At 44.4% G+C, this 67,113-nt stretch overlaps 2 protein-coding genes and 2 long non-coding RNA genes across 7 annotated transcripts; 1 reads left to right on the top strand and 3 right to left on the bottom strand.

The window, feature by feature from the left end:
- Nucleotides 1-12,786: 12,786 nt before the first annotated feature.
- On the bottom strand, nucleotides 12,787-43,427 carry LOC311122494 (cerebral cavernous malformations protein 2 homolog). The gene is made up of 10 exons (XM_084196838.1): nucleotides 43,060-43,427; nucleotides 25,435-25,605; nucleotides 25,242-25,325; nucleotides 24,775-24,958; nucleotides 22,936-23,045; nucleotides 18,321-18,456; nucleotides 17,641-17,698; nucleotides 16,727-16,865; nucleotides 16,131-16,269; nucleotides 12,787-15,606 (listed from the first exon to the last, which is right to left on the bottom strand). Exons 1-10 carry the CDS (start codon nucleotides 43,087-43,089, stop codon nucleotides 15,308-15,310), a joined length of 1,350 nt encoding a protein of 449 aa, XP_084052964.1. The 5' UTR covers nucleotides 43,090-43,427; the 3' UTR covers nucleotides 12,787-15,307.
- On the bottom strand, nucleotides 20,252-20,919 carry LOC311122497. Of its 3 annotated transcripts, none has more exons than XR_014612458.1 (4): nucleotides 20,843-20,919; nucleotides 20,602-20,740; nucleotides 20,498-20,567; nucleotides 20,252-20,295 (listed from the first exon to the last, which is right to left on the bottom strand). It is a non-coding gene; the product is annotated as an uncharacterized lncRNA (long non-coding RNA). The 3 variants fall into 3 exon arrangements; XR_014612459.1 differs by having other exon boundaries at nucleotides 20,637-20,740; XR_014612457.1 differs by having other exon boundaries at nucleotides 20,498-20,740.
- Nucleotides 20,956-21,944, bottom strand: LOC311122496. Of its 2 annotated transcripts, none has more exons than XR_014612455.1 (3): nucleotides 21,839-21,944; nucleotides 21,425-21,598; nucleotides 20,956-21,016 (listed from the first exon to the last, which is right to left on the bottom strand). It is a non-coding gene; the product is annotated as an uncharacterized lncRNA (long non-coding RNA). The 2 variants fall into 2 exon arrangements; XR_014612456.1 differs by lacking the exon at nucleotides 20,956-21,016 and having other exon boundaries at nucleotides 21,338-21,459; nucleotides 21,494-21,598.
- Nucleotides 43,428-55,284: 11,857 nt separating the features above from the next.
- Nucleotides 55,285-55,878, top strand: LOC311122498 (XK-related protein 6-like; the record flags this gene model as incomplete). The annotated part of the gene is made up of 1 exon (XM_084196839.1): nucleotides 55,285-55,878. The coding sequence occupies one exon, from the start codon at nucleotides 55,285-55,287 to the stop codon at nucleotides 55,876-55,878; it is 594 nt and encodes a 197-aa protein (XP_084052965.1).
- Nucleotides 55,879-67,113: the final 11,235 nt, after the last annotated feature.

Genomic DNA, 67,113 nt, shown 5'->3' with positions numbered 1-67,113 from the left:
CTTAGACCACTGCGCCACTCGGGAGGCTACCAGGTTAAGGGGCTCAACCCCCCCGGAAGGAGAGTAACAAACATGACAACATACAATAGTTTTATTCTGTTTTCCTTAGGAGACATTTGAATATTAAAACCATAGATTCCAACATTGAGATACATAAACTGAGTGTACAAAACATTAAGAACACCTTTTGCCATCAGAACAGCCTCAATTGGTCGGGGCATGGACTCTACAAGGTGTCGAAAGCGTTCCACAGGGATGCTGGCCCATGTCGACTCCAGTGCTTCCCACAGTTTTGTTAAGTTGGCTGGATGTCCTTTGGGTGGTGTACTGTTCTTGATACACACAGGAAACTGTTCAGCGTCAAAAATCCAGCAGCGTTGCAGTTCTTGACACACTCAAACCGGTGTGCCTGGCACCTACTACCATACCCCGTTCAAAGGCACTTCAATATTTTGTCTTGCCCATTCACCCTCTGAATGGCACACATACATAATCCTTCTTTAACCTGTCTCCTCCCCTTCATCTACACTGATTGAAGTGGATTTAACAAGTGACATCAATAAGGGGTCATAGCTTTCACCTGGTCATTTTGAAGGAAACAAGTTCAATTCTGAGGAGCCATGTCGGCTTGTTACTAACTTACTGAATCAATTCCAATTTCACATTTTTACCTTAACGAGTACCAAACAACTATTTCTAGCTATCTATGCACTGTGGTAGAGTACCCAGTTACCATTTTGTAGGCAATTACTTTTAATTGGTCTGACCTTTTACATTAAGAATTGGAGTAGTGCCAATTGGAGCAGAGCCAAAGTTTTCCTGGAAGAGTCCCAAATGGCACCCTATTCCTTACATAGTGCACTACTTCAGACCTAATAAATATATAAATATAAGGGAGCTTAGTGGGTAAGAGCGTTGTGCCAGTAACCGAAAGGTCGCTGGTTCTAATCCCCGAGCTGACTAGGGGAAAAATCTGTCGATGTGCCCTTAAAGCAAGGCACTTAACCCTAATTGTTCCTGTAAGTCACTCTGGATAAGAGCGTCTGCTAAATGACTCAAATGTATATAGGGAATAGGATGCAGTTTCCCAGCATTTTTTAAAATGGTAGTCAACCAGATATGGTTAAAATTATGTGCACTCACACACAAACATGTGTACTGTATATCCATCACACATGCATCACAACAACATTCAACATGAGGTCTTTTTAAGAAAGTACAGTATATCATGACCAAGCCCTGGAGCCCTGGAGAAAATGGAGCCTTGGAGCCTATTTAAACAGGCCTATTTACATAATGAATATGAATTTGGAGGGCAGAATTAAATTTTAAAGCCTTAGATCTATCACTAAAGGCTTCAGTGAAACAAAAACTACTATATTTAAATTCAAACTGGTTCTCTAGCAGATTATTAAGAATGTCTCACCCCATGTTCAAGAATGGCCTTTTTCCCTTTATTCAGATTACAACCTCTCAAAAATAAATCTACAAAATATCACTATTTTTTCAAAACAAGACATAGAAAGCTTGTTGCAATTTCAGTTTAATCCACCAGAAAAGACAGAACAAATATTACAACAAATATTATGGTTAAACTCAAATATATATATTTTAGAGTAAAAAACAAAAACGGTATAATCTTTGTAAATTACATCATAAATAGGACTGGTGGGGTTGTCACACAGAAATACACTACTGCCAAGGCACACCTGCATTCCAGGTGATTACCTCATAAAGCTGGTTGAGAGAATGCCAAGAGTGTGCAAAGCTGTCATCAAGGCAAAGGGTGGCTACTTTGAAGAATCTCAAATATAAAATATATTTTGATTTGATTAACACGTTTTTGGTTACTACATGATTCCATGTGTCATTTCATAGTTTATGAACTGATAAAATAGTTGGGAAGAGACCTTCGATGTGTTGATTCCATGGCACATGGTTTATGAACTGATACACAAAACAACATTATTGCAACCAATTGAATAATTGTATATATATACATACAGTGAGGGAAAAAAGTATTTGAGCCCCTGCTGATTTTGTACGTTTGCCCACTGACAAAGACATGATCAGTCTATAATTTTAATGGTAGGTTTATTTGAACAGTGAGAGACAGAATAACAACAAAACAATCCAGAAAAACGCATGTAATTTGGGGTCATAGGCAGCATTCCTCCTCCTCCAAACACGGCGAGTTGAGTTGATGCCAAAGAGCTCGATTTTGGTCTCATCTGACCACAACACTTTCACCCAGTTCTCCTCTGAATCATTCAGATGTTCATTGGCAAACTTCAGACGGGCCTGTATATGTGCTTTCTTGAGCAGGGGGACCTTGCGTGCGCTGCAGGATTTCAGTCCTTCACGGCGTAGTGTGTTACCAATTGTTGTCTTGGTGACTATGGTCCCAGCTGCCTTGAGATCATTGACAAGATCCTCCCGTGTAGTTCTGGGCTGATTCCTCACCGTTCTCATGATCATTGCAACTCCACGAGGTGAGATCTTGCATGGAGCCCCAGGCAGAGGGAGATTGACAGTTATTTTGTGTTTCTTCCATTTGCGAATAATCGCACCAACTGTTGTCACCTTCTCACCAAGCTGCTTGGCGATGGTCTTGTAGCACATTCCAGCCTTGTGTAGGTCTACAATCTTGTCCCTGACATCCTTGGAGAGCTCTTTGGTCTTGGCCATGGTGGAGAGTTTGGAATCTGATTGATTGATTGCTTCTGTGGACAGGTGTCTTTTATACAGGTAACAAACTGAGATTAGGAGCACTCCCTTTAAGAGTGTGCTCCTAATCTCAGCTCGTTACCTGTATAAAAGACACCTGGGAGCCAGAAATCTTTCTGATTGAGAGGGGGTCAAATACTTATTTCCCTCATTAAAATGCAAATCAATTTATAACATTTTTGACATGTGTTTTTCTGGATTTTTGTTGTTGTTATTCTGTCTCTCACTGTTCAAATAAACCTACCATTAAAATTATAGACTGATCATGTCTGTCAGTGGGCAAACGGACAAAATCAGCAGGGGATCAAATACTTTTCTCCCCTCACTGTATGTATGTGTATATGGATACAACCATCCCAGCTCTGAAGATTTTGCTATGAAGAGACCGAATAATTTAAATCACTTGTTTTGGTACTGCCCATATGTATACTGAACAAAAATATACTGAACTAAAATAAAACGCAACATGCAACAATTTCATTGATTTTACTGAGTTAGAGTTCATATGAGGAAATCAGTCAAGTGAAATACATTCATTCGGCCCTAATCTATGGATTTCATGACTGGGAATACAGATATGCATCTGTTGGTCACAGATACCGAAAAAAAAAAAAAAATGGGCCTCAGGATCTCGTCACTGTATTTTTGTGCAATCAAATTGCCATAGATAAAATGCAATTGTGTTCGTTATCCGTAGCTTATGCCTGCCCATACCATAACCCCACCGCCACCACAGGGCACTTTGTTCACAACATTGACATCAGCAAACCGCTCTCCCACACAACGCCATACACGTGGGTCTGCGGTTGTGAGGCCGGTTGGACGTAAGACAAATTATGGTCGAGAAATGAACATTCAATTCTCTGGCAACAGCTCTGGTGGACATTCCTGCAGTCAGCATGCCAATTGCACGCTCCCTCAAAACTTGAGACATCTGTGGCATTGTGTTGTGTGACAAAACTGCACATTTTAGTGTGGCCTTTTATTGTCCCCAGCACAAGGTGCACCTGTGTAATGATGATGTTTAATAAGCTTCTTGATATGCCAAACCTGTCAGGTGGATGGAATATCTTGGCGAAGGAGAAATGCTCACTAACAGTGATGGAAACAAATTTGTGCACAAAATTTGATAGAAATAAGCTTTTTGTGTGTATGGAACATTTCAGCTCATAAAACATGGGACCAACACTTTACATGTGTTTATATTTTTGTTCAGTGTACAAAAAAATATATGGGGGATTGGAAATGATGCAGATAATCAATGGCATTGATAGAAGCCACAATATATCTGCAATATTAAAGCTGATCTACTCCCAAATTTAAAAAAAACAAAAAAAACATTGTCTGAATGTCCTTTGGGTGGTGGACCATTCTTGATACACACGGGAAACTGTTGAGTGTGAAAAACCCAGCAGCGTTGCAGTATTTGACACAGACTGGTGCGCCTGGCACCTACTACCATACCCCATTCAAACGCACTTATATATTTTGTCTTGCCCATTCACCCTCTGAATGGCACACATACATAATCCTTCTTTAACCTGTCTCCTCCCCTTCACCTACACTGATTGAAGTGGATTTAACAAGTGACATCAATAAGGGATCAGAAAGAGCTCTGTGTTCTTACTGTTTTGTATAGTTCTTTTTTGGAAAGGGGGGGTGTGGTAAAATTTTTTTATATACTCTTGGGTTTCCAAATGTTTTTTTTAACTGCACTGTTTTGTCTTTCACTTGTCTTGTTTATGTTAATAAATACTCCAAACTAGTCCAAGATCTTCATGGTGTCACCATCCCAGTCTCCTGTGCTTCTAATCCTACATATTCTGAAATCAGTCAGCTAAACACTACTGGCACTACGGGTCGGTAGTCATTTAGGCAGGTTATCTTAGAGTTCTTAGGCACGGGGACTATGGTGGTCTGCTTGAAACATGTTGGTATTACAGACTCAGTCAGGGACATGTTGAAAATGTCAGTGAAGACACTTGCCAGTTGGTCAGGACATGCTCGGAGTACACGTCCTGGTAATCCGTCTGGCCCTGCGGCCTTGTGAATGTTGACCTGCTTAGAAGTCTTACTCACATCGGCTACGGAGAGCGTGATCACATAGTCGTCCGGAACAGCTGGTGCTCTCATGCATAAATAATTAACAGAGTAGCAGCAGCGTAAAAAGATGGGGTGGGGGGGGGGGGCAGTGCAAATAGTCCGGGTAGCCATGATTAGCTGTTTAGGAGTCTTATGGCTTGGGGGTAGAAGCTGTTGAGAAGTCTTTTGGACCTAGACTTGGCACTCCGGTACCGCTTGCCGTGCGGTAGCAGAGAGAACAGTCTATGACTAGGGTGGCTGGAGTCTTTGACAATTTTGAGGGCCTTCCTCTGACACCGCCTGGTATAGAGGTCCTGGATGGCAGGAAGCTTGGCCCCAGTGATGTACTGGGCCGTACGCACTACCCTCTGTAGTGCCTTACGGTCGGAGGCCAAGCAGTTACCATACCAGGCGGTGATGCAACCGGTCAGGATGCTCTCGATGGTGCAGCTGTAGAGACCAGACTACACCCTCTGTTAAGACCAGACTACACCCTCTGTTAAGACCAGACTTCACCCTCTGTTAAGACCAGACTACACCCTCTGTTATTAAGACCAGACTTCACCCTCTGTTAAGACCAGACTTCACCCTCTGTTATTAAGACCAGACTACACCCTCTGTTAAGACCAGACTACACCCTCTGTTAAGACCAGACTACACCCTCTGTTATTAAGACCAGACTACACCCTCTGTTAAGACCATACTTCACCTAGGGCTGTTGCGTATTACAGTCACACTGGCATTACCATCTACTTGTCAACAGTAAAAACGATCTCTGTAGTCTAAGGACTTGATTCAATCCGACCGCTCCTTTTAAAGGCAGTTTTTCTGCGTTCACAGAGACCACATTCACAGTTAACTCTGCATCTGTCGGCTCAATCGGAAATTACCGTTAAATGTCAATAGATCTTCCGCGGTCCGGATTGAATCTAGGGCTAAATCTCTTTATCTCCCCCCAGAAGGAAATGCCTCTCCAGGACCAGCAGTTGGCCCGTCAGCTGATGCGTCTCCATAGCGACATCAACAAACTGAAGATCGAGCAGACGTGTCACCAGCACCGCCGCATGCTCAACGACGCCACCTACGGGCTGGAGGAGAGAGACGAGTTGAGCAACCTGCTCTTTGACTCCCCCGTCACCCCCGGGTTCGGACTCTCCACCCCACTGAGACTCATAGGGGTCACAAAGATGAACATCAACACTCGACGCTTCTCCCTTTGCTAGCATTAGAGAGAGAGAGATAGAAAGAGAGAGAGAGAGAGAGAGAGAGAGAGAGAGAGAGAGAGAGAGAGAGAGAGAGAGAGAGAGAGAGAGAGAGAGCGAGGAGATAGGAGAGAGGAGAGAGAAAGAAAGAGAGAGAGGAGAGAGAAAGAGAGAGCGAGAGAGAGAGAAAGAGAGAGAGAAAGAGAGCGAGAGAGAGAAAGAGAGAGAGAGTGAGAGAGAGAGCGAGAGAGGAGAGAGCGAGAGAGATAGGAGAGAGGAGAGAGAAAGAAAGAGAGAGAGGAGAGAGAAAGAGAGAGCGAGAGAGAGAGAGAGAGAGAGAGAGAAAGAGAGCGAGAGAGAGAGAAAGAGAGGAGAGAGCGCGAGAGAGAGAGAAAGACAGAGAGAGAGAAAGAGAGAGAGCGCGAGAGAGAGAAAGCTCTGCTAGCCACATCTCTGCTAGTAGTGCCAGATTAGGATTCCTGGTTGGAGGTTTCCTACTTATTTTCTTCTGATACTGGGAATGTACAAACCAGGATGTCAGTGTGATGAACATATATATTGTTTTCTATGTCAGTGTGATGAACATATATATTGTTTTCTATGTCAGTGTGATGAACATATATATTGTTTTCTATGTCAGTGTGATGAACATATATATTGTTTTCTATGTCAGTGTGATGAACATATATATTGTTTTCTATGTCAGTGTGATGAACATATAGATTGTTTTCTATGTCAGTGTGATATATAATAATAAGCCATTTAGAAGACGCTTTTATCCAAAGTGACTTACAGTCATGCGTGCATACATTTTTTTATTTGTATGTATGGGTGGTCCCGGGGATCGAACCCACTACCCTGGCGTTACAAGCGCTGTGCTCTACCAGCTGAGCTACAGAGGACCACATGAACATATAGATTGTTTTCTATGTCAGTGTGATGAGCATATAGGGGTTCAACATTCTCATCCAGTCCTTGGCTGGGGTTCAATCAAATGCGCACTGCACTTGACTTTAAAAGGTAATTAATGCATGAGCCGACACCCACAGCGTTGATCATGAATGCACTCTGCACACTTTGGGGAAAATTGACTTTAGAAGGGTACATTGTCGACAGTGCAGTGCGTTTAGCGACAACACGCCTTTGATTTAATCCCGGCCCTAGCCTTGTAACAACCTCCTCTGCCTGCTTTCAGCTCAATGACTGTATTCTGTTTTTCTCCTGAAGGTAAATCTACGTGTCTGTGTTGTACATGTACGATAATGCCTTAATATTGTTTCATACAGAAAGTGATTCAGTCTATTTGACATGGATAGTAACTAAATAATGAATTAAAGTAGTGATGCCTTCTGTTATATTTCCATGGTACTGTTATATATAGACCAGGGGTGTCACACGGCCCGCGATACACTTTAAAATGACTAAAAACACATCGAAACTGTGTAGAAAATGATCACGGACGTTAATAGTCACCTAAATGAAAGCTAGACAGTCAGGGAGCGTTGAAAATTCAAAAAAACGATGGATAAGGGAAATGTTTTTGCAAATTTTTGACAGCGAGAACGTATAACCAATTTTCAGAGTGGCCCTTCAGACCTCGTTGAAGATCGAATGCAGCCCCCCGGGGCAAAGTGAGTTTGACAGCCCTTATATAGACCATACATAAAAGAGGTTAAGGCACTGCATCGCAGTGCTAACTGTGCCACTAGAGATCCTGGTTCAAATCCAGGCTCTGTCGCAGCCGGCCGCGACCGGGAGACCAATGGGGCGGCGCACAATTGGCCCTGCGTCGTCCAGGGTAGGGGAGGGAATGGCCGGCAGCTTTCACCTGGTCAGTCTTTCATGGAAAGAGCAGGTGTCCTTAATATTTTGTACACTCAGTGTAGACTATGCTTAAAATATATACTTTTATCTAGACAGAAATCATTGAAATAATGTTGCCTGTCATTTTGAAGGAAACAAGTTCGATTCGGCTTGTTACTAACTTACTGAATCAATTCCAATTTCACATTTTTACCTTAATGAGTACCAAACAACTATATCTAGCTATCTATGCACTGTGGTAGAGTACATTTACATTACATTTACGTCATTTAGCAGACGCTCTTATCCAGAGCGACTTACAAATTGGTGCATTCACCTTATAATCTTATAACCACTTTACAATTTATTTTCCTTTTTTTGGGGGGGGTGGGTTGGGGTACGGGGGGGGGGTAGAAGGATTACTTTATCCTATCCCAGGTATTCCTTAAAGAGGTGGGGTTTCAAATGTCTCCGGAAGGTGGTGAGTGACTCCGCTGTCCTGGCGTCGTGAGGGAGCTTGTTCCACCATTGGGGTGCCAGAGCAGCGAACAGTTTTGACTGGGCTGAGCGGGAACTGTGCTTCCGCAGAGGAAGGGGAGCCAGCAGGCCAGAGGTGGATGAACGCAATGCCCTCGTTTGGGTGTAGGGACTGATCAGAGCCTGAAGGTACGGAGGTGCCGTTCCCCTCACAGCTCCGTACCCAGTTACCATTTTGTAGGCAATTACTTTTAATTGGTCTGACCTTTTACATTAAGAATTGGAGTAGTGCCAATTGGAGCAGAGCCAAAGTTTTCCTGGATGAGTCCCAAATGGCACCCTATTCCTTACATAGTGCACTACTTCAGACCTAATAAACATATAAATATAAGGTAGCTTAGTGGTTAAGAGCGTTGTGCCAGTAACCGAAAGGTTGCTGGTTCTAATCCCCGAGCCGACTAGGTGAAAAATCTGTCGATGTGCCCTTGAGCAAGGCACTTAACCCTAATTGCTCCTGTAAGTCGCTCTGGATAAGAGCGTCTGCTAAATGACTCAAATGTAAATGTATATAGGGAATAGGATGCAGTTTCCCAGCATTGTTCTAAATGGTAGTCAACCAGATATGGTTAAAATTATGTGCAATCGCCGTGCACTCACACACAAACATGTGTACTGTATATCCATCACAACAACATTCAACATGAGGTCTTTTTAAGAAAGTACAGTATATCATGACCAAGCCCTGGAGCCCTGGAGAAAATGGAGCCTTGGAGCCTATTTAAACAGGCCTATTTACATAATGAATATGAATTTGGAGGGCAGAAATGATTAAATATTAAAGCCTTAGATCTATCACTAAAGGCTTCAGTGAAACAAAAACTACTATATTTAAATTCAAACTGGTTCTCTAGCAGATTATTAAGAATGTCTCACCCCATGTTCAATGGCCTTTTTCCCTTTATTCAGATTACAACCTCTCAAAAATAAATCTCAAAAATATCACTATTTTTCAAAACAAGACATAGAAAGCTGGTTGCAATTTCAGTTTAATCCACCAGAAAAGACAGAACAAATATTACAACAAATATTATGGTTAAACTCAAATATATATTTTTAGAGTAAAAAAACAAAAACCGTATAATCTTTGTAAATTACATCATAAATAGGACTGGTGGGGTTGTCACACAGAAATACACTACTGCCAAGGCACACCTGCATTCCAGGTGATTACCTCATAAAGCTGGTTGAGAGAATGCCAAGAGTGTGCAAAGCTGTCATCAAGGCAAAGGGTGGCTACTTTGAAGAATCTCAAATATAAAATATATTTTGATTTGATTAACACGTTTTTGGTTACTACATGATTCCATGTGTCATTTCATAGTTTATGAACTGATAAAATAGTTGGGAAGAGACCTTCGATGTGTTGATTCCATGGCACATGGTTTATGAACTGATACACAAAACAACATTATTGCAACCAATTGAATAATTGTATATATATACATACAGTGAGGGAAAAAAGTATTTGAGCCCCTGCTGATTTTGTACGTTTGCCCACTGACAAAGACATGATCAGTCTATAATTTTAATGGTAGGTTTATTTGAACAGTGAGAGACAGAATAACAACAAAACAATCCAGAAAAACGCATGTAACTTGGGGTCATAGGCAGCATTCCTCCTCGTCCAAACACGGCGAGTTGAGTTGATGCCAAAGAGCTCGATTTTGGTCTCATCTGACCACAACACTTTCACCCAGTTCTCCTCTGAATCATTCAGATGTTCATTGGCAAACTTCAGACGGGCCTGTATATGTGCTTTCTTGAGCAGGGGGACCTTGCGTGCGCTGCAGGATTTCAGTCCTTCACGGCGTAGTGTGTTACCAATTGTTTTCTTGGTGACTATGGTCCCAGCTGCCTTGAGATCATTGACAAGATCCTCCCGTGTAGTTCTGGGCTGATTCCTCACCGTTCTCATGATCATTGCAACTCCACGAGGTGAGATCTTGCATGGAGCCCCAGGCCGAGGGAGATTGACAGTTATTTTGTGTTTCTTCCATTTGCGAATAATCGCACCAACTGTTGTCACCTTCTCACCAAGCTGCTTGGCGATGGTCTTGTAGCCCATTCCAGCCTTGTGTAGGTCTACAATCTTGTCCCTGACATCCTTGGAGAGCTCTTTGGTCTTGGCCATGGTGGAGAGTTTGGAATCTGATTGATTGATTGCTTCTGTGGACAGGTGTCTTTTATACAGGTAACAAACTGAGATTAGGAGCACTCCCTCAGCTCGTTACCTGTATAAAAGACACCTGGGAGCCAGAAATCTTTCTGATTGAGAGGGGGTCAAATACTTATTTCCCTCATTAAAATGCAAATCAATGTATAACATTTTTGACATGTGTTTTTCTGGATTTTTGTTGTTGTTATTCTGTCTCTCACTGTTCAAATAAACCTACCATTAAAATTATAGACTGATCATGTCTGTCAGTGGGCAAACGGACAAAATCAGCAGGGGATCAAATACTTTTCTCCCCTCACTGTATATATGTATATATGGATACAACCATCCCAGCTCTGAAGATTTTGCTATGAAGAGACCGAATAATTTAAATCACTTGTTTTGGTACTGCCCATATGTATACTGAACTAAAATATACTGAACAAAAATATACTGAACTAAAATATACTGAACAAAAATAAAACGCAACATGCAACAATTTCATTGATTTTACTGAGTTAGAGTTCATATGAGGAAATCAGTCAAGTGAAATACATTCATTCGGCCCTAATCTATGGATTTCATGACTGGGAATACAGATATGCATCTGTTGGTCACAGATACCTAAATAAATAAAAAAATGGGCCTCAGGATCTCGTCACTGTATTTTTGTGCATTCAAATTGCCATAGATAAAATGCAATTGTGTTCGTTATCCGTAGCTTATGCCTGCCCATACCATAACCCCACCGCCACCATGGGGCACTTTGTTCACAACATTGACATCAGCAAACCGCTCTCCCACACAACACCATACACGTGGGTCTGCGGTTGTGAGGCCGGTTGGACGTATGACAAATTATGGTAGAGAAATGAACATTCAATTCTCTGGCAACAGCTCTGGTGGACATTCCTGCAGTCAGCATGTCAATTGCACGCTCCCTCAAAACTTGAGACATCTGTGGCATTGTGTTGTGTGACAAAACTGCACATTTTAGTGTGGCCTTTTATTGTCCCCAGCACAAGGTGCACCTGTGTTATGATGTTGTTTAATCAGCTTCTTGATATGCCACACCTGTCAGGTGGATGGATTATCTTGGCGAAGGAGAAATGCTCACTAACAGGGATGTAAACAAATTTGTGCACAAAATTTGATAGAAATAAGCTTTTTGTGTGTATGGAACATTTCAGCTCATAAAACATGGGACCAACACTTTACATGTGTTTATATTTTTGTTCAGTGTACAAAAAAATATATGGGGGATTGGAAATGATGCAGATAATCAATGGCATTGATAGAAGCCACAATCTATCTGCAATATTAAAGCTGATCTACCCCCAAATAAAAAAAAAACTAAAAAAACATTGTCTGAATGTCCTTTGGGTGGTGGACCATTCTTGATACACACGGGAAACTGTTGAGTGTGAAAAACCCAGCAGCGTTGCAGTATTTGACACAGACTGGTGCGCCTGGCACCTACTACCATACCCCATTCAAACGCACTTATATATTTTGTCTTGCCCATTCACCCTCTGAATGGCACACATACATAATCCTTCTTTAACCTGTCTCCTCCCCTTCATCTACACTGAATGAAGTGGATTTAACAGGTGACATCAATAAGGGATCATAGCTTTCACCTGGATTCACCTGGTCAGTCTGTCATGGAAAGAGCAGGTGTTCTTAATGTTTTGTATCGTTCTTTTTTGTAAAGGGGGGGTGGTAATTTTTTTTTATATACTCTTCGGTTTCCAAATGTTTTTTTAACTGCACTGTTTTGTCTTTCACTTGTCTTGTTTATGTTAATAAATACTCCAAACTAGTCCAAGATCTTCATGGTGTCACCATCCCAGTCTCCTGTGCTTCTAATCCTACATATTCTGAAATCAGTCAGCTAAACACTACTGGCATAAAATTATAATCTGGACCCCCCCCCCCCCCCCCCAAGCCAGGTCAATAGCTTTTTATTTGATTTGATTCCTTCCCTTTAAAAATCAGGGACTGACTTAAGACCTGGGAAACCAGGTGGGTACAATTATTTCTCATCAGGTGGAACAGGAAAAACATCAGTAGTCCGGATCTCGTAGGCGTAGGGTAAAGATTTAAATACCCCTGTACTACACTGTATCACGCTGCCTTCACTGTGAACGATACCGCCATCAGGGAGCTAGTGGACAGGCCACTCAATGCCAGTGTTGGTTAGAACCTCAATATTGCCAAAGTGTAGAGGAGAAAGAATCACATTAGTAATAGCCAAATAGAAAAGCCAACTCCTGTATGTTAAAAGTATATGTTGTTATTTAATAACGCAAGAGCTGTACAGTACAAGTCAGAATGACATCATCACAAGGGGACAGAGACTGGGCAGCAGTAGCTACTTTATGGCTGTGTCCAAAAAATTACACCTTATTCTGTATTTAGTGCACTATTTTTTGACCAGGGCCCATAGGGTGCCATTTGGGAGGCAGAATGTATCTGAAGACACCAATGACTGGTGAAAGGGGAAGGTCAGAGAGGAAACGCATCTCAATGATCGACGGCCGCCATTTAATTTTCCAGACGATTATACATGATTGACAGTTCTTTCTCCGGACGATTCTACATGTTGAATCGTCACCTTTGTCAACGCCCAGCAGGTGATCTAGTATGCATGGCTGAAGGTACGGTTGGTTTGGTCTGTCTGCGCTATGAGAAGAGATTGTAAGTCGCTCTGGATAAGAGCGTCTGCTAAATGACTAAAAAATGTTTAAAAAAAAAAATTGGGCATGGAATTGTTAAATCAGCCAGAAACTGGATTTGTCAGATATGTTCTCCATCCAGATATTCTGAATGGGAGTGTTCAGTTTTACAATACGAAGTCACATTTTATCAACAGCTCTCGTTGATTGAGATAAGACAAAGGTAAACGTTAATAGAATGTTAGGCTAAGGCTAAATGCTAGGCTAAATGCTAGGCTAAGGCTAAAGCCACATGCTAGGCAAAATGCTAAGGCTAAATGCTAAGGCTAAGGCTAAGTGTAAAACATAAAACCACAACAAAATAATAAGTATACAAAACACAAATTCCGAACCCCAAAGAGCACTCTATTCCCTATTTAGTGCACTACTTTTGACGAGGGGCCCATAGGGCTCTGGTAAAAAGTAGTGCACTATATAAGGAATAGGGTGCATTTGGAACGCACACAAACGAAAGCAGTAAATATGCAGAGGAGAAAATACTTGGTGGATTAAGTTACCCCCCCCCTCCCCATCAAAATCCATCAGTTTAAACTAGAGATATCCGTTTTCTTCCATTGAACCACAATCCACCACATCTGCCGATGTTGCACTTCCACATCTGCGGTGAAAGGTGATAGCTGGAGCGGTGTTTGTCAGACCATGAGACATCCTGAAAATCAAGTCTTCTCGCGAAAAACGTCTGTAGCGTCCGAACGGTTTGGCCTGCAAACTATTATGATAAAAGATGACTCTCACGATGGTGTTCTCGGTTTTGCTCTACGACCCCCACAAGCATCGAACCCGGTACCAGTTGCGAAAAATGCATGGAAGTATATATGGAGATAGTTTAGTGCCGAAAATAAGGGGTCAAATACATAAACAAATAATACAAAAACAAAAAAATCTTTCTTATATCTCTCAGATATAGAACAGACACTTCAGAACAAACTTCCTTTAGATCGTTTTATTACTATCTGTTATTCAATGCTTTTGTATGGGGCTAATGGAAGTAAGGCCAAATTCACCGTTTCATCAAATCATTTAAAATATATATTTTTTTATACTTCAAGGGGTCTTAAAATTCAAAATCAAATAGCTAAAATGTCCTTGGTATGACCTTCTGAAAACAATTTCATATGTCAGCTTAGTAGAACCCCACATCGCCCCCCCGTCTTAGACAGGGGCTGAGGCTGTAGAAGGTTAAATTACCTTAAAGAATAAATATTAGTTAGAAATACAGGCTAACTACATACGTTAACCTAAGTCATTATATAATATTCAATATTCCATGTCCAGGCACATCTTTTGGTGATTCTGTCTGCGTCTCAAATGGCACCCTATTTCCTAGATAGTGCACATGTGACTGACTGACCTACACAATAATATTGAGTCGTTAATTATTAATGATCCAAGGTGATTTGTAGATCAGTCAGTCTCGACTCGCCTTTAAAGGTCGGCTGCAATGTGGAACGCACCCATTGCGAAACGAGACACCAGACAGAGCATTTTGGGTATTCATGACGGCTGCCCTCAGGAGGGTGACTCAGCTTCATCCTGGTCACTGATGGCAGATACTGCCAATAACGATACAAACCCCAGAGACTGAAAAGGCTGCCATTCAGTCAGTTCCTAAAAACCACTATGAACGGATCAATAAAGTTATTTGAATGGACGAGGAAAACAACAAATGGCTCACAGAGAGCGAATCGGTCCACTGGCTCATACTGAGAGTTGATTGGCCCGCTGGCTCACACTGAAAGCTGATTGGCCATGATGCACAGCATGTCATCATCAGGGGGTTGGATCTGGGCTGGATGGATCGTCCTCTATGTAGGTTCAGGACGAGTTAGGGACAAGGGGGGACGAGTTAGGGACTAGGGGGGACGAGTTAGGGACTAGGGGGGACGAGTTAGGGACTAGGGGGGACGAGTTAGGGACTAGGGGGGACGAGTTAGGGACTAGGGGGGACGAGTTAGGGACTAGGGGGGACGAGTTAGGGACTAGGGGGGACGAGTTAGGGACTAGGGGGGACGAGTTAGGGACTAGGGGGGACGAGTTAGGGACTAGGGGGGACGAGTTAGGGACTAGGGTGTGACCCCCTCTTGGTCCATACTAACGCCCAGAGCCTCTATATCATTACTGATATCAGAGATCATGCGGTCCCACTCGTCTCCTTCGGAGGGCGCCAACCCTTCGTCAGACCCGCCTCCGTCCCCTCCCGCCGCCCCGTTCCCATTGGTGGTTGAGTCGGAGGCGGAGCTGGCGGTGCGGCGGTAGCGTCCGAAGCTGTCGGTGATGATGCCACGGCCGTCCTTAACGCCGATGGTCTCCAGGAAGTTCTCAAAGTGTTGGCTGTCCTTCTCTGGGATGAACGGCCTCAGACCTGGATGGACATGGGATCGGACGGGGAAAAAGGACAATGCACAGACAGTCTGAATCACAGAGCCAGGGCTCTACGCTGACCTATTTTTAAAGTTGAAAAATGTAGGCGCACACAACGAAATTTAGGAGCACAATGAAAAATATGAAGTTATAAAGCTAGAATCCTTAATTTTTCTAGGCTCACTGGTGCGCCCAAATAAATATTCCAAGTCACACACCAAATATTTAGGCGCATGTGCGAGTAAAATGGTCGCCCTGTAGAACCCTGACAGCATATGCTTGTGTGAACTGAAATAGCGGAGACTCATTTCACAGTCAAGCTGAAACAGCAGGGTCCTGATCAATAAGGCACAACAAAGCAAAAATAGGGATTGGGAAACACAAAATAAGCATTCTCATTGGTCAAGCTCAGGTAAAAACCTCCCGTTCGTTTTCACTCCATTTCCTGCTGCTCGGCTTGACCTCTAAACACAGCCCCATGTTTGACCTTTCACCCTGTGACCCCAGACAGGAAGTAGTTCTCACCCAGTAGGAGGAACTTCCTGCTGTCCCCGTAGAGCTGACGGAGGTTGATACAGAACTCATGGACGGACGCTCCGTTACGGTATTCGTGAAGAAGAGTAGCAAACTGCTGGATCTCCTGAGACGACAACTTGGTACGCAGCTAATAGAGGAGGAGAGAGAGACAGAGCGAGAGACACAGAGACACAGAGAGAGACACAGAGAGAGACACAGAGAGAGAGAGAGAGAGAGAGAGAGAGAGAGAGAGAGAGAGAGAGAGAGAGAGAGAGAGAGAGAGAGAGAGACACAGAGAGAAATGAGTGAAAACATGGAGGTGAAATGTCACAACCTGTAGGATATAGCAGTAAAGCTCTGATAGAAGAGAATGTAGTTGAGCATTGTGATTGTAAATGTTTTTAATGCATCGTGTTCTTGCGTAATGTGTACACACTGGCTACTTCCTGCTGACCTCTTTGACAGGTCCCCCTCCAAAAAGAGGTTTCTAACCTCAAGGGTCTTCTCCTGGTTAAATAAAATGAGACGGTGCTCTATAAAATATGTTGCATGCTCTTTTAAGCCAAAGCCCCAACCTCATAGTTACATGCATGCACCCACCCTACCGTGGTCATGTAGTCTTGTAGCAGCTCTGTGGCGGTGGTGCTCAGCTCTCCTTCGCTGGCCGTCTTGGTCTGAGGGGAGGCTGGGGTGGAGGAAGGGGACGGAGAGTCACCCCCTGCCTCCAGCGAACCCTGGAAAGAACTATAGGACAAACAGAACCACATCAATAGAACCCTACAGAACCTCAGAAAGCTGTCATGGTCAAAACATATGGATGCTAAAATGGGAAGAGGTCTGTCCATGATGGGGCATTGCTCTGCCTTCTTGTTGTCCCAGTCGACCAGACAGGTCCTACAGGCCCTAGTTTTGTCCCACCTGGACAACTGCCCAGATGTGTGGTCATGTGCAGCAAAGAGGAACATAGGTAAATAGCAGTTGGTCCTGAACAAAGCAGCACGTATCGCACCTACAGTGCATTCGGTAAGTATTCAGACCCCTTGACTTTTCCCACATTTTGTTACGTTACAGCCTTATTCTAAAATTGATTAAATAGTTTTTTCCCCCCATCATCAATCTACACACAATAACCCATAATGACAAAGCAAAACAAGGTTTTTAGAAATGTTTGCAAATGTATTAAAAATAAAAAACAGGTGTGCCAAGCTTGCAGCGTCATACCCAAGAAGACTCGAGGCTGTAATCGCTGCCAAAGGTGCTTCAACAAAGTACTGAGTAAAGGGTCTGAATACTTATGTAAAATGTGATGTTATTTTTTTTGTGAGAAACAATTCTGAAAACATGTTTCTGTTTTGTCATTATGGGGTATTGTGTGTAGATTGATGATGGGGGGAAAAAACAATTGAATCAAGTTTAGAATAAGGCTGTAACGTAACAAAATGTGGAAAAAGTAAAGGGGTCTGAATACTTTCCGAATGCACTGTAAATGCATAACACAGACATAATTCCAGCTACTTACAAGGTGCTGGCCTCTGCTTCGAAGGCTTCCTTAAGGTCCACCTTACTTGAAGAGTCGTCTTCACAATTAGAAAACATAAATGGATTCATATTAATAATAAATAAATTAACATTTTTTGTTCAACATATTCAACTGCTTTTATTTCTTGTATTTATTGCTGCTCTTAGTATGAAAAAGTGAAAACATTTTGAGCTGGGCAGAGCCTCATCACTGTAGAGAGCACAGGAGGCTGGTGCCACCTTAATTGGGGAGGACGGGCTCGTGGTAACGACTGGAGCGGAATCAGTGGAATGGTATCAAATACATCAAACACATGGTTTCCAGGTCTTTGATGCCATTCCATTTGCTCCGTTCCAGCCATTATTATGAGCCGTTCCCCACTCAGCAGCCTCCACTGGCAGAGAGAGGTGTCAGTGTCTGTGTGGGATTGATAATTGATTGATTGGTTAACTGATTGATTATTGATTGATTGGTTAACTGATTGATTGATAATTGATTGATTGGTTAACTGATTGATTGATAATTGATTGATTGGTTAACTGATTGATTGATAATTGATTGATTGGTTAACTGATTGATTGATAATTGATTGATTGGTTAACTGATTGATTGATAATTGATTGATTGGTTAACTGATTGATTGATAATTGATTGATTGGTTAACTGATTGACGTCCTCACCACTGTAGAGAGAGAGGTGCCTGGTGGGGGTGGTGGCTCCGTCAAAGATGGCCCTGTCCAGGAAGTCTATAGTGGACTCAGTGTAAACGATCTGGAACACCTGGGAGAGCAGGAGACACAACTCCTCTGCTGCCGCCTGCAGACCACAGGAAACAGAGGAAGAAGTTCAAATAACATATTCCATTTGTTTTGCGTTAGTCATGAACATTCGCTGATGTTAGCTAACAGTCTGACAAGGTAGTGAGTGTTGTCTACAGTCAGTAAGTGTTAGTTACCTTGTTGTCTACAGCCAGTAGGGAGTGTTAGTTACCTTGTTGTCTACAGCCAGTAGGAGTGTTAGTTACCTTGTTGTCTACAGTCAGTAGGGAGTGTTAGTTACCTTGTTGTCTACAGCCAGTAGGAGTGTTAGTTACCTTGTTGTCTACAGCCAGTAGGAGTGTTAGTTACCTTGTTGTCTACAGCCAGTAGGGAGTGTTAGTTACCTTGTTGTCTACAGCCAGTAGGGAGTGTTAGTTACCTTGTTGTCTACAGCCAGTAGGAGTGTTAGTTACCTTGTTGTCTACAGCCAGTAGGGAGTGTTAGTTACCTTGTTGTCTACAGCCAGTAGGAGTGTTAGTTACCTTGTTGTCTACAGCCAGTAGGAGTGTTAGTTACCTTGTTGTCTACAGCCAGTAGGGAGTGTTAGTTACCTTGTTGTCTACAGTCAGTAGGGAGTGTTAGTTACCTTGTTGTCTACAGTCAGTAGGGAGTGTTAGTTACCTTGTTGTCTACAGTCAGTAGGGAGTGTTAGTTACCTTGTTGTCTACAGTCAGTAGGGAGTGTTAGTTACCTTGTTGTCTACAGTCAGTAGGGAGTGTTAGTTACCTTGTTGTCTACAGCCAGTAAGTGTTAGTTACCTTGTTGTCTACAGCCAGTAGGAGTGTTAGTTACCTTGTTGTCTACAGCCAGTAAGTGTTAGTTACCTTGTTGTCTACAGCCAGTAGGAGTTTTAGTTACCTTGTTGTCTACAGCCAGTAGGAGTGTTAGTTACCTTGTTGTCTACAGTCAGTAGGGAGTGTTAGTTACCTTGTTGTCTACAGTTAGTAGGGAGTGTTAGTTACCTTGTTGTCTACAGCCAGTAGGAGTGTTAGTTACCTTGTTGTCTACAGTCAGTAGGAGTGTTAGTTACCTTGTTGTCTACAGTCAGTAGGAGTGTTAGTTACCTTGTTGTCTACAGCCAGTAGGGAGTGTTAGTTACCTTGTTGTCTACAGTCAGTAGGAGTGTTAGTTACCTTGTTGTCTACAGTCAGTAGGAGTGTTAGTTACCTTGTTGTCTACAGCCAGTAGGGAGTGTTAGTTACCTTGTTGTCTACAGCCAGTAGGAGTGTTAGTTACCTTGTTGTCTACAGCCAGTAGGAGTGTTAGTTACCTTGTTGTCTACAGCCAGTAGGGAGTGTTAGTTACCTTGTTGTCTACAGCCAGTAGGGAGTGTTAGTTACCTTGTTGTCTACAGTCAGTAGGAGTGTTAGTTACCTTGTTGTCTACAGCCAGTAGGGAGTCTTAGTTACCTTGTTGTCTACAGTCAGTAGGAGTGTTAGTTACCTTGTTGTCTACAGCCAGTAGGGAGTGTTAGTTACCTTGTTGTCTACAGTCAGTAGGGAGTGTTAGTTACCTTGTTGTCTACAGCCAGTAAGTGTTAGTTACCTTGTTGTCTACAGCCAGTAGGAGTGTTAGTTACCTTGTTGTCCACAGCCAGTAGGGAGTGTTGTCTACAGCCAGTAGGAGTGTTAGTTACCTTGTTGTCTACAGCCAGTAAGTGTTAGTTACCTTGTTATCCACAGCCAGTAGGAGTGTTAGTTACCTTGTTGTCTACAGCCAGTAAGTGTTAGTTACCTTGTTATCCACAGCCAGTAGGAGTGTTAGTTACCTTGTTGTCCACAGCCAGTAGGAGTGTTAGTTACCTTGTTGTCTACAGTCAGTAGGGAGTGTTAGTTACCTTGTTGTCCACAGCCAGTAGGAGTGTTAGTTACCTTGTTATCCACAGCCAGTAGGAGTGTTAGTTACCTTGTTGTCCACAGCCAGTAGGAGTGTTAGTTACCTTGTTATCCACAGCCAGTAGGAGTGTTAGTTACCTTGTTGTCTACAGCCAGTAAGTGTTAGTTACCTTGTTGTCTACAGCCAGTAGGAGTGTTAGTTACCTTGTTGTCTACAGCCAGTAGGGAGTGTTAGTTACCTTGTTGTCTACAGCCAGTAGGGAGTGTTAGTTACCTTGTTGTCTACAGCCAGTAGGAGTGTTAGTTACCTTGTTGTCTACAGTCAGTAGGGAGTGTTAGTTACCTTGTTGTCTACAGCCAGTAGGGAGTGTTAGTTACCTTGTTGTCTACAGCCAGTAGGAGTGTTAGTTACCTTGTTGTCTACAGCCAGTAGGGAGTGTTAGTTACCTTGTTGTCTACAGCCAGTAGGAGTGTTAGTTACCTTGTTGTCTACAGTCAGTAGGAGTGTTAGTTACCTTGTTGTCTACAGTCAGTAGGAGTGTTAGTTACCTTGTTGTCTACAGCCAGTAGGGAGTGTTAGTTACCTTGTTGTCTACAGCCAGTAGGGAGTGTTAGTTACCTTGTTGTCTACAGTCAGTAGGAGTGTTAGTTACCTTGTTGTCTACAGCCAGTAGGGAGTGTTAGTTACCTTGTTGTCTACAGCCAGTAGGGAGTGTTAGTTACCTTGTTGTCTACAGCCAGTAGGAGTGTTAGTTACCTTGTTGTCTACAGCCAGTAAGTGTTAGTTACCTTGTTGTCTACAGTCAGTAGGGAGTGTTAGTTACCTTGTTGTCTACAGCCAGTAGGAGTGTTAGTTACCTTGTTGTCTACAGCCAGTAAGTGTTAGTTACCTTGTTGTCTACAGTCAGTAGGGAGTGTTAGTTACCTTGTTGTCTACAGCCAGTAGGAGTGTTAGTTACCTTGTTGTCTACAGCCAGTAGGAGTGTTAGTTACCTTGTTGTCTACAGCCAGTAGGAGTGTTAGTTACCTTGTTGTCTACAGCCAGTAGGGAGTGTTAGTTACCTTGTTGTCTACAGCCAGTAGGAGTGTTAGTTACCTTGTTGTCTACAGTCAGTAGGGAGTGTTAGTTACCTTGTTGTCTACAGCCAGTAGGGAGTGTTAGTTACCTTGTTGTCTACAGCCAGTAGGAGTGTTAGTTACCTTGTTGTCTACAGCCAGTAGGGAGTGTTAGTTACCTTGTTGTCTACAGTCAGTAGGGAGTGTTAGTTACCTTGTTGTCTACAGCCAGTAGGGAGTGTTAGTTACCTTGTTGTCTACAGCCAGTAGGAGTGTTAGTTACCTTGTTGTCTACAGTCAGTAGGGAGTGTTAGTTACCTTGTTGTCTACAGCCAGTAGGGAGTGTTAGTTACCTTGTTGTCTACAGTCAGTAGGAGTGTTAGTTACCTTGTTGTCTACAGTCAGTAGGAGTGTTAGTTACCTTGTTGTCTACAGCCAGTAGGAGTGTTAGTTACCTTGTTGTCTACAGCCAGTAGGAGTGTTAGTTACCTTGTTGTCTACAGCCAGTAGGGAGTGTTAGTTACCTTGTTGTCTACAGCCAGTAGGGAGTGTTAGTTACCTTGTTGTCTACAGTCAGTAGGGAGTGTTAGTTACCTTGTTGTCTACAGCCAGTAGGAGTGTTAGTTACCTTGTTGTCTACAGTCAGTAAGTGTTAGTTACCTTGTTGTCTACAGCCAGTAGGGAGTGTTAGTTACCTTGTTGTCTACAGCCAGTAGGAGTGTTAGTTACCTTGTTGTCTACAGCCAGTAGGAGTGTTAGTTACCTTGTTGTCTACAGCCAGTAGGGAGTGTTAGTTACCTTGTTGTCTACAGCCAGTAGGGAGTGTTAGTTACCTTGTTGTCTACAGCCAGTAGGAGTGTTAGTTACCTTGTTGTCTACAGCCAGTAAGTGTTAGTTACCTTGTTGTCTACAGCCAGTAGGGAGTGTTAGTTACCTTGTTGTCTACAGCCAGTAGGAGTGTTAGTTACCTTGTTGTCTACAGCCAGTAGGGAGTGTTAGTTACCTTGTTGTCTACAGCCAGTAGGGAGTGTTAGTTACCTTGTTATCCACAGTCAGTAGGGAGTGTTAGTTACCTTGTTGTCTACAGCCAGTAGGAGTGTTAGTTACCTTGTTGTCTACAGCCAGTAGGGAGTGTTAGTTACCTTGTTGTCTACAGCCAGTAGGGAGTGTTAGTTACCTTGTTGTCTACAGCCAGTAGGAGTGTTAGTTACCTTGTTGTCTACAGTCAGTAGGAGTGTTAGTTACCTTGTTGTCTACAGCCAGTAGGAGTGTTAGTTACCTTGTTGTCTACAGCCAGTAGGAGTGTTAGTTACCTTGTTGTCTACAGCCAGTAGGGAGTGTTAGTTACCTTGTTGTCTACAGCCAGTAGGAGTGTTAGTTACCTTGTTGTCTACAGCCAGTAGGAGTGTTAGTTACCTTGTTATCCACAGCCAGTAAGTGTTAGTTACCTTGTTGTCTACAGTCAGTAGGAGTGTTAGTTACCTTGTTGTCTACAGCCAGTAGGAGTGTTAGTTACCTTGTTGTCTACAGCCAGTAGGGAGTGTTAGTTACCTTGTTGTCTACAGTCAGTAGGGAGTGTTAGTTACCTTGTTGTCCACAGCCAGTACTAGCAGACAGCAGACCTCTACCAGTACAGGTCCACTCTCAGACAGGTCAGGACAGGTACTGGGGCACGGGGACACACCTGCCTCCTGGGCTGGAGAACAACACAGAGAGAGAGAGAGAGAGCACACCATCAACATTACACTCATAATAATTTGGGACGTGCATATTTCCCTTTCAAGATGACTCGAATCGTATCTAGATACACGGGTTCTGATACGATACAGGAACCATTCGTTTTTAGCTTGAAACGATTCGGTTTGATTAGAGGAACGAATTGATGCGATTTGGTTCGATACGATTCGATGCACTAACATTTGTTGCATAAAAACATTACATTTTCCATTCTACATTAAAACTACTGCTGACCTGGGCCTCTCTGAGCTGGATCGGTCTGCTATATTTCCTCATGTATGTTTTCATGGAAAACAAGGACATTTCTAAGTGACCCCAAACTGTTGAACGGTAGTGTAGGTGGTTAGGTACCTGTCTTGAGCACCACCAGGTGTAGTGAGGTATTTACCTGTCTTGAGCACCACCAGGTGTAGTGAGGTATTTACCCGTCTTGAGCACCACCAGGTCTAGTGAGGTATTTACCCTGAGTGGCGCAGTGGTCTAAGGCACTGCATCGCAGTGCAAACTGTGCCACTAGAGATCCTGATTCGAATCCAGACTCTGTCGCAGCCGGCCGCGACCGGGAGACTCATGGGCGGCGCACAATTGGCCCAGCGTCGTCCAGGGTAGGGGAGGGAATGGCCGGCAGGGATGTAGCTCAGTTGATAGAGCATGGTGTTTGCAACGCCAGGGTTGTGGGTTTGATTCCCACGGGGGGCCAGTATAAAAAAAAAAAATGTATTCACTAACTGTAAGTCGCTCTGGATAAGAGCGTCTGCTAAATGACTAAAATGTAAATGTAAAATGTAGTGAGGTATTTACCCGCTTGAGCACCACCAGGTGTAGTGAGGTATTTACCCGTCTTGAGCACCACCAGGTGTAGTGAGGTATTTACCCGTCTTGAGCACCACCAGGTGTAGTGAGGTATTTACCCGTCTTGAGCACCACCAGGTGTAGTGAGGTATTTACCCGTCTTGAGCACCACCAGGTGTAGTGAGGTATTTACCCGTCTTGAGCACCACCAGGTGTAGTGAGGTATTTACCCGTCTTGAGCACCACCAGGTGTAGTGAGGTATTTACCCGTCTTGAGCACCACCAGGTGTAGTGAGGTATTTACCCGTCTTGAGCACCACCAGGTGTAGTGAGGTATTTACCCGTCTTGAGCACCACCAGGTGTAGTGAGGTATTTACCCGTCTTGAGCACCACCAGGTGTAGTGAGGTATTTACCCGTCTTGAGCACCACCAGGTGTAGTGAGGTATTTACCCGTCTTGAGCACCACCAGGTGCGGTGAGGTATTTACCCGTCTTGAGCACCACCAGGTGCGGTGAGGTATTTACCTGTCTTGAGCACCACCAGGTGCGGTGAGGTATTTACCCGTCTTGAGCACCACCAGGTGCAGTGAGGTATTTACCTGTCTTGAGCACCACCAGGTGTAGTGAGGTATTTACCTGTCTTGAGCACCACCAGGTGTAGTGAGGTATTTACCTGTCTTGAGCACCACCAGGTGTAGTGAGGTATTTACCTGTCTTGAGCACCACCAGGTGTAGTGAGGTATTTACCTGTCTTGAGCACCACCAGGTGTAGTGAGGTATTTACCTGTCTTGAGCACCACCAGGTGTAGTGAGGTATTTACCTGTCTTGAGCACCACCAGGTGTAGTGAGGTATTTACCCGTCTTGAGCACCACCAGGTGTAGTGAGGTATTTACCTGTCTTGAGCACCACCAGGTGTAGTGAGTCGTCTCGTATGTAAGACACGGCAGCGATATCGTGGATGGGAACACGCAGGATGATATCCTCTCCGTCCCGCCACACCAGCTTCACGTTATAGGCCGACAGACTGACCACTGCATCCTGCTCCGAAGTCAGCTGACCCGCCAACTGGTGGGACTTCTAGGTAACCAGAAAAATTACGTGACAGTTTCACCCATGTTGTTCCCATGGCAACACAATACATCCCATGACTCGTGACCATGACGTTTATAATAATTCTAAGTCTAAAATGTAGTATTTTCTTTGTAAAGTCATGGCAAAGCAAAATATCAGAGGCTTTATTAAAAATGACAAAAAATAAAAGATGACACTTTTTTATTTTACCTCTGAGTAAAATCTTGACTTTTAAAATTCTTTAGTGCACTATACAGGGAGCCATTTGAGATGCGGCGAAACAGCTTACCCTGGCATTGTCGATGAGCTGTAAGACCTCCGTTCGACTGGAGGGGTTCAGGTATCCCGGTACTGACGTCAGCTGGCCCAAGTACTACAGAACACACAGGTTACATTGGAAACAGGTTAAACAGAGACAAACCTGGGACGCGTAGCTGTCACCAACACTAGTCAGTCAAGGGCCTTGACCTCTGACCTCTCACCTTGACTTCCTTCTCTACGTAGTCATTGAGCAGGATGTCAGGGTCGATGCGGTGGTCGGGGAGGGAGAAGGTGTGGAGGGCACGGCGTTCTGTAGCCTTCTCCTGAGCCTTCTTATCCCGACCCTTCTCTCCCTTCAGAAACACACGCTTGAAGGGAGACACGATACCCGGCTGCAGGGGGGGGGAGGTATCGTATTAATTCATTCACAGCAACAAAGTATCCATTACATATTAATAACATAAAGTCGACCTATAAGCTAAACCAACAAATCCGCATAGGCTAAGCCTACAAAACCTATGTTACCCAATACAGCATGTTCCGAAAATATTAACCATTAGCATTTAACAGCTAAAAATAAACACAAATCCAAAACACGACATTAGCCATGTGGTTTTATATGACGCTGTGAACGTTACATAGATGAATAAATGATGACGTCATCAACATTTACTGTAAAAAGCTGCTGTTGTATACACACACACACACACACACACACACACAGTTGGCCAGTCCATGGTCTTAAGTAACTAACCACACAGACACTGATTCCGTCTAAGAAACAGAAACATCCACACTTTCCTTCCGTTCTCCAAAATGTAAAAAAAAAAGTTCACATTAAACTAAAGTAGAACACACGTTTACGCTCCACTTACAATGTAGACCGAGCAACGTTGTTCCTGTTCAGGCTATCTGCTGAAGAACGCTGCTACAGCACCACTAAATACAGCAGCAAGAGTAGCAGCAAAATGAAGAGCTCCATCAGCGCGTTGACCACGTCACCCATGATGACAGATCACACAACTAATAAACAAAGGAAACAAACTTGACGCAGAGCGTTACCAACACCATCTATTCCTACCTCAGTCTCCATGTAGCCTCACTGAAGGAGGACCTGTCTGTGTCTGCCTGTTGTCTGTTTGAGGCGGTCACTAGGATGGTGTGTGACGGAGATAGTCTAGTCACTGGCTGGTGTGTGACGGAGATAGTCTAGTCACTGGGTGGTGTGTGACGGAGATAGTCTAGTCACTGGCTGGTGTGTGACGGAGATAGTCTAGTCACTGGGTGGTGTGTGACGGAGATAGTCTAGTCACTGGATGGTGTGTGACGGAGATAGTCTAGTCACTGAGTGGTGTCTGACAGGTTATTTTTTTTAACCCCTGCTAAATTCCCAATCTGACCATCTTCCATCATGGCCACCTAATCATCCCCTCCTCTCCCCTGTAACTATTCCCTAGGGTCGTGGCTGTAATGAGAATGTGTTCAAGACAAATTACCTGGTAAAATAAAAAACGATACAAAAAAAAACTGGGCAGTGTCTGGCTGATAGCCTGGTCACTGGGCAGTGTCTGGCTGATAGCCTGGTCACTGGGCAGTGTCTGGCTGATAGCCTGGTCACTGGGCAGTGTCTGGCTGATAGCCTGGTCACTGGGCAGTGTCTGGCTGATAGCCTGGTCACTGGGCAGTGTCTGGCTGATAGCCTGGTCACTGGGCAGTGTCTGGCTGATAGCCTGGTCACTGGGCAGTGTCTGGCTGATAGCCTGGTCACTGGGCAGTGTCTGGCTGATAGCCTGGTCACTGGGCAGTGTCTGGCTGATAGCCTGGTCACTGGGCAGTGTCTGGCTGATAGCCTGGTCACTGGGCAGTGTCTGGCTGATAGCCTGGTCACAGGGCAGTGTCTGGCTGATAGCCTGGTCACAGGGCAGTGTCTGGCTGATAGCCTGGTCACTGGGCAGTGTCTGGCTGATAGCCTGGTCACAGGGCAGTGTCTGGCTGATAGCCTGGTCACAGGGCAGTGTCTGGCTGATAGCCTGGTCACTGGGCAGTGTCTGGCTGATAGCCTGGTCACAGGGCAGTGTCTGGCTGATAGCCTGGTCACAGGGCAGTGTCTGGCTGATAGCCTGGTCACTGGGCAGTATCTGACTGGGCAGTATCTGGCTGATAGCCTGGTCACAGGGCAGTGTCTGGCTGATAGCCTGGTCACAGGGCAGTGTCTGGCTGATAGCCTGGTCACTGGGCAGTATCTGGCTGATAGCCTGGTCACAGGGCAGTGTCTGGCTGATAGCCTGGTCACTGGGCAGTATCTGACTGATAGCCTGGTCACTGGGCAGTGTCTGGCTGATAGCCTGGTCACAGGGCAGTGTCTGGCTGATAGCCTGGTCACAGGGCAGTGTCTGGCTGATAGCCTGGTCACAGGGCAGTGTCTGGCTGATAGCCTGGTCACTGGGCAGTGTCTGGCTGATAGCCTGGTCACCGGGCAGTGTCTGGCTGATAGCCTGGTCACAGGGCAGTGTCTGGCTGATAGCCTGGTCACTGGGCAGTGTCTGACTGATAGCCTGGTCACTGGGCAGTGTCTGGCTGATAGCCTGGTCACTGGGCAGTATCTGGCTGATAGCCTGGTCACTGGGCAGTATCTGGCTGATAGCCTGGTCACTGGGCAGTATCTGGCTGATAGCCTGGTCACTGGGCAGTGTCTGGCTGATAGCCTGGTCACTGGGCAGTATCTGGCTGATAGCCTGGTCACTGGGCAGTATCTGGCTGATAGCCTGGTCACTGGGCAGTGTCTGGCTGATAGCCTGGTCACTGGGCATAATGCCTGCTTACATGTAGCAGTTGGTAGGTGAAGACTGACACACAGTGTGTGTGGCTTTCCCCAGAGGAAAGGAAGTGTGTTTCTGCTTTTCTATGCTGACACACAAGAACAGGAAGTATATCAACCGCCAACTTCCTGTGATGACACGCGCTGCACAAGCCGACTGTTACGAGTAACTTTAAAATGGCAGTGAACGTACAAGTCATGAACTCCTCCGCACAACTCGTTTTCAGTCAGCATGAACACCTTCACACAACTCGTTTTCAGTCAGCATGAACTCCTTCACACAACTCGTTTTCAGACAGCATGAACACCTTCACACAACTCGTTTTCAGACAGCATGAACTCCTCCACACAACTCGTTTTCAGTCAGCATGAACACCTTCACACAACTCGTTTTCAGTCAGCATGAACACCTTCACACAACTCGTTTTCAGTCAGCATGAACTCTTTCACACACAACTCGTTTTCAGACAGCATGAACACCTTCACACAACTCGTTTTCAGACAGCATGAACTCCTCCACACAACTCGTTTTCAGTCAGCATGAACACCTTCACACAACTCGTTTTCAGTCAGCATGAACTCCTCCGCACAACTCGTTTTCAGTCAGCATGAACACCTTCACACAACTCGTTTTCAGTCAGCATGAACTCCTTCACACAACTCGTTTTCAGTCAGCATGAACTCCTCCGCACAACTCGTTTTCAGTCAGCAACAAGACGGAGGCAATGACAATGAGCAGTCCCATCTGACACATGATCCTCCACTAACCAGACTAGATGGTAGTGCATTATTTAAAAAAGGCCTCTCATCTCACCAGTAGGCCTACCAGACTAGAGGACAGATGCATTAACACTGCATGAGACATGTGTAACGAAACACCACACTGTCAAACAGATACAGTCGTATGAAAAAGTTTGGGGGCCCCCCCTCTGAGGCTGCATAATAAATTGACTCTGTCGTGACAGAAAATGATCACAGTGGCATGACATTCATTTTCTAATAAATGCTGAGTACTGGGGTATTGTCCAGACAAAGATTTTTTAGCGTGGCAATATTAAGTTGTATGAAATTAAATCAGATGTGAATAATAGGCTATGCAAAAAATTTGGGCACCCTGGTCATTCTGTTGATTTGAATACCTGTAACTACTTAGCACTGATTAATTGGAACACACGATTGGTTTGGTGAGCTCATTAAGCTTTGAACTTCATAGACAAGTGCATCCAATCATGAGAAAAGGTACTTAAGGTGGCCAATTGCAAGTTGTTGTTCTCTTTGACTCTCCTCTGAAGAGTGGCAACATGGGGGCCTCAAAACAACTCTCAAATGACCTGAAAACAAAGATTGTTCAACATTATGGTTTAGGGGAAGGCTACAAAAAGCTATCGCAGAGATGTAAGCTGTCAGTGTCCACTGTGAGGAACATAGTGAGGAAATGGAAGACCACAGGCACAGTTCTTGTTAAGGCCAGAAGTGGCAGGCCAAGTAAAACATCGGAGAGGCAAAGGCGAAGGATGGTGAGAACGGTCAAAAACAGCCCACAGACCACCTCCAAAGACCTACAACATCATCTTGCTGCAGATGGTGTCACTGTGCATCGTTCAACAATTCAGCGCACTTTGCACAAGGAGAAGCTGTACGGGAAAGTGATGCGGAAGAAGCCTTTTCTGCTAAACACGCCACAAACAGATTCGCTTGAGGTATGCAAACGCACATTTGGACAAGCCAGCTTTATTTTGGAATAAGGTGCTGTGGACTGATGAAACAAAGATTGAGTTATTTGGTCATAACAAGGGGCATTATGCATGGCGGCAAAAGAACACAGTGTTCCAAGAAAAACACTTGCTACCCACAATAAAATTTGGTGGGGGTTCCATCATGCTGTGGGGCTGTGTGGCCAGTGCCGGTACTGGGAATCTTGTTAAAGTTGAGGGTCGCATGGATTCCACTCAATATCAGCAGATTCTTGGGAATAATGTTGAAGAATCAGTCACAAAGTTGAAGTTATGCCGGGGCTGGATATTTCAACAAGACAACGATCCAAAACACTGCTCAAAATCTACCCGGGCATTTATGCAGAGGAACAAGTACAATGTTCTGGAACGGCCATCCCAGTCCCCAGACCTGAATATCATTGAGAATCTGTGGGATGATTTGAAGCGGGCTGTCCATGCCCGGCAACCATCAAACCTAACTGAAGATGTTTTGTAAGGAGGAATGGTCCAAAATACCTTAATCCAGACACTCATCAGAGGCTACAGGAAGCGTCTAGAGGCTGTTATTTTAGCAAAAGGAGGCTCTACTAAATATTGATGTGTTTTTCTATTGGGGTGCCCAGATTTATGCACCTGTCTAATTTCGTTTTGATGCATATTGCACATTTTCTGTTAATCCAATAAACCTAATTTCACTACTGAAATATTACTGTGTCCATCAGTAATTTGATAGATCAAAATGAAATTGCTGATCCAAAACACCCAATTATTTATAAATGGAAATCATGGAGATTGTCAGGGGTGCCCAAACGTTTTCATACGACTGTACTATGGGTGACCAGGGGGCTCATTTATCAAACGGTGTGTGATCACAATAAAGACTAAACCGCTAGCCAGTATGAGTAACCTACAGTATTGCTGTTGGATAGGATTAGGAGCATGATATAACAGCCTATTTAATCTCAGAGCCAGTGGCAAGGCAGGATATAGAAACAATCGTGTTACTGAACAACAGTTTGTATTTTGCATAGAAGTGTGGGCTACAGCATTAAACTTTTAAATTGTTCGAAAGGACAATCGCTCTTGCAGAATGTGCAGCCAGTGTTCGGCCCTCGGTAGGCAGCATGTGTTTTTTTGTTTGGTCAGTGCAACATTCTGCCCACGGCTCTACAGAAATGTGATAGAATTTGCCATTGCTCTTTCTTTTAGGAACAAATCATCATCTCCAAATCAAAACAGCAAACGAGGGCGTTTTTTGTTATCATAAAAAGGTGAATGGAGGGTGTTTTCCAGGCAGGGTTGTAACGCTTGTTCATGACCGCTCAAATATTTTATTTATTTATTTGTCATTTAGCAGACGCTCTTATCCAGTGCGACTTACAGGAGCAATTAGGGTTAAGTGCCTTACTCAAGGGCACATCGACAGATTTTTCACCTAGTCGGCTCGGGGATTAGAACCAGCGACCTTTCGGTTACTGGCACAACGCTCTTAACCACTAAGCCACCCCATATCAATGAAAACGTGTATATGTTGTGTGCGACAGTTTGATAAATCCCAATCATTTGTGGAACGCGCAAATCCTAGAATCTCCACGTACACCAGAATTTGGTAAGACAGTTAAGCACAGTTGCTAAATGAGGACACACCCCGCTACTGGCCCGGCCCGTATACAGTCGTGGTCAAAAGTTTTGAGAATGACACAAATACTAATTTTCACAAAGTCTGCTGCCTCAGTTTTGATGATGGCAATTTGCATATACTCCAGAATGTCATGAAGAGTGATCAGATGAATTGAAATTAATTGCAAAGTCCCTATTTGCCATGAAAATGAACTTAATCCCAAAAAAACATTTCCACTGCATTTCAGCCCTGCCACAAAAGGACCAGCTGCCATCATGTCAGTGATTCTCTCGTTAACACAAGTGAGAGTGTTGACGAGGACAAGGCTGGTTGTGCTGATTGAGTTAGAATAACAGACTGGAAGCTTTAAAAGGAGGGGCATCCGGAAAACACCTTCTCCAGAGAAGACAAGGTGAGCGCTACCATCAGTCCTGTGTCATGCCAACAGTAAAGCATCCTGAGACCATTCATGTGTGGGGTTGCTTCTCAGCCAAGGGAGTGGGCTCACTCACAATTTTGCCTAAGAACACAGCCATGAATGAAGAATGGTACCAACACATCCTCCGAGAGCAAATTCTCCCAACCATCCAAGAACAGTTTGGTGACGTCCAATGCCTTTTCCAGCATGACGGAGCACCTTGCCATAAGGCAAAAGTGATAACTAAGTGGCTCGGGGGAACAAAACATCGACATTTTGGGTCCATGGTCAGGAAACTCCCCAGACCTTAATCCCATTGAGAACTTGTGGTCAATCCTCAAGAGGCGGGTGGACAAACAAAAACCCACAAATTCTGACAAACTCCAAGCATTGATTATGCAAGAATGGGCTGCCATCAGTCAGGATGTGGCCCAGAAGTTAATTGACCAGCAAGCCAGGGCGGATTGCAGAGGTCTTGAAAAAGAAGGGTCAACACTGCAAATATTGACTCTTTGCATAAACTTAATGTAATTATCAATAAAAGCCTTTGACACTTATGGAATGCTTGTAATTATACTTCAGTATACCATAGTAACATCTGAGAAAAATATCTAAAAACACTGAAGCAGCGAACTTTGTGAAGACCAATACTTGTGTCATTCTCAAAACTTTTGACCATGACTCTACACACCCTGCTACTGGCCTGGTCTTTATACACACCTGCTACTGGCCCGGTCTTTATACACACCCTGCTACTGGCCCGGTCTTTATACACACCCTGCTACTGGCCTGGTCTTTATACACACCCTGCTACTGGCCCGGTCTTTATACACACCCTGCTACTGGCCCGGTCTTTATACACACCCTGCTACTGGCCCGGTCTTTATACACACCCTGCTACTGGCCCGGTCTTTATACACACCCTGCTACTGGCCCGGTCTTTATACACACCCTGCTACTGGCCCGGTCTTTATACACACCCTGCTACTGGCCTGGTCTTTATACACACCCTGCTACTGGCCCGGTCTTTATACACACCCTGCTACTGGCCCGGTCTTTATACACACCCTGCTACTGGCCCGGTCTTTATACACACCCTGCTACTGGCCCGGTCTTTATACACACCCTGCTACTGGCCCGGTCTTTATACACACCCTGCTACTGGCCCGGTCTTTATACACACCCTGCTACTGGCCCGGTCTTTATACACACCCTGCTACTGGCCCGGTCTTTATACACACCCTGCTACTGGCCTGGTCTTTATACACACCCTGCTACTGGCCCGGTCTTTATACACACCCTGCTACTGGCCCGGTCTTTATACACACCCTGCTACTGGCCCGGTCTTTATACACACCCTGCTACTGGCCCGGTCTTTATACACACCCTGCTACTGGCCCGGTCTTTATACACACCCTGCTACTGGCCCGGTCTTTATACACACCCTGCTACTGGCCCGGTCTTTATACACACCCTGCTACTGGCCCGGTCTTTATACACACCCTGCTACTGGCCCGGTCTTTATACACACCCTGCTACTGGCCCGGTCTTTATACACACCCTGCTACTGGCCCGGTCTTTATACACACCCTGCTACTGGCCCGGTCTTTATACACACCCTGCTACTGGCCCGGTCTTTATACACACCCTGCTACTGGCCCGGTCTTTATACACACCCTGCTACTGGCCCGGTCTTTATACACACCCTGCTACTGGCCTGGTCTTTATACACACCCTGCTACTGGCCCGGTCTTTATAAACACCCTGCTACTGGCCAGTGAAGGCTACACTGTTTACATCCCAAATGGCACCCTATTCCCTACATAGTGCACTACTTTAGACCAGAGAATGGCACCCTATTCCCTATATAGTGCACTACTTTAGACCAGAGAATGGCACCCTATTCCCTATATAGTGCACTACTTTTGACCAGAGCCCTATTGGTCCAGGTCAAAGGTAGTGGACCTACAATGGGAATCAACACTAACTAGCATTAACATGCCGCTAACACAGTTTACCGGACCGGTAGTCTGAATCTGTACAATGCAACACCACCATCTATAGGACAGTTTCAGACAGTACTGGTTCTGTCTAGTGGATTACATAGCACGGTCTGTTTCTTCACGTCAACACTTCCCTCCCCCCAAGCACAGGGGTTTGTGACCAAGTCCTAGAGAACTACAGGGTATGCAGACCTTTGTTCCTGCTAACTAACTGCTCATAACTAGGCCTAGCCAAGATCTGCCGGCCACCTAGTCGTTCTCCAGGACCAGAGTTGGTGAGGTCTGGTGATGACTCCTGGCTTTCATGCCTGGCATAAACTAAATAAATATAGAGAATAGCATACATGAGAACGAAAGAACACTCTGTGTTCCGCAGGATCAAAAGGGCAGGACAGGAAATGCCCCTCCTGTGGACTCAGATGACCAACACCTAAATGCCTTCCTTGCCTCCAAAATGTAGGGCTTAAACCTTCCACACCCTGCTAATCTCAATGCACAAAGGAGGAGAGAGATATGGCTACAGCTAGTTTCTCCAATGAGGGAACAAGACAGGATAAAAACATGGAAGGCAAGTTCCCAGTTGGAGTTCCAGTCCCCAGTTCCCAGTTGGAGTGTAGTGTGGTCAGACTAGAGAAAGGAGTGTAGTGTGGTCAGACTAGAGAAAGGAGTGTAGTGTGGGGAGACTAGAGAAAGGAGTGTAGTGTGGGGAGACTAGAGAAAGGAGTGTAGTGTGGGGAGACTAGAGAAAGGAGTGTAGTGTGGTCAGACTAGAGAAAGGAGTGTAGTGTGGGGAGACTAGAGAAAGGAGTGTAGTGTGGGGAGACTAGAGAAAGGAGTGTAGTGTGGTCAGACTAGAGAAAGGAGTGTAGTGTGGGGAGACTAGAGAAAGGAGTGTAGTGTGGGGAGACTAGAGAAAGGAGTGTAGTGTGGGGAGACTAGAGAAAGGAGTGTAGTGTGGGGAGACTAGAGAAAGGAGTGTAGTGTGGGGAGACTAGAGAAAGGAGTGTAGTGTGGGGAGACTAGAGAAAGGAGTGTAGTGTGGGGAGACTAGAGAAAGGAGTGTAGTGTGGGGAGACTAGAGAAAGGAGTGTAGTGTGGGGAGACTAGAGAAAGGAGTGTAGTGTGGGGAGACTAGAGAAAGGAGTGTAGTGTGGTCAGACTAGAGAAAGGAGTGTAGTGTGGGGAGACTAGAGAAAGGAGTGTAGTGTGGGGAGACTAGAGAAAGGAGTGTAACTTCCTTTCTGTTTTCTGTAAGCCCTGTCCTCCTCCCTTCACCCTCCAGCAGCCTGAGCCAGAGAGGGGAAACATCGGTGTGTGTGTGTGTGTGTGTGTGTGTGTGGTGTGTGTGTGGTGTGTGTGTGTGTCTGTGTGTGTGTGTGTGTGTGTGTGTGTCTGTGTGTGTGTGTGTGTGTGTGTGTCTGTGTGTGTGTGTGTCTGTGTGTGTGTGTATACCAGAGGAAAACATGTGCCCTCCTCCTTCAAGTGAAATGAAAACACTTCCTTTTTTCTTTCTTTTTAGGGGGTAGATCAGCTTTAATATTGCAGATAGATTGTAACTTCCATCAATGTAATTGTCTGCATCACTTCCAATCCCCCATGTTTGTTTATATATATATATACAGTGGGGGAAAAAAGTATTTAGTCAGCCACCAATTGTGCATGTTCTCCCACTTAAAAAGATGAGAGAGGCCTGTAATTTTCATCATAGGTACACGTCAACTATGACAGACAAAATGAGAAAAAAGAATCCAGAAAATCACATTGTAGGATTTTTAATGAATTTATTGGCATATGATGGTGGAAAATAAGTATTTGGTCAATAACAAAAGTTTCTCAATACTTTGTTATATACCCTTTGTTGGCAATGACACAGGTCAAACGTTTTCTGTAAGTCTTCACAAGGTTTTCACACACTGTTGCTGGTATTTTGGCCCATTCCTCCATGCAGATCTCCTCTAGAGCAGTGATGTTTTGGGGCTGTCGCTGGGCAACACAGACTTTCAACTCCCTCCAAAGATTTTCTATGGGGTTGAGATCTGGAGACTGGCTAGGCCACTCCAGGACCTTGAAATGCTTCTTACGAAGCCACTCCTTCATTGCCCGGGCGGTGTGTTTGGGATCATTGTCATGCTGAAAGACCCAGCCACGTTTCATCTTCAATGCCCTTGCTGATAGAAGGAGGGTTTCACTCAAAATCTCACGATACATGGCCCCATTCATTCTTTCCTTTACACGGATCAGTCGTCCTGGTCCCTTTGCAGAAAAACAGCCCCAAAGCATGATGTTTCCAACCCCATGCTTCACAGTAGGTATGGTGTTCTTTGGATGCAACTCAGCATTCTTTGTCCTCCAAACATGACGAGTTGAGTTTTTACCAAAAAGTTATATTTTGGTTTCATCTGACCATATGACATTCTCCCAATCCTCTTCTGGATCATCCAAATGCACTTCAGACGGGCCTGGACATGTACTGGCTTAAGCAGGGGGACACGTCTCGCACTGCAGGATTTGAGTCCCTGGCGGCGTAGTGTGTTACTGATGGTTGGCTTTGTTACTTTGGTCCCAGCTCTCTGCAGGTCATTCACTAGGTCCCCCCGTGTGGTTCTGGGATTTTTGCTCACCGTTCTTGTGATCATTTTGACCCCACGGGGTGAGATCTTGCGTGGAGCCCCAGATCGAGGGAGATTATCAGTGGTCTTGTATGTCTTCCATTTCCTAATAATTGCTCCCACAGTTGATTTCTTCAAACCAAGCTGCTTACCTATTGCAGATTCAGTCTTCCCAGCCTGGTGCAGGTCTACAATTTTGTTTTTGGTGTCCTTTGACAGCTCTTTGGTCTTGGCCATTGTGAAGTTTGGAGTGTGACTGTTTGAGGTTGTGGACAGGTGTATTTTATACTGATAACAAGTTCAAACAGGTGCCATTAATACAGGTAACGAGTGGAGGACAGAGGAGCCTCTGAAAGAAGAAGTTACAGGTCTGTGAGAGCCAGAAATCTTGCTTGTTTGTAGGTGACTAAATACTTATTTTCCACCATAATTTGCAAATAAATTCATTAAAAATCCTACAATGGGATTTTCTGGATTTTTTTTCCTCAATTTGTCTGTCATAGTTGACGTGTACCTATGATGAAAATTACAGGCCTCTCTCATCTTTTTAAGTGGGAGAACTTGCACAATTGGTGGCTGACTAAATACTTTTTTTCCCCACTGTATGTATATGTATGTATATATATATATATATATATATATATATATATATATATATATATATATATACACATATACACACACACACACACACACACATACCCACATACATACATATACATATCCTTTAAAAATATATATATACTCCCCTTTATTACTTTCCAACCCTGCCACCCTTTCCCTACTTGGAGTAAACTAGTGAAAAACAATGCTTAGGCCTCTACTTCCAGCTTATACTTACTATCTACATTTTATGGACACAATAATTACATTTTGTTTGTTCTTTCTCCTGAACTTCTTCTACCCTCAACCTCTCCGATCATTTTCATGATGTCCATCCGGTTTGCTTCTATATGCCATATCTTTCTAACTGTGCTCTTTCACAAAAGCTCCCAACATACAACCCATACACTTATTATGGACACAGCGTGCCTACATTATTAGTTATCTTGTTATTGTTAGTTGCTATTAGTCCCATCCTTCAATTCCATTCAACACTTTCTTATTTCATGTGAGGATAAACCAACTGATTAAAAAATTAATAATGAAAGGACTCCTCTCCTCTCAGCTTCTTCCTTACTCCAGAGTCGTCCATTTTAACAGTTACAGTCAGTGTGTGACAGAGATAAATATTCAGAGGAAGAAACTCTGCCCCCCTATTGTGAGTGACACTGCAGACCAGGGATGGAATTATTCACTGATCCGCATCAGTCCCGATTCAAATGTTTAAGATATGAGTGCATCGGTCAGCAAAACCGATCTAAACGTAGCATGCATACGCCAGAAAATCAATTCTAAATATTAGGAATTGCCAATTCACAATTTTTTGTTGTTGTTGATCTCACTACATTATTTCTACCTTAATGAAAATACCTCATCTTTTGTGACAACTGATGCGTCCTCTCATTCAGAGTCTAACTGCATGTACCAGTGTTGATGAAAAATGTATGCACTCACTAAGTGTAAGTCGCTCTGGATAAGAGCGTCTGCTAAATGACTAAAATGTAAATGTAAAATGTTGATAGTCATTGATCTACAAGTCATTTTGCCGAACAACCCCAGAGAATATCAGTGGCCTAGTCAAACTGGGCACGTAAAAACACCATATTAGAACCATAATGGAGACTAGCCATCTACCACCCCACTATCAGATTAGAGCCACAATGGAGACTATACATCTACCACCCCACTACCACTATCAGATTAGAGCCATAATGGAGACTAGACATCTACCCCCCCACTACCACCATCAGATTAGAGCCATAAAGGAGACTAGACATCTACCACCCCACTATCAGATTAGAGCCATAAAGGAGACTAGACATCTACCACCCCACTATCCGATTAGAGCCATAAAGGAGACTAGACATCTACCACCCCACTACCACCATCAGATTAGAGCCATAAAGGAGACTAGACATCTACCACCCCACTACCACTATCAGATTAGAGCCATAATGGAGACTAGACATCTACCCCCCCACTACCACCATCAGATTAGAGCCATAAAGGAGACTAGACATCTACCACCCCACTACCACCATCAGATTAGAGCCATAATGGAGACTAGCCATCTACCACCCCACTACCAGATTAGAGCCATAAAGGAGACTAGACATCTACCACCCCACTATCAGATTAGAGCCATAAAGGAGACTAGACATCTACCACCCCACTACCACTATTAGATTAGAACCATAATGGAGACTAGACATCTACCACCCCACTACCACTATCAGATTAGAGCCATAATGGAGACTAGACATCTACCACCCCACTACCACTATTAGATTAGAACCATAATGGAGACTAGACATCTACCACCCCACTACCACTATCAGATTAGAGCCATAATGGAGACTAGACATCTACCACCCCACTACCACTATCAGATTAGAGCCATAATGGAGACTAGACATCTACCACCCCACTATCAGATTAGAACCACAATGGAGACTAGACATCTACCCCCCCACTACCACTATCAGATTAGAGCCATAATGGAGACTAGACATCTACCACCCCACTACCACTATCAGATTAGAGCCATAATGGAGACTAGACATCTACCACCCCACTATCAGATTAGAGCCATAATGGAGACTAGACATCTACCACCCCACTATCAGATTAGAGCCATAATGGAGACTAGACATCTACCCCCCCACTACCACTATCAGATTAGAGCCATAAAGGAGACTAGACATCTACCACCCCACTACCACCATCAGATTAGAGCCACAGTGGAGACTAGACATCTACCCCCCCACTACCACTATCAGATTAGAGCCATAATGGAGACTAGACATCTACCACCCCACTACCACCATCAGATTAGAGCCATAAAGGAGACTAGACATCTACCACCCCACTAACACTATCAGATTAGAGCCATAAAGGAGACTAGACATCTACCACCCCACTACCAGATTAGAGCCATAAAGGAGACTAGACATCTACCACCCCACTATCAGATTAGAGCCATAAAGGAGACTAGACATCTACCACCCCACTACCACTATCAGATTAGAGCCATAATGGAGACTATACATCTACCACCCCACTACCACTATCAGATTAGAGCCATAATGGAGACTAGACATCTACCCCCCCACTACCACTATCAGATTAGAGCCATAATGGAGACTAGACATCTACCACCCCACTACCACTATCAGATTAGAGCCATAATGGAGACTAGACATCTACCACCCCACTACCACCATCAGATTAGAGCCATAAAGGAGACTAGACATCTACCACCCCACTACCAGATTAGAGCCATAAGGGAGACTAGACATCTACCACCCCACTACCAGATTAGAGCCACAATGGAGACTAGACATCTACCACCCCACTATCAGATTAGAGCCACAATGGAGACTAGACATCTACCACCCCACTACCACTATCAGATTAGAGCCACAATGGAGACTAGACATCTACCACCCCACTATCAGATTAGAGCCATAATGGAGACTAGACATCTACCACCCCACTACCACTATCAGATTAGAGCCATAATGGAGACTAGACATCTACCACCCCACTATCAGATTAGAGCCATAAAGGAGACTAGACATCTACCACCCCACTATCAGATTAGAGCCATAATGGAGACTAGACATCTACCACCCCACTACCACTATCAGATTAGAGCCATAAGGGAGACTAGACATCTACCACCCCACTACCAGATTAGAGCCATAATGGAGACTAGACATCTACCACCCCACTACCACCATCAGATTAGAGCCATAATGGAGACTAGATATCTACCCCCCCCACTACCACTATCAGATTAGAGCCATAATGGAGACTAGACATCTACCACCCCACTACCAGATTAGAGCCATAATGGAGACTAGACATCTACCACCCCACTATCAGATTAGAGCCATAATGGAGACTAGACATCTACCACCCCACTATCAGATTAGAGCCATAATGGAGACTAGACATCTACCACCCCACTACCACTATCAGATTAGAGCCATAAGGGAGACTAGACATCTACCACCCCACTACCAGATTAGAGCCATAATGGAGACTAGACATCTACCACCCCACTACCAGATTAGAGCCATAATGGAGACTAGACATCTACCACCCCACTACCAGATTAGAGCCATAATGGAGACTAGACATCTACCACCCCACTACCACTATCAGATTAGAGCCATAATGGAGACTAGACATCTACCACTTTATGGCCCTAATCTGATAGTGGGGTGGTAGATGTCTAGTCTCCATTGTGGCTCTAATAGTGGGGTGGTAGATGTCTAGTCTCCATTATGGCTCTAATCTGATAGTGGTAGTGGGGTGGTAGATGTCTAGTCTCCATTATGGCTCTAATCTGATAGTGGGGTGGTAGATGTCTAGTCTCCATTATGGCTCTAATCTGATAGTGGTAGTGGGGTGGTAGATGTCTAGTCTCCATTATGGCTCTAATCTGATAGTGGTAGTGGGGTGGTAGATGTCTAGTCTCCATTGTGGCTCTAATCTGATAGTGGGGTGGTAGATGTCTAGTCTCCATTGTGGCTCTAATCTGATAGTGGGGTGGTAGATGTCTAGTCTCCATTATGGCTCTAATCTGATAGTGGTAGTGGGGTGGTAAATGTCTAGTCTCCATTGTGGCTCTAATCTGATAGTGGGGTGGTAGATGTCTAGTCTCCATTGTGGCTCTAATCTGATAGTGGGGTGGTAGATGTCTAGTCTCCATTATGGCTCTAATCTGATAGTGGTAGTGGGGTGGTAGATGTCTAGTCTCCATTATGGCTCTAATCTGATAGTGGTAGTGGGGTGGTAGATGTCTAGTCTCCATTATGGCTCTAATCTGATAGTGGGGTGGTAGATGTCTAGTCTCCATTATGGCTCTAATCTGATAGTGGTAGTGGGGGGGTAGATGTCTAGTCTCCATTATGGCTCTAATCTGATAGTGGTAGTGGGGTGGTAGATGTCTAGTCTCCATTGTGGCTCTAATCTGATAGTGGTATTTTAGAATGGAAAATGAATGTGTTTATGCAACAAATGTTAGTGCATGGAATCATATCGATTCGTTTTCCAATCAAACCGTATCACACCGAATCGTTTCAAACTAAAACGTATCGTTCCATTATCGTATCGGAGCACATGCAGATGCGTATCCAATTGTCTTGAAAGGGAAAGACGCACATCACTACCGCCAATCCTTCTCTACGACAGCTGACACTAAAAACACATCCCTAACTCCAATCCTTCTCTACGACAGCTGACACTAAAAACACATCCCTAACTCCAATCCTTCTCTACGACAGCTGACACTAAAAACACATCCCTACCGCCAATCCTTCTCTTCGACAGCTGACACTAAAAACACATCCCTACCGCCAATCCTTCTCTTCGACAGCTCACACCAAAAACAAATCCCTTCCTTTCAGAGAGTGAGAAAAAAAGAAAAGCCCCTCCCCACTGTGACCCTGCCCAATGACAGCTGGCAACAAGAGCCACATCTTCCCCCATAACAATAAGATGGAGATCACAGGAAACATGGACCCAGATTCACATTACAGTAGGCTTGGGCGGTATCCAGATTGTCATCCCTTCATAATGACCTTGTGCCATACTCGGTAATACCTCTGTTTTCATACCTCACTGTAGCTCTGTAATCCGATGGTTAGCAATGCTAACATGTGCATGTCAAATCCGATAGAGAATTCTAACTAAATGCTAACGAGCGCACTGCACACATTTTATAGTCTCTGCCCTAAACTATACAAGTAATTCCAAAAAATGCTACTTACAGTTTGCTGCACGCACAAAACAAATATTAAACTGCAAAGCTCTTTAGGATCCGAGGGCCAATGCCAAATCTTTCCATCCTCCTGTTGGGGGAAGAGGCGCTGTCACGACTCTGTGCTGGTGTGTGTGGACCATGTTTAGTCCTTGGTGATGTGGACGCCAAGGAACTTGAAACTTTAGACCCGCTCCACTACAGCCCTGTTGATGTGGACGGGAGCATGCTCTCCCCTCTTTATCCTGTAGTCCACGATCAGCTCTTTGGTATTACTTAAATTGAAGCCACAACCAATTGGAATTCATAACATATCATACAAACTGTCATTCGTAACATGATGAAATGGACGAGGGTCATCCACAAATTAATACATACTAAATGGAAGACGACGAATTTACGTGTACTGTGTTACGTCTACCCTCGAGTCCAGGTTGGTTGAGTATGAATATTGTTTTCAAATGTTAGTTACCAACATTCTTCAGATTTTCCTAACTTTGTGGCCACTGAGATTTTAGCTAGCTAACTAGTTAGCTGGAAGACATTAACCTTACCGCGCTGGCGGTTTATAAACTGCGCAAAAGTCGTTTATTTCGTATTTTGGAGAAATTACACAAGGCGCATGAAGAGATATGTTCGCCAGAATTGTAGCAACATATGCGCTTTGGTCAGTTCAGAAAGCATAATGAAGACAGTCACTAAAAAACGACGAACGACGCCCTGAAACCAAGATAGTTAATGTGGTAGAAACAGGCTAACTAGCTAGCTAACAAAGTTTCAAGCCACTTACCTTTTTCACTTTTTTCACATCCTCCTCCATCTCTATGTGCAGATCCTCTTCATGCTCACTTCAACAGGGGATTTCTTCAACAACTATATTAGGCATCTAGAGGCACAGCGACAATCTCTGACATTTCCACCCAAATTAAAAGCTAGTTAGTTAGCATAGTAGCTAGCCAATTCGCCAAGGTGGCCGTCAGTCCTCATAAAAGGTGTGGAATAACAACCGTTTGTAACTTCGATAACATTCAATTCTAGCGTTGTCAAAAGCACTTATGTCGGGTGGCAGTGAGTTGGTATTATTAAAACAACTACATTGAAAAGATAAGGGGCAAACAAACAGACAAAACACCATCAACTTTTCAATCGTGTCGCCATTTTGGGGTGTTCTTCTTCGGTATCATGGTGTTTGTGCATGCCGCCACCTACTGGGCGGTAGTGTGTGATCAATCACGTTACATTTTGTGATACAAAAATAAAAACCCATGGGGGGAAAATAGAAAAAGTGCACCACCAACTAACCCTACACGTATATACCACTATTTAATTAACCCTAACTGATCCTACACAAGGCCCACAGTCTGAGAGGACGGGACTCTTTCATTCAATACACCTTATAACTCATCTGCAGTAAAACCAAGTACGTCTCTGCAGCTGCCACCACGACATCTATTTTCTGTGATTTACGTTCCATTTCTGCAGTAGAGTTGATAACCATGGCAATGAAGATTAAGAATCCAACGTCACTGAAGCACAAATTCGTATCACAGACATTTAATCCTAGTAAAAAATTCCCTGTCTTAGGTCAGTTAGGATCACCACTTTATTTTAAGAATGTGACATGTCAGAATAACAGTAGAGATAATTATTTATTTCAGCTTTTATTTCTTTCATCACATTCCCAGTGGGTCAGAAGTTGACATACACTCAATTAGTATTTGGTAGCATTGCCTTTAAATTGTTTAACTTGGGTCAAACGTTTCGGGTAGCCTTCCACAAGCTTCCCACAATAAGTTGGGTGAATTTTGGCCCATTCCTCCTGACAGAGCTGGTGTAACTGAGTCAGGTTTGTAGGCCTCCTTGCTCGCACATGCTTTTTATGTTCTGCCCACAAATGTTCTATAGGATTAAGGTCAGGGCTTTGTGATGGCCACAACAATACCTTGCCTTTGTTGTCCTTAAGCCATTTTGCCAGAACTTTGGAAGTATGCTTGGGGTCATTGTTCATTTGGAAGACCCATTTGCGACCAAGCTTTAACTTCCTGACTGATGTCTTGAGATGTTGCTTCAATATATCCACATAATTTTCCTTCCTCATGATGCCATCTATTTTGTGAAGTGCACCAGTCCCTCCTGCAGCAAAGCACACCCACAGCATGATGCTGCCACCCCTGTGCTTCACGGTTGGGTTTGTGTTCCCCGGCTTGCTACCCCCCCCCCCCCCCCCCCCATTTTTCCTCCAAACATAACGATGGTCATTATTGCCAAACAGTTCTATTTTTGTTTCATCAGACCATAGGACATTTCTCCAAAAAGTACGATCTTTGTCCCCATGTGCAGTTGCAAACCGTAGTCTGGCTTTTTTATGGCGGTTTTGGAGCAGTGGCATCTTCCTTGCTGAGTGGCCTTTCAGGTTATGTCGATATAGGACTCGTTTTACTGTGGATATAGATACTTTTGTACCGGTTTCCTCCAGCATCTTCACAAGGTCCTTTACTGTTGTTCTGGGATTGATTTGCACTTTTCACACCAAAGTACGTTCATCTCTAGAAGACAGAACGCGTCTCCTTCCTTAGTGGTATGACGGCTGCGTGGTCCCATGGTGTTTATACTTGCGTACTATTGTTTGTACAGATGAATGTGGTACCTTCAGGCGTTTGGAAATTGCTCCCAAGGATGAACCAGACTTGTGGAGGTCTACCATTTTTTTTCTGAGGTCTTGGCTGATTTCTTTTGATTTTCCCATGATGTCAAGCAAAGAGGCACTGAGTTTGAAGGTAGACCTTGAAATACATCCACAGGTACACCTCCAATTGACTCAAATGATGTCAATTAGCCTATCAGAATCTTCTAAAGCCATGACATCATTTTCTGGAATTTTCCAAGCTGTTTAAAGGCACAGTCAACTTAGTGTATGTAAACTTCTGACCCTCTGGAATTGTGATACAGTGAATTATAAGTGAAATAATCTGTCTGTAAACAATTGTTGGAAAAATTACTTGTGTCATGCACAAAGTAGATGTCCTAACCGACTTGCCAAAACTCTAGTTTCTTAACAAAAAATGTGTGGAGTAGTTGAAAAACGAGTTTTAATGTATGTAAACATCAGACTTCAACTGTAGCCTTCACCTGGATTCACCTGGTCAGTCTATGTCATGGAAAGAGCAGGTGTTCATAATGTTTTGTACACTCAGTGTAGATCACTTTATATAATCGGATCCGTTTTATTTCCTTCAAAATCTTAAGCCTGTGCTTTGTGCCATTTTCTTTAATAAAAGGTAGGCCTGTGGCATACTCTCATACCCCCTCAATTTGAGTCTTGGTTTTAACTTAACAGCCCTTCACTGACACGGAGGTAGGCTATTCAAAGAGTGCATGGTGGGTGGAGGAATTGACCAACACATCTATGGATATATCAGCCAAAAGCCTAATTCCATCTGTCAAACAGGTAGGGCTACCACTTATTTCTTAAATAGAAATAAATACTTATGGTTGTCTATGACAACACAGAGGGTAGCCTATAGTAAGGCTCGATGGAGGGATAGAGAGAGAGGGAGGGAGGAAGGGAGGGATAGAGAGAGAGGGAGGGAGGGATAGAGAGAGTGGGGGGAGGGTGGGATGGAGAGAGGGAGGGAGGGAGGGATAGAGAGAGAGATGGATAGAGAGAGAGAGGGAGGGAGGGAGGGACGGAGGGAGGGAGGGTGGGATAGAGAGAGAGGGAGGGAGGGTGGGATAGAGAGAGAGGGAGGGAGGGAGGTATAGAGAGAGTGGGGGGAGGGTGGGATGGAGAGAGGGAGGGAGGGAGGGATAGAGAGAGAGATGGACAGAGAGAGAGAGGGAGGGAGGGAGGGAGGGAGAGAGAGGGAGGGAGGGAGGGAGGGATAGAGATGGATGGAGGGAGGATGGCATAGAGTGAGAGGGAGGAAGGGAGGGGTAGAGAGAGAGGGAGGGAGGGAAGGATGGAGAGAGAGGGAGGGAGGAATAGAGAGAGAGGGAGGGAGGGGAGGATGGAGAGAGAGGGAGGGAGGAATAGAGAGAGAGGGAGGGAGGGAGGGAGGATAGAGAGAGAGGGAGGGAGGGTGGGAAGGAGAGAGAGGGAGGGAGGGAGGGAGAGGGAGGGAGGGTGGGAAGGAGAGAGAGGGAGGGAGGGTGGGAAGGAGAGAGAGGGAGGTAGGGTGGGAAGGAGAGAGAGGGAGGGAGGGTGGGAAGGAGAGAGAGGGAGGGAGGGTGGGAAGGAGAGAGAGGGAGGGAGGGAGGGTGAGGGAGGGAGGGTGGGAAGGAGAGAGAGGGAGGGAGGGAGGGAGAGGGTGGGAGGGAGGTATAGAGAGAGAGGGAGGGAGGGTGGGATAGAGAGAGAGGGAGGGAGGGAGGGAGGTATAGAGAGAGAGAGGGAGGGAGGAGGAAATAAAGAAAAACAAAGCGAGGGACGGGCGGGTGTCTCCTGTGTCCGTCTCCTTTGCCATTGAGATGGCAGTGCTCAATTGAATATGAAACCCAGCACTGCTTTACAAACCAAATAACTCCTTCAGCGCAGGAAAAGCTGCTTGCCTGGTAGTTTTCCTGGTAAAGTGGGACGATGTGAGGGAAAAGAGCCTCCAAAGCAAAACTTCACATCATGGTGGTGGAAGACATGTTTTATTCAACAGGCTGCTCAGACAGTCAGACAGACAGATATACAGACAGAGAGAGAGAGACAGACAGACAATCGTTTTTCCACCATTCATTTTTCCCATAGGGGATTTTAGAAACACTTAAAATAAGGGCTGTGTTTCGTGTAGGCTTACCCTGGCATGACGTTTTGATAACCGTGTAAATCTCTCTAGGACAAGGTGACTTTTATTAATCAGTCAGGCTGTAGTCTTTACAAAGCCAAAAAGGGAACATGAGTCAACGTATTTTTGACTGGCACTGTGTATATATATTGGCAGCGATTACAGCCTCGAGTCTTCTTGGGTATGACGCTACAAGCTTGGCACACCTGTATTTGGGGAGTTTCTCCCATTCTTCTCTGCAGATCCTCTCAAGCTCAGGATGGATGGGGAGCGTCGCTGCACAGCTATTTTCAGGTCTCTCCAGAGATGTTAGATCGGGTTCAAGTCCGGACTCTGGCTGGGCCACTCAAGGACATTCAGAGACTTCTCCCGATGCCACTCCTGCATGGTCTTGGCTGTGTGCTTAGTGTCATCGCCCTGTTGGAAGGTGAACCTTCGTCCCAGTCTGAGGTCCTGAGCGTTCTGGAGCAGGTTTACATCAAAGATCTCTCTGTACTTTTCCCCGTTCATCTTTCCCTCGATCCTGACTAGTCTCCAAGTCCCTGGCGCTGAAAAACAGCCACAGAGCATGATGCTGCCACCACCAGGCCAATCTTGGTTTCATCAGACCAAAGAATCTTGTTTCTCATGTTGTGAAAGTCCTTTAGGTGCCTTTTACTGAGGAGAGGCTTCCGTCTGACCACTCATAAAGGCCATATTGGTGGAGTGCTGCAAAGATTTTTTTATTTTTTTCACCTTTATTTAACCAGGTAAGCCAGTTGAGAACAAGTTCTCATTTACATTTACAACTGCGACCTGGCCAAGATAAAGCAAAGCAGTGCGATAAAAACAACAACAACACAGAGTTACATATGGAATAAACAAAACGTACAGTCAATAACACAATAGAAAATATATATACAGTATTTGTAAATGTAGTAAGTTATGGAGGTCAGGCAATAAATAGGCCATAGTGAAAAATAATTACAATTTAGTATTAACACTGGAGTGATAGATGTGCAGAAGATGATGTGCAAATAGAGATACTGGGGTGCAAATTAGCAAAATAAATAACAATGTAAATACAATATGGGGATGAGGTAGTTGGGTGGACTAATTACAGATGGGCTGTGTACAGGTGCAGTGATCGGTAAGCTGCTCTGACAACTGATGCTTAAAGTTAGTGAGGGAGATAAGAGTCTCCAGCTTCAGAGATTTTTGCAGTTCATTCCAGTCATTTGCAGCAGAGAACTGGAAGGAATGGCGGCCAAAGGAGGTGTTGGCTTTGGGGATGATCAGTGAGACATACCTAGTGACCAATGATCTAAGATAAGGCAGGGATTTGCCTAGCAGAGATTTATAGATGACCTGGAGCCAGTGGGTTTGGTGACTAATATGAAGTGAGGGCCAGCCAACGAGAGCGTACAGGTCACAATGGTGGGTAGTATATGGGGCTTTGGTGACAAAACGGATGGCACTGTGATAGACTACATCCAATTTTCTGAGTAGAGTGTTGGAAGCTATTTTGTAAATGACATCGCCGAAGTCCAGGATAGGTAGGATAGTCAGTTTTACGAGGGCATGTTTAGCAGCATGAGTGAAGGAGGCTTTGTTGCGAAATAGGAAGCAGATTCTAGATTTAACTTTGGATTGGAGATGCTTAATGTGAGTCTGGAAGGAGAGTTTACGGTCTAACCAGACACCTAGGTATTTGTAGTTGTCCACATATTCTAAGTCAGACCCGCCGAGAGTAGTGATTCTAGTCGGGCGGGCGGGTGCATGCAGCGTTCGATTGAAGAGCATGCATTTAGTTTTACTAGCGTTTAAGAGCAGTTGGAGGCTACGGAAGGAGTATTGTATGGCATTGAAGCTCATTTGGAGGTTTGTTAACACAGTGTCCAATGAAGGGCCAGATGTATACAAAATGGTGTCGTCTGCGTAGAGCTGGATCTGAGAGTCACCAGCAGCAAGAGCGACATTATTGATATACACAGAGAACAGTCGGCCAGAGAATTGAACCCTGTGGCACCCCCATAGAGACTGCCAGAGGTCCAGACAACAGGCCCTCCGATTTGACACACTGAACTCTATCTGAGAAGTAGTTGGTGAACCAGGCGAGGCAGTCATTTGAGAAACCAAGGCTATTTAGTCTGCCAATAAGAATGCGGTGATTGACAGAGTCAAAAGCCTTGGCCAGGTCAATGAAGACGGCTGCACAGTACTGTCTTTTATCGATCGCAGTTATTATATCGTTTAGGACCTTGAGCGTGGCTGAGGTGCATCCATGACCAGCTCGGAAACCAGATTGCATAGCGGAGAAGGTACTGTGGGATTCAAAATGGTCGGTAATCTGTTTGTTAACTTGGCTTTCAAATACTTTCAAAAGGCAGGGCAGGATGGATATAGGTCTGTAACAGTTTGGATCTAGAGTGTCACCCCCTTTGAAGAGGGGGATGACCACGGCAGCTTTCCATTCTCTGGGGATCTCAGACGATACGAAAGAGAGGTTGAACAGGCTAGTAATAGGGGTTGCGACAATTTCGGCGGCTAGTTTTAGAAAGAAAGGGTCCAGATTGTCTAGCCCAGCTGATTTGTAGGGGTCCAGATTTAGCAGCTCTTTCAGGACATCAGCTGTCTGGATTTGTGTGAAGGAGAAGCGGGGGGGGCATGGGCAAGTTGCAGTGGAGGGTGCAGAGCCGGTGGCCGGGGTAGGGGTAGCCAGGTGGAAAGCATGGCCAGCCGTAGCAAAATGCTTATTGAAATTCTCGATTATCGTAGATGTATCGGTGGTGACAGTGTTTCCTAGCCTCAGTGCAGTGGGTAGCTGGGAGGAGGTGCTCTTATTCTCCATGGACTTTACAGTCCCCCAAAACTTTTTGGAGTTAGTAATACAAGATGCAAATTTCTGTTTGAAAAAGCTAGCCTTTGCTTTCCTAACTGATTGTGCATATTGGTTCTTGACTTCCCTGAAAAGTTGCTTATTGCGGGGGCTGTTCAATGCTAATGCAGTACGCCACAGGATGTTTTTTGTGCTTTGTCTTTATGGGGTATTGTGTGTAGATTGATGATAAAAATACATATTTCATCAATTTTAGAATTACGCTGTAAAGTAACAAAATTTGAAAAAAATGAATGTGTCTGAATACATTTCCGAATGCACTCTAGGTCAGTATACTCTTCATCTTTGACTACAATCAACATGTCACTGGTCTCACATTTTTTGGCTTTGCTGTCCACTTTCATATCAGACTCCAAAATAGAGGAGTCTTACATGCTTATTTTCAGGTCAGAACCAGCTGTCCAAGAGCCAATGCGACGTGAAAAGCCAGGTAACCTAGATAGATAGTAAGTCTGCGAATGCTATTTCCAAAAAGTTGAGGTTTAGTCACCTCAACTTGCTCAATTTCCACTTTATTCATTACAAGATTTAGTTGTAATTTTTTTTTAGTTTTTTTAGTTGTAAAAATGTTTAAATGCAGTCATTTCAGTCGCTTTGGTAGCTGACATTTATAGTGTTGACTCATCCACATACATAGACACACTGGCTTTACTCAAAGCCAGTGGCATGTCATTAGTAAAGATTGAAAAAAGTAAGGGTCCTAGACAGCTGCCCTGGGGAATTCCTGACTCTACCTGGATTATGTTGGATAGGCTTCCATTAAAGAACATCCTTTGTGTTCTGTTAGACAGGTAACTCTTTATCCACAATATAGCAGGGGGTGTACAGCCATAATACATTCGTTTTTCCAGCAGCAGACCTTGATTGATAATGTCAAAAGCCGCACTGAAGTCTAACAAAACAGCCCCCACAATCTTTTTATCATACATTTCTCTCAGCCAATCATCAGTCAAATAAAATAAAATAAAATAAAATGTTATTGGTCACATGCGCCGAATACAACAGGTGCAGACATTACAGTGAAATGCTTACTTACAGCCCTTAACCAACAGTGCATTTATTTTAAACAAAAAAAGTAAGAATAAAACAACAACAAAAAAAGTGTTGAGAAAAAAAGAGCAGAAGTAAAATAAAGTGACAGTAGGGAGGCTTTATATACAGGGGGGTACCGTTGCAGAGTCAATGTGCGGGGGCACCGGCTAGTTGAGGTAGTTGAGGTAATATGTACATGTTGGTAGAGTTAAAGTGACTATGCATAAATACTTAACAGAGTAGCAGCAGCGTAAAAAGGATGGGGTGGGGGGGCAGTGCAAATAGTCCGGGTAGCCATGATTAGCTGTCATTTGTGTAAGTGCTGTGCTTGTTGAATGTCCTTCCCTATAAGCGTGCTGAAAGTCTGTTGTCAATTTGTTTACTGTAAAATAGCATTGTATCTCGTCAAACACAATTTTTTCCAAAAGTTTACTAAGGGTTGGTAACAGGTTGATTGATCGACTATTTGAGCCTGTAAAGGGGGCTTTACTATTCTTGGGTAGCGGAATGACTTTTGCTTCCCTCCAGGCCTGAGGGCAGACACTTTCTAGTAGGCTTAAATTGAAGATATGCCAAATAGGAGTGGCAATATCGTCCGCTATTATCCTCAGTAATTTTCCATCCAAGTATATATATATATATATATATATATATATATATATATATATATATATATATATATATATATATAAACATGGGGGATTGGAAGTGATGCAGACAATTACATTGATGGAAGTTACAATCTATCTGCAATATTAAGCTGATCTACCCCCCCCCAAAAAGAAAGTGCAGCTGTGTGTGTGATCTACAAAGACCTTATCAATTTATTATGGAGCAGAGTTCCGGCGGTTCTCCGCGGACCGTTTCAAACCGGGGAAGTTGGAGGAGCTCTATAAGCTCATCATGCACGTTCACCGCATCGCCAACATGGAGGTCATGATTGGCTACGCTGACATCAATGGAGACCTGCTGCCAATCAACAATGACGACAACTTCTGCAAGGCGGTGTCTACGGCCCACCCACTAGTCTTCATTCAGAGACAAGAGGAGGTTGACTACAGCAGCTATGAAAAAAATATATAATAATAATAAAAAAAATATATATATAAAAAAAATATTAAAAGAAATTCATCCAAGTTGTTAGACCCTGGTGGCTTGTCATTGTTGATAGGCAGCAATGCTTTTTTCAGCTCTTCCACACTCACTTTACGGAATTAAAAATTACAACGCTTGTCTTTCATAATTTGTTCAGATATATTTGGATGTATAGTGTCAGCGTTTGTTGCTGGCATGTCATGCCTAAGTTTGCTAATATGTGTCTTAGAAATTTAAAACAAACAGCTAAGTGTGTTTTTAAGTCTTGAAGCGTTGTATCGCCACCAAACTCTTCTAGCCAATAAGGAGTAGTTAGAAATATGACAACACCAAACTGTGCTATATGTAGCCAATAAGGAGTAGTTAAGAGAGAGAGACACGTGGGCAATTTGGCGGGAAATGGGAGGGCGGGAGCCTTGTACTCCCAAAGGTGGGGAAGGCAGATGAGCTCCGCCTCCACGGGTGGTGGATTCAATCCCAGTGCTAGGCACAAATCTTTTGTTTTAAGCCTTTGTGCATGTGTGTGCGTGCGTGTGTGTGCGTGTGCGTGCGTGTGCGTGCGTGCGTGCGTGCGTGTGTGCGTGCGTGTGTGTGTGTGTGCGTGCGTGTGTTTGCTTATAGGACTGTGTAATGTTGCAGTGTGTGTGTGTGCGTGTGTTTGCCTATAGGACTGTGTAATGCTTCTGTTGCAGTGAGCTAATCCAGGTAATTCCTCCTCTAGTGAGGGTGCAGGTGTTGATCATTTAGACTGCTTACCAAACGGTACCCTGTTCCCAATTTAGTGCATTACTTTTGACCAGATGGGCTGTCATTTGGGACACATCTGTAGACTAGCAGCAGAGGAGGAGGAGGAGGAAACCAGGAAGAACAGACATTCTAAGATGAATGGAAACAGTCTCCCAACAGTCCTAGCCTGGCTTTAATTCAACAACAAAAAAGCAGCGGAGAAAACTCTAATTATTGTGCATGTGTAAGGAATGTAAGGAAGGGAGGGAGGGAGGGAAGGAGTGAGGGAGGGAGGGAAGGAGTGAGGGAGGGATGGAGGGAGGGAGGGAGGGAGGGGGGAAGGAGGAGGGAGGGAGGGAGGGAGGGAGGGAGGGAGGGAGGGAGGGAGGGAGGGAGGGAGGGAAGGAAGGAGGAAGGGAGGGAGGGAGGGAGGGAAGGAGGGAGGGAGGGAAGTAGGGAGGGAGGGAGGGAGGGAGGGAGGGAAGGAAGGAAGGAGGAAGGGAGGGAGAGAGGGAGGGAAGGAGGGAGGGAGGGAAGTAGGGAGGGAGGGAGGGAGGGAGGGAAGGAAGGAGGAAGGGAGGGAGGGAGGGAAGGAGGGAGGGAGGGAGGGAGGGAGGGAGGGGGGAAAGAGGAGGGAGGGAGGGAGGGAGGGAAGGAGAGAGGGAGGGAAGTAGGGAGGGAGGGAGGGAGGGAAGGAAGGAGGAAGGGAGGGAGGGAGGGAAGGAGGGAAGGAGGGAGGGAGGGAGGGAGGGAGGGAGGGAGGGAGGAGGGAAGGAGGGAAGGAGGGAGGGAGGGAAGGAGGGAGGGAGGGAGTCAGTACAATAAGAATAGAAACCTAAACCTTCGCCCCGTTTCAGCACCACTTCATCAGTGGACAGCTCCTTCAGCACCACTTCAGCAGTGGACAGCTCCCTTCGGCACCACTTCAGCAGTGGACAGCTCCCTTCAGCACCACTTCAGCAGTGGACAGCTCCCTTCAACACGCAGCACTCAGCCGCGTGGAGATGAGACGTTCACTGGCACAAAATAAACAGTTTGTCTCATGTCTCATAATCACAGCATTCCTGTCTGGAACGCCACAAACTTTACCTGCCACCAGGGTAGCATCTACAGGGATGAACGTCGCTTTCAGCCAAGGCTTTAATGCCATCAGCACACAGATGTGATGTAATGTTTAAAGCCTAACTGCAGAAATGCCACAAAAAAATATAACTTAATGGTGTTTCTCAACTAGAGAACTGTTCTAATATATTATTTATTCACCAAATTATTGATCAATATATTTCTGAAATAATTACATTTGATTGGATTAATTTTAGCCTACGCCCTGTGGCTCTTCTCTCACTTCAGCTTACGCCATAAATGTCAAATTAACATGAACTCTTTAGCCATATGTTCCAAGCCTTGTCAACCGTGGACTCTTCATGATTGGTTCATCATATCAGACAGAGAGCTCATTGGACCCTATCATTTGATCCATGTGAACAGAACACAGGGGTTAATAAATACACACACCCCGTGCCAAACGCAGCACTACATCATGCAGCACTCTTCTTCCATATTTGGGGCTTTAAACAAAACACTAGGTGGCAACCACGTTTAGCAGAGGGAGAGGGAGAGAGAGAGAGCGAGAGCGAGGGGGGGAGAGAGAGAAAGAGAGAGGGACAGAGAACAAGAGAGCGAGAGAGGGACAGAGATTAAGAGAGAGAGAGAGAGAGAGAGAGCGAGAGAGGAGGGGAGAGAGAGAGAGAGAGGGGGACAGGGAACGAGAGTCGAGAGAGAGAGAGACAGAGAGAGAGAGAGAGAGGGGGGAGAGAGAGAGAGGGACAGAGAACGAGAGAGAGAGAGAGACAGAGGGAGAGAGAGAGAGAGAGCGAGAGAGAGCGAGAGAGAGCGAGAGAGAGAGAGAGACAGAGAGAAAGAGGAAGAGAAAGGGAGAGAGGGTGGGGGATGAATTACGTAGTCGTGGGACAGAGAGTTAGGAAGGACGGTCAGCTCGTAGCATTCAGCGCTGCAGCTGGGGGAAGGAGGGAGAGGGAGAGCTGCTGCAGAATTTTCGGAAAACACTGGATGATGAGGCTGTGAGAGGCTCTAGTAGATAGATAGATAGATAGATAGATAGATAGATAGATAGATAGATAGATAGATAGATAGATAGATAGATAGATAGATAGATAGATAGATAGATGGATTATTATGTACAGGTAAGGAATACACCAGCGTAGTAGCGGCCTATTTGATTTAACGGTGGATTAACCCGTTGTAGCCAGGTGAAGCCAGGCTGCCTCCTCTCCTCTTCAGCCGTAACAGACTACACACCAGGAGAGAAGATGGGTTGTGTCCGTGACGCTACCGCCTGGACACAGTCTGGGGACCGACCCGGTGACGCTGCCGCACTGCCTCCCCGCTTTTAGATGGCTCACACATTTGACACTCGGAAAAACAGGTGTCAGGGAAGTGTCGTCACGAACCCCGGAAGCCGGAGGTGTGAGACGCTTCAGCAGAGAGAAAGATGGCAGCAAAATCCGATGGTCGGGGGGTCGTCCGGGGATTCGCCCAGCTGCACAACCTGGACGAGGTGGTGGGGACCGGCGAGGGCGACCCGAGGGAAGGCAGCTCCTTCCACATCTGCCACTGCTGCAACACCTCGTCCTGTTACTGGGGCTGCCGGAGCGCCTGTCTGCATTACCTCCACGACAAGAGGAGAGGCGGGGGAGGACAAGGGGACGCAGGGCCGGGGCGGCCGCCGCAGGAGGAGCGCCTCTGGCTGGACTGTCTGTGGATCATCCTGGCCCTGTTCGTGTTCTTCTGGGACGTGGGGACAGACCTGGCGCTGGCCATCGACTACTACCACAAGCACGACTACCTCTGGTCCGGACTCACCCTCTTCTTGGTGCTGGTGCCCTCGGTGCTGGTCCAGATCCTGAGCTTCAGGTGGTTCGTGCAGGATTACACCGGGGGCGGTCTGGGCTCTGTGGAGGGGCTGAGCAACCGGAGAGCTACGGCAGGGCTGAGAGCGCAGGGAAGGGACAGGTGCTGCCTGCTCTCTGTGTGGCTGTGGCAGACCCTCATACACATCTTCCAGATGGGACAAGTATGGAGGTAAGATGGTGACGAACTAGGGGATGAAGAACTAGTCTGAAACCCCTCCTCTTCCTCTTTCTCACCCACCCTATGAAACCCATCTCCTCTTTTCTCCTCCTCTCGTCCTCCTCTCCTCTGCTCACCTGTTTCTCTGTGTCACCTGGTATAACCCCCTGGTACATGACCAACAGTGAATCTGTCCGTCTGGTCTCATGTGTGTGTCTGGTTTCACCAGTAGTCTTATCGTTTTTTTTTTTTTTTTTCTGTCAGCTTTTCACGAGGGATTGTTTTGCTTACACTTTCCCACCAGTTCAGTATCCGCTCTGAGATTACAAGGTTGTGAGTTCGATCCCTGGCTGAGTCATACCAAAGACTGTAAAAATAGGGCCCGATGTGTCTCAGCATTAAGGAGATAGATTTGGGGGCTGTGATGAACTAGCTTCCTGTCCAGGGGATGAACTTCTACATCAAGCTACCTCACACTACAAAAACAGTAGATCTGCTCCTATGAACTGTTCCGGCTCGCACAAGGCCACTTCCCTTTGCTTTACTTGCACCCTGACACTCCCACCTATATGACAGGACAAACTGTTACCCAGTCTCACGTCATTGCTTCTCAATAGCTTCAGGACTTCATGAGTTGATGTCTCCTCTATTGTAGTGTGGCACCATAGCTTGGGTATAGGGAGGGAAGAGGCTTTTTGTGCAGAGAGAGAGAGAGAGAAAGAAAGAAAGAAAGAAAGAAAGAAAGAAAGAAAGAAAGAAAGAAAGAAAGAAAGAAAGAAAGAAAGAAAGAAAGAAAGAAAGAAAGAAAGAAAGAAAGAAAGAGAAGAAAGAAAGAGAGAAAGAAAGAAAGAGAGAAAGAGAGAGAGAATGTCTGGCAGTGAGAGCTGAGTCAGGCGTGCAGTTATATTGCATGTGAGGATTCTAGGCGCCAACGGTCCACATGCCCTCACGAAAACAGCAACCGGCGGCGGCGAGACCAGCGTCTGTTTTCATGGCTACCGCTACGTATAAAAAATATTTTCCACTCTCACAGACGTGATGTCATCCAATCCTGGCTTGGACTTCGTTCACATTTCACTGCTGGGCTAATATTCGAAACGATAACGTGGGCCGGTGAGACCCGAGCGCATCTGTCCAGGCAAGGCTAGCCTACTCAAGGTCCAATTTGTGTAACAGCTAGTAGTAGTAGCGTTGCTGTAAACTGGCGTTGCACACTGAGCCGGAGCCGATCCGTTGATTTAGACTGAGGTTCTCAGAAGCCAGAGTTTTTTTTTTCTTTTTTTTTTCTTTTTGGTGCAGACAGACGCAGTGCCTGACATTTAATGGGAAATGTAGACTGGTTGTAACGGGGAAAATGTAGCCTGGCTGTAATGCATGACGGCTGTTTCAGTGTGTGGCCAGTGTTAGCGGACACTGGCAGCTCAGTTTATTTGAGATTAGCTGCATACATGGTCTCAGTGTTTATAATTTTCATGCATGTAGCCTATTTATGCATCCAGTGAAGGCAAAATGCATTTGACCTTTTTTACCTGACCCATGGAAAGATAAAATATGTGTCTGTATCGTGTAGTGGTGTGTGTGTTTTTCGGTGTGTCTTCACACTCGACAGCTGCCTCTCTCTCATCAGCCAGATGGGTTTTAAAGCTGTTTTGATGTTGTCGCCAGTCCCCACACATATTTAATTTAAGAGTACCTTCCGTCCCTCCCCAAATCTAGCACATCCAAAATTACCCATCTGAAAAAAATGAGAGTCAAATAAGAGTCAAATAACAAAATTAAATCAAATCGATGTTTATTGGTCACGTACACAGATTTGCAGATGTTATCGCAGGCGCAGCAAAATGCTTGCATGTCTAGCTCCAACAGTGCAGTAATATCTAACAATAAAAAATTATAAACATATAATCCAGAAAAAATACATTAAGAAAATAAGAAATATCAGAACTAGCAATGAGACCAGAATTATTAAAAAAAAAAAATAAAAAAAAAAAATAATAATAATAATAATATATATATATATATATATATATATATATATATATATATATATATATATAATGGTGTGTTAAGACAGTATGGACAGTGGATGAATAGAAAAGGTGTGTACGGCAGTAGTTATATAGGATGACTAGAATACAGTATGTTCAGAGCCTTCAGGAAGTATTCAGACCCCGTGACTTATACAGTATGTTCAGAGCCATCAGGAAGTATTCACACCCCGTGACTTATACAGTATGTTCAGAGCCTTCAGGAAGTATTCACACCCCGTGACTTATACAGTATGTTCAGAGCCTTCAGGAAGTATTCACACCCCGTGACTTATACAGTATGTTCAGAGCCATCAGGAAGTATTCACACCCCGTGACTTATACAGTATGTTCAGAGCCATCAGGAAGTATTCACACCCCGTGACTTATACAGTATGTTCAGAGCCTTCAGGAAGTATTCACACCCCGTGACTTATACAGTATGTTCAGAGCCTTCAGGAAGTATTCACACCCCGTGACTTATACAGTATGTTCAGAGCCATCAGGAAGTATTCACACCCCGTGACTTATACAGTATGTTCAGAGCCATCAGGAAGTATTCACACCCCGTGACTTATACAGTATGTTCAGAGCCTTCAGGAAGTATTCACACCCCGTGACTTATACAGTATGTTCAGAGCCTTCAGGAAGTATTCACACCCCGTGACTTATACAGTATGTTCAGAGCCTTCAGGAAGTATTCACACCCCGTGACTTATACAGTATGTTCAGAGCCATCAGGAAGTATTCACACCCCGTGACTTGTGGTCCTCTGTAGCTCAGCTGGTAGAGCACGGCGCTTGTAACGCCAAGGTAGTGGGTTCGATCCCCGGGACCACCCATACACAAAAATGTATGCACGCATGACTGTAAGTCGCTTTGGATAAAAGCGTCTGCTAAATGGCATATTATATTATTATTATATTATTATACAGTATGTTCAGAGCCTTCAGGAAGTATTCACACCCCGTGACTTATTCAGTATGTTCAGAGCCTTCAGGAAGTATTCACACCCCGTGACTTATTCAGTATGTTCAGAGCCTTCAGGAAGTATTCACACCCCGTGACTTATTCCACATTCTGTTGTGTTCCAGCTTGCATTTAAAATGGATTACATGAAATTGAGATTTTGTGTCACTGATCAACACACAATACCCCATAATGGCAAAGTGGAATTATGTTTTTAGAAGAAGAAGAAGTTAATTAAAAATGAAAAGTCAATAAAACATTCAACCCTTTTGTTATGGCAAATCACATAATAAGTTGCATGGACTCACTCTGTGTGCAATAATAGTGTAACATGCTTTTTTAATGACTACCTCATCTCTGTATCCCACAGATATATAATTATCTGTAAGGTCCCTCAGTTGAGCAGTGAATTTAAAGCGCAGATTAAACTACAAAAAAACGGGAGGTTTTTCCAATGGTTCGCCAAGAAGAGCATCTGTTGGTAGATGGGGAAAGAAAGCAGGCATTACATATCCATTTGATCATGGTGAAGTTATTAATTACACTTTGGATGGTGTATAAATACACCCAGTCACTACAAAGATACAGGCGCCCTTCCTAACTCAGAGGAAAGAAACCGCTCAGGGATTTTACCATGAGGCCAATGGTGATCACAGAGTTTAATGGCTGTGATAGGACATAACTGAGGATGGATCAGCAACATTGTAGTTACTCCACAATACTACCATAAATTACCAACTTGACAGAGCTTGAATAATTTTTTGTATGTAAATATTTTTGTACAAGAATATTGTACAATCCAGGTGTGCAAAGCTCTTAGAGACTTACGTAGAAAGACTCACAGGTTTAATGGCTGCCAAAGGGGATTCTAACATGTATTGACTCAGGGGGTTGAATACTTACAGTATCTAATCAAGATATATTTGTGTTTATTTTCCATGAATACAATTTTTTTTTTAAATGTATCTTCCACTTTGACTTTACAGAGTATTTTGTATAGATTGTTGACATTTTGTAAAAATGTAATCCATTTTAATCCCACTTTGCAACACAACAAAATGTGGATGCATTGGGCTCCCTCTGGAGAGCCCTGCGGTGCAGTTGCCGTACCAGGCGGTGATACAGCCCGACAGGATGCTCTCAATGGTTCATCTGTAGAAGTTCATGAGGGTCTTAGGGGCCAAGCCAAATTTCTTCAGCCTCCTGAGATTGAAGAGGCTCTGTTGCGCCTTTTTCACCGTGCTGTCTGTGTGAAGGGACCATTTCAGGTCCTCAGTGATGTGCACGCCAAGGAACGTGAAGATTTTGACCCTCTCCGCGGCCCCGTCGATATGGGTGTTCTCCCTCTACTGTCTCCTCTAATCCACGATCAACTCCTTCATTTTGTTGACGTTGAGTGGGAGGTTATTTTCCTGACACCACACTCCGAGAGCCCTCACCTCCCCTCTGTAGGCTGGTGTCATCGTTGTTGGTAATCAAGCCTACTACTGTTGTGAATATCAGCAAACTTGATGATTGAGATGGTGACGTGCGTGGCCACGCAGTCATGGGTGCACAGGGAGTACAGGAAAGGGGCTGGGCACGCACCCTTGTGGGGCCCCTGTTGACGATCAGCGTAGTGGAGGTGTTGTTGCCTACCTCCACCACCTGGGGGCGGGCCCCTGTGTTGAGGATCAGCAGAGAAGAGAGGAGGAGAGGAGACAGACTAAGGAAAGGAGATGAGGAAGTAACTGTTCAGACAGACCCATAGGGCAGTTTTCAGGTGTCCAGGAAACCGCCCCGTAGTTTCTATGAGGAAGTGACTTAAGACTGTTGCTGTCTTGCTGGTTCCTGGTTCACCCAAGGAGGCATCATTTCGTTTTAATGTTAGTATTTTATTAGGGTAATCATGTGATTCATATACACTACTAAATGCAAGTGCGACACACAAAAAATAAAAATACAATAACAAGGAGGTGTGTTGCAAATAGGCCGACACGTTTAGCTAATTTCAGCTGAAGTGAATATAGCAACCTTGTTTCTATAATTACCGCCCATAATGGGTATCCTGGGGTAAAGTATATACTTTTTACAGTTACCACCCCCAATGGGTTTCCTGGGGTAACATGTAATCTCTTAAACATGTAGGCCTTTTGATTCAGTTACCACCCGCTATGGGTTTTATTAGGTAAAATGCAACATTTAATGAACATGAAATAACCAAGCCTTGAATCTTAATTCTTGTTACAGTCTATCGTGTTACAGTCTACCACCCATGAAGGGTTATCTGAGGTATTGTGCTAGGCTTTGGACCTGCTCATAAAAATGAACAAGATCCCTTTGAATCAGATGGGAGGTGTTAGGCTCCTGCTGATATAAACTGAACCAGAATCAGATGAGTTTCACCAGTGTCGGGGAAGCTATTCTGAAAATATAGTTTACGAAGTTATCAATTACTTCACACTAGAAGAAGTTAAACTACAGTAAATATAGTTTACATAACTGAAGTTACTTGGGGAAAAAAAATAGTTCACTACTTCCAAACTACTTTGTGAAAGGATATATGATCTAAATCTGAAATGTCATAAACTACAAATTACAAGAACAGATCACTCTGTAACAACATTTGAGTTAGCCTATTAATCACAAAAAGTGAGAATTAGGCAGGTCCGATGCCAAATAATGACATTCTTGCATACTTCACCCATATTGTTATACATTTTTGCACAAAAAAAAAAAAAGTGTGTTGTTCCAATATTTAGCTACACCACTACAAGGCAACAAACATAATGAACTACTAAAAACACTACGTAGATTTGAATTTAGTTGAACTAATGTAGTTCACTACTCCCCAACACTGAGGTCCTTGGCTCCTGCTGTGGCTGTCACCTCAGCGATCAGCGTTAACAGACGTGAACTCAGCACTTTCCTCCCTCTAAAGTTTTCAACTTAATGGTTTCCTCAGCAACTCCTCTGTCACGCTGATTAATGATTAGAAGACAGGCGTAGGAAAACGTAACAGGGGTTTTATTTTCTCCACCAAACACAAGGTACGTCATGAACAACGACGGGGACGAAGCCCAAAACAAACACGTATATATATTTATATATATATAACCCAGGGATGTAACCAGAACAAAAGAACAAGGTGTAAACCTCTAAACAATACACGGTACTCAGGAGACCAACGGACATGGGGACAATAATGGACAAGGACAATGGGGAACAGAGGGCACAGACACAGTTGAAGTCGGAAGTTTACATACACCTTAGCCAAATACATTTAAACTCAGTTTTTCACAATTCCTGACATTTAATCCTAGTAAAGATTCCCTGTCTTAGGTCAGTTAGGATCACCACTTTCTTTTAAGAATGTGAAATGTCAGAATAGTAGTAGAGAGAATGATTTATTTCAGCTTTTATTTCTTTCATCACATTCCCAGTGGGTCAGAAGTTTACATACACTCAATTAGTGTTTGGTAGCATTGTCTTTCAATTGTTTAACTTGGGTCAAACGTTTCGGGTAGACTTCCACAAGCTTCCCACAATAAGTTGGGTGAATTTTGGCCCATTCCTCCTGACAGAGCTGGTGTAACTGAGTCAGGTTTGTAGGCCTCCTTGCTCGCACACGCTTTTTCAGTTCTGCCCACAAATGTTCTATAGGATTGAGGTCAGTGGTTTGTGATGGCCACTCCAATACCTTGACTTTGTTGTCCTTAAGCCATTTTGCCACAACTTTGGAAGTATGCTTGGGGTCATTGTCCGTTTGGAAGACCCATTTGTGATCAAGGTTTAACTTCCTGACTGATGTCTTGAGATGTTGCTTCAATATATCCACATAATTTTCCTTCCTCGTGATGCCATCTATTTTGTGAAGTGCACCAGTCCCTCCTGCAGCAAAGCACCCCCACAGCATGATGCTGCCACCCCCGTGCTTTATGGTTGGGATGGTGTTCTTCGGCTTGCAAGCCCCACCTTTTTCCTCCAAACATAACGATGGTCATTATGGCCAGACAGTTCTATTTTTGTTTCATCAGACCAGAGGACATTTCTCCCAAAAGTACGATCTTTGTCCCCATGTGCAGTTGCAAATCGTAGTCTGGCTTTTTTATGGCGGTTTTGGAGCAGTGACTTTTTCCTTGCTGAGCGGCCTTTCAGGTTATGTCGATATAGGACTCGTTTTCCTGTGCACACTCCAGTATCTTCACAAGGTCCTTTGCTATTGTTCTGGGATTGATTTGTACTTTTCGCACCAAAGTACGTTCATCTCTAGGAGACAGAACGCATCTCCTTCCTGAGCGGTATGACGGCTGCGTGGTCCCATGGTGTTTTTACTTGCATACTATGTTTTGTACAGATGAACGTGGTACCTTCAGGCGTTTGGAAATTGCTCCCAAGGATGAACCAGTCTTGGCTGATTTCTTTTGATTTTCCCATGATGTCAAGCAAAGAGGCACTGAGTTTGAAGGTAGGCCTTGAAATACATCCACAGGTACACCTCCAATTGACTCAAATTATGTCAATTAGCCTATCAGAAGCTTCTAAAGCCATTACATCATTTTCTGGAATTTTCCAAGCTGTTTAAAGGCACAGTCAATTTTGTGTATGTAAACTTCTGACCCACTGTAATTGTGATACAGTGAATTATAAGTGAAATAATGTCTCTAAACAATTGTTGGAAAAAGTACTTGTGTCATGCACAAAGTAGATGTCATAACAGACTTGCCAAAACTATAGTTTGTTAACAAGAAATTTGTGGAGTGGTTGAAAAACGAGTTTTAATGACTCCAACCTAAGTGTATGTAAACTTCCGACTTCAACTGTATACAGTATACAGTTTAGCAGGTTAAAGACTATGCTATCTTTATTGGGGATTTGCATAATAGTTTTTCTTCTTGCACTGTTTGAACACAGTAAATGTTGTGAAATTTGATCTACCTAAGAAGTTATTGCTGTACTGTTTTATCTTCTTTTACCACTTACACAATTCAATCTAGTACCATAATATGGTGCAACACCTATGGTAGGAATTCCCTTTTCAACAGATGCATATTTTAATTAATTTAGGGAACTGATTAGTACAAGCAGTGTATTGGACTACCTAGTGTCTGGAAGACTTGGTAGCCTGGACTCCATGTGTAGTCTTTTGGATTTGAGTTCCGTCTCTACATTAGCTTCCTGCACTCCCATTCCACGAGGAGTGTTGGTATCCAGCAGCCCCACCTCTCCATCTGTCCAGCTCACCTGGACCGCACTAATGCCTCCCTGATTAAGGAAGAAGGTGGGGATGGTTGCCGTCATACTGTAGGCCTGGGACTTTTGTGCAGAGCCTTTTGTGGGAAAGAAGTAATGTGTACGCACATGCTGGATATACACTGAGTGTAGAAAACATTAAAAACACCTGCTCTTTCCATGACATAAACTGACCAGGTGAATCCAGGTGAAAGCTATGATCCCTTATTGATGTCACCTGTTAAATCCAGTTCAATCCAGGTAGATGAAGGGGAGGAGACAGGTTAAAGACGGATTTTTAAGCCTTGAGACAATTGAGCCATGGATTCAGAGGGTGAAAGAGCAAGACAAAAGATTTAAGAGCCTTTGAACAGGGTATGGTAGTAGGTGCCAGGCACACCGGTTTGAGTGTGTCAAGAACTGCAACGCTGCTGGGTTTTTCTTGCTCAACTGTTTCCCGTGTGTATCAAGAATAGTCCACCACCCAAAGGACATCCAGTCAACTTGACACAACTGTGGGAAGCATTGGAGTCAACATGGGCCAGCATCCCTGTGGAACACTTTCGACACCTTAATGAATTTAGGCTGCTCTGAGCGGCAAAAGGGGGTGCAACTCAATAATAGGAAGGTGTTCCTAAAGTTTTGTACACTCAGTGTACACATCAAAGCACATATTGCGGCACAATCACCATCCCAATGTCTCAATATCACATGTTTGTAAGCTTTGTTTTCCTCACCCCAGCCTAAATAAGCTGATTCACAAGCGGCTGTCCAATTGGCGCTTTTACTGTGAAATTATTGACAGGTAACAATTTACTTTGATTGCAGGAACAGTCCCTATGGTGATTACACTCGTTGAAATACTCTTTAAAGTATAATATCTTACGCACCGGCTCGTTTAATTTCGACTGACCGTACAATGAACAAAAGTGTCTGTCGTAATGGTGTATTGCAGATAAAAGCTGAACGCAGCATCTGAGGAAAGAAAAAGAAAATACAGATCAGAGAGGTTGTCGAATTCATGTCAGATGCAAAGAAAAGTGGGAAACAAAGACAGAAGAGGTTTCCAAACAATAGCCTCAGCCCAGAAATGTACTTTGTTCTCTTCTTCTGGAGATACTTTGAACGACAGAGGGAAAAACAAATGTGTAAACATTCCGGCACAATGCAATTTTAGCTTTTGCAGCCTGACGGTAATGTATTACTGTTGATAAAAACCTATGGAGTAACCTTGATAGTTGTCTGAGTACAAGTAATTTCCAAGAGAGCGTACTCACAGATAGATTTTCATTTGGCTAGGGTAAGCAGTATAACGGAGTAGGGGTTGACTAGGTCTCAAATTCTATGCAGCAGTCTCATCAAAGAAGGGAAATTGTGTTGGTTTCTCGACTGATATGCAGAGCTGAGGTGAAGGGCACGGACTGAGCGGCCGAATCCTCATCCCCGTCTTTGCCGCCGGAACAGATTGGTGCTTTTATCCCATCGTGATCTATGAGCCCAGTGGGTTATGTTATGCAAAAACAAAGCAGGGGAAATTGCAAGGGGAAAGCACACCATTTACGGGCAATGTTTTTGCAAACACACAAAGAACATGGAAATGGCCCCTACGGACATTAAGGATATAGTTGTTTGTGCAATGCAGATGTAACTGATGCTATCGTGGTGCAGGTTTGCATTAAGTCCAGGTACAGTACATTAAGTCTGACATTTGACCTCTACAATCGCACCTTTGCAGTGTGGGTAATAAGGCCGTAATACACAGAATACATGCAGTGTTTTCTGAACAGTGGCAGAATTGTTAACCTGCGGCCTGCTCACAATTATGCAAAGAATCAACCCCAGTGATTATGGAGGAGGATCAGTATAGTGCAGTACCAAGGGAAGTGTGGAGGAAGAAATGGATGGGAGTTTTGTCTCTTTACTGTACTACTACTCAGGCACCATACATGTCTAGGTACTCTTGAAGTAAGCACACTCTCCCAGCACCATGTCAGACTGTGGTAGAGAGAAGCAAATCTGTATGGGGATACCCGCTGTTCTGAGATCAGGTGCTCCACTGGTCTCAGCCTTGCCTTCACACACAAAACTGTCTGTCACGGCCTGGCTCTGGGGACTCTTAAATGTTGAGCCAGGGTGTGTAGTGTCTATGTTGTATTTTCTATGTTCATGATCTAGATCGTGTATTTCTATGTTGGCCAGGGTGGTTCCCAATCAGAGGCAGCTGTAGCTTGTTGTCTCTGATTGGGGACAATACTTAGGCAGCCTGTTGGCACATGTTTATTGTGGGATCTTGTTCTGGTAGGTTTGTGTTCAACCCAGGACTTCATGTTCCGTAAGGTTTGTTTTGGTGTATAACCTAGGACTTCACGTATCGTTTGTTGTTTTGTTTTGATCGTTTATTCAGTACAATAAAAGATGTACGGTTATCACGCTGCGCCTTGGTCCGCATCCTGTAACGATCGTGACACTGGCTGCCTATAGGGATTTTCAAAGGCCTCAGTCAAAGAGAAGCAAGCTGACTGCATGGAGCCCAGATACAGATCCAATCTCACAAATCCCACATGGTCAAACAGAGGCTGCGAAACTTCAGTCAAGATACTGTACATACAGTAGGTTACCCTGTACAAAATAAATACAATAACTCATTTAAAAAGAAAGCCATGAGGAGAATGTTCAATCATGAACTCACATCTAGTAACATAAACTGGATTTTCTAATTGTTACTGCTTGCTACTTGTTTTGCTTATTAGTTGTTGGTAGTGTCTGAAATGAATGTGAGTCAGAACGAACCTCTTGTCTAGCGCTCTGAATGAGACATCAACATGTGCCGCTCGACTCGTTTACTTTTCTAAAATGAGTCTAAATCGAGGCTTGAGAAAGCACTCAATTAGGATTTGTCGCAATCTTGGAAATTGCACTTTAAATGTCACTACCACAGATAATCCTGAGAGATTCACAATCATATTGAATTATCATAATAATTGATGCGAAGGAACCATCAAATGGCTCCAAACATACTCATTCTGCCTCAGTGCTATTATGAC

Source organism: Coregonus lavaretus (assembly GCF_964263955.1).
Source record: "Coregonus lavaretus genome assembly, contig: HAP1_SCAFFOLD_3197, whole genome shotgun sequence".
Lineage (NCBI taxonomy): Eukaryota > Metazoa > Chordata > Actinopteri > Salmoniformes > Salmonidae > Coregonus > Coregonus lavaretus.
The sequence above is the reverse complement of the archived record's forward strand: the minus strand, read 5'-3'. Positions and strand labels throughout refer to the sequence as shown.

What these genes read in the sequence shown, in the direction of transcription:
- LOC311122494 (XM_084196838.1), bottom strand. Translation starts at nt 43,089, where the DNA reads ATGGAGGAGGATGTGAAAAAAGTGAAAAAG. An exon ending in ACGTAGAGAAGGAAGTCAAG is followed by an intron (nt 25,326 to 25,434) that starts GTGAGAGGTCAG and finishes TGTGTTCTGTAG; the next exon opens with TACTTGGGCCAGCTGACGTC. An exon ending in CAGGAAGTTCCTCCTACTGG is followed by an intron (nt 15,607 to 16,130) that starts GTGAGAACTACT and finishes ATGTCCATCCAG; the next exon opens with GTCTGAGGCCGTTCATCCCA.